The sequence below is a fragment of the Lactuca sativa genome, chromosome 4, assembly GCF_002870075.4.
Source record: "Lactuca sativa cultivar Salinas chromosome 4, Lsat_Salinas_v11, whole genome shotgun sequence".
Taxonomy (NCBI): domain Eukaryota; kingdom Viridiplantae; phylum Streptophyta; class Magnoliopsida; order Asterales; family Asteraceae; genus Lactuca; species Lactuca sativa.
This window is the reverse complement of record NC_056626.2, coordinates 78298385-78370473: the sequence shown is the minus strand read 5'-3', so window position 1 is coordinate 78370473 and position 72089 is coordinate 78298385. Positions and strand designations below refer to the sequence as shown.

At 33.0% G+C, this 72089-nt stretch overlaps 1 protein-coding gene across 11 annotated transcripts; it reads right to left on the bottom strand.

The window, feature by feature from the left end:
- Positions 1 to 44381: 44381 nt before the first annotated feature.
- On the bottom strand, positions 44382 to 49405 carry LOC111884930 (uncharacterized). Of its 11 annotated transcripts, none has more exons than XM_042901053.2 (6): positions 47915 to 49396; positions 47674 to 47834; positions 45014 to 45134; positions 44871 to 44922; positions 44632 to 44742; positions 44382 to 44559 (listed from the first exon to the last, which is right to left on the bottom strand). In XM_042901053.2, exons 2-6 carry the CDS (start codon positions 47746 to 47748, stop codon positions 44469 to 44471), a joined length of 450 nt encoding a protein of 149 aa, XP_042756987.1. In that variant the 5' UTR covers positions 47749 to 47834; positions 47915 to 49396; the 3' UTR covers positions 44382 to 44468. The 11 variants fall into 11 exon arrangements, 6 of the variants coding, with proteins under 6 accessions (XP_042756987.1, XP_042756988.1, XP_023736996.1 ...); XM_042901054.2 differs by having other exon boundaries at positions 47674 to 47856; positions 48923 to 49396; XM_023881228.3 differs by having other exon boundaries at positions 48923 to 49395.
- Between the last annotated feature and the right edge of the window lie 22684 nt (positions 49406 to 72089).

Sequence of the window (72089 nt, the reverse complement as noted above, 5' to 3'; positions counted from 1 at the left end):
TGGGTAAAATGGTTATTTTACCCCAAGTATGGATTATTGGATATATAATGGAATCCAAGCATTAATTGGGTGTTATTTTGTACTGATAGCTCGGGGAGTCATCAGGGTAGCAGCTAGGGATCTTCAGTGAGTTTCAGCATTCGAGGTGAGTTTCCTCACTAGGTTAGCGGGTTTAAGGCACCAATATCGGCCCTTATTGATTATGTTAGGATGCTAGGAGTCTGTGTGACCCTTGCATGTATTGTGTGCTGCTATGTATGTCGGGTGGGGCCCGATGTCGGGCAAAGGCCCGATGATGGATTCGTATGCTATTGTTTTATGATCACTGTATGTGTTAGCATGAATATATTGTTGGATAAGGTGTCTAAGTCCATAACTATTTCGGGTGTGTACTTGACCCGACCCGGCATGGTCCATTTGGGTTGCATGGCACCATGCAATTGGATAGACTAAATGAGAGAAATAACACTTGGAGATTATTAATATATTATAAGTTCTAATATATTAATAATATTATTTGATTAGTTTGATCAAAGAATTAATTTGGAATTAATTAAGTGATCAAAGAATAACTAATTAAATATATGGGTTGATTATGTAAATCATCCATATCTTGTATAGTGGGCTAAAAGGCTCCATGGATTATCAAGTTGGGTTCTACCCATAGGATGCTCCATGGATGCTCCATGGGAGTTACAAACCCATGGGTCATGGAAATGAAGAGTCATGACACATTAGGGTTTACATGGTGTAACCCTAGATGTGTCAACACTATATAAGAGTCCCATTCTCCACAAAATTGGCTACACAAGTTGAACACTAAGAAACTAGAGGGCTTGGCCGATTTTGAGAAGTGTGTATTATCTCAAGAGTCTTTCCAAGAGCATTTGGTGTTGTGTGAAGCATTTGAGGCATCACACTTAGGGTGCTAGGCTCACAAGGTTTCAAGGAACACAAGCAACAACAAGGTAAGTTATTCTATCTATGATTCAAGTTAAAATTGTTCCCCATGTATGCTAGATAGGAATATAACCTTGGAATTCAACTTTGCATGATAATTAGACAAACATAGATCCAAGGTTATTAGGGTTGCATGTACACTTAGGAAGTGTTAGAATGCTCAAAACCCATCAGTGGTATCAGAGCCTAGGCTTGTTTGTTTGTTATGTGTGCTTAAAAGTTGAAGAAAGTCGAAAATTCTGCTGTCTGACTGATGGACTCGGCGAGTCCATGGGGAGGACTCGACGAGTTCACGTGTATCTTCAACCTACTCGGCGAGTAGGTTTATGCACTCGGCGAGTAGGGTCGACAGAGTGCAGAATTTCGACTTGAGTTGCTGGAAATGGATTAGAATCATTACCCTAAAATGTTTTGGTACTTGAAAACTTGTTTTAGAAGGTGTAATGTCTTTTCTAACTCATTTACAACAACTAGTTATCAAAATTACAAAGATTAAATGTGATTTTCATTCTTGAAAGTGTTCATATTCATATTCTTGTTCTTATGATGTTTAGATGATCATAGGAATTATTTGTAACCTATGTGGTAGATTAATTCATGATCATAATGTGTTTTAATGGAGTCCATAACTTGTCCTCAAGTTATGGAAAACCAAAAGTCTCTTGGATTAAAAACCATTAAAAGAACACAAGAGTTAGGAAAAATGAAAAGTCCTCATTTTATTACTCTATTAAACTCATAAGTTACAAGAAATGAAAAGTTTTGAAAGTTTACAAAACTTGCCCTCAAGTTTTGGAACAAGTAAAGTTAAGTTAAAACTTTAGTTCCAACCCCTAGAATTTTAAAAGTTAAAATTCAACCCTTATACTTATATTATTATGATTTAATAATTATATATATATGTATAAGAACAAAGTCGTCTTACCGCTAGTACGCCTCATTCACGAAGCCGGTCTATAAGGTGGGTATAAGGTTGTTGCCTATAAAATGGTGACTTAATGGGTGTCCACTCTCACCCACCGCTTGCTTGATCGGTGGAGGGTCGTTAGCCGAACGGGTAAGACAAGGACTTATTAATTCTCATTCAAAGTATGATGAATATTATAAAGTAACTAAATGTTTTATTAAATTCCCAATCTTAGTTACTTTAGGAAAAATGTGAATAAGGTGCTATTCCATGAAATTACACTTTACACTTTGATTAAGTCGTTGGTGGAGCGTGTGTGGTTAACCGGCACACTAACTTGGACTTAACAAGGTAGGTAAAGGGTGACTTAGGGTTTATTATAGTATCAATGGAGCGTGTGTGGTTAACCGGCACATCGATTGAGTGATAAACTTTAAGGGTACCAAGTGATTTGCATGGTTACTTCACACCTCGTTTTGTGATCCTCGGTATCCCAGTCACAAAACTTGGAGGGCACACTCGAGATTGAAACATGCCTTTGAAAAGTTCATTGAATCTCAAAGAATCTAGGAATTTCTAAGAACCATTCAAAAACCTAATACTAAAATATTGCGGTTTTCGTGGTGGAAATTGGTGAATCGTCATTCACCTACCTTTCAAATATGATATAGCTTAGATTACGGCATACCTCTTCTAAGTTATATTATATTGTGATTGGATCCTAGCCTTAATATTACATTTGGGTGTTTTATTAAGGACTCTCTTATATCTAAACTAATCTTGTCCTCTTTTCTTCAGATGTCTTTCAACAATGCTTCTGGCTCTAATCCTAATGGCTCCTTTACCCTTATGAACTTGTGTGGGAAAGTCACCTTTGATGGATCCAACTTCAATGAGTGGATCAGAAACATCAGGATGATTACCCGCTACGAGGACAAAGAATATGTCCTTGACAAGGAGCTTAAGGAGATTGATGAGTCCACTGCAACTCCTCAGGAGATCGCTGAATTTCGGGCACATGAAAGGGATGCTACGAAAGTGGCTTGCATCATGATGGCCACGATGACAGCGGAACTCCAAAAGTCTTATGAGGATTTCTACCCTTATGAAATGCACCAAGATTTGATGGAAAGATACCATCAAAGTGCACGACAAGAGAGGTATGAAATCATCTGCTCCATGATAACAACCATGATGAAGGACGGGGAATCCGTCACGAGCCACATGCAGAAAATGCAAAGGTATGTGGATCGTTTGCTGAAGCTTAATGTGAACTTCCCGGAGGATCTTGCAATAGATATTATTTTGCATTCCTTACCATCGTGCTATGATCAATTCCGCATGACATATCACATGAACAAGGAAGAAGTCACCCTCAGCAAACTTCAGGGACTTCTCAAGACCGCAGAATCAGGTCTTAAGGGGAAGTCGGTTGCTATCACTCCTACTCAAAACTCTACTCCGGTTTTGGCAATCGGGAAAAGTCGAGGGAGGAAGAGAAAGAGCTCTTCTAAGGGTACCAAGGCTCGGACCCTTGATGGCTCTTCTTCAAGTGGAACCAAGAAAGGTTTCATTACTCCTTCTTCTGACCCAAAAGAGGCTGAATGCTTCTATTGCCATGAAAAATCTCATTGGAAGCAGAACTGCCCAAAATACCAGCAAGATGTGAAGGATGGGAAAGTTAAACCCAACCATGCAGGTATTTACACTATCATTTCTAATAACTCACCCCATTCTAATTCTTGGGTCCTTGATACCGGGTGTGGTATTCATATTTGTTGTGACTTGCAGGGACTAAGAAGAAGTGAGGATGTGGAGCAAGGAAGGATAAACTTGATCATGGGGAATAGGAAAGCTATACCTGTTACCAAGATTGGAGTTTATACTTTATCGCTAAGTAGTGGGTTTAGTTTAGATTTGAATAAATGTTGTTACTCGCCAGGAATGGCAAGAAATATTATTTCCTTTCATGCTTTGTACAAACAAGGGTTTACCTTTTCATTTAATAATGAAGTTGGTTCTATTGATGCTTTCTTTAATAATGTTCTTTATTTTAAAGCATTACCTTGTGATGGTGTGTATGAAGCTGTATCTGTTGTAGATAACTTAGGAAATAATGTTTTGTGTATTGATTCTACTAATAATAACTTGGATAAAGCATCTTTATGGCATTGTCGTCTTGGACATATAAGCAAGAAACGCATAGGCCAACTCCAAAAGGATGGAGTCTTGGAGTTGTTTGACCTAAAGTCAGATGATAGTTGCGAATCATGCTTACTTGGAAAAATGACAAAGTCACCCTTCACAGGTTCGTGTGAGAGGGGTGAAGGTTTGTTGGACCTTATACACACGGATGTGTGTGGACCATTCAAACATGCCACAAGGGATACTAATCGTTATTATTTGACTTTTACTGATGATTATAGTAGATATGGATATGTCTACTTGATCAAGCATAAGTCAGAGACTTTCGAAAGGTTTAAGGAATTTAAACAGGAAGTCGAGAATCAATTGGGCAGGAACATTAAGATGCTTCGATCCGATCGTGGTGGTGAGTATCTTAGTTCAGAGTTCCTCGACTATCTAAGGGAATGTGGGATAGTCTCACAATTGACACCTCCCAGGACACCACAGTTGAATGGTGTGGCTGAGAGGCGTAATCGAACCTTGTTAGATATGGTTCGTTCCATGATGAGTCGAGCTACGCTACCAATCTCATTCTGGGGGTATGCCTTAGAGACTGCCACCCATATCCTTAATCTAGTCCCTAAAAAGAAAGTTGCCAAAACTCCTCACGAAATGTGGACTGGTAAAGTACCTAAACTAGACCACATCAAGATTTGGGGTTGCGAGGCTTTCGTGAGACGCGAGACTCATGATAAGCTCGAACCTCGAAGCGAGAGGTGTATTTTCATCGGTTACCCACAGCGATCCTTTGGTTACCTCTTCTACAGACCTAGTGACAATGTGGTCTTTGTAGCAAGAAGAGGAGTCTTTCGAGAAAGAGAGTTTATAAGCCAAGGAGACAGTGGGAGGCAAATTGATCTTGAAGAAATTCAAGAATCAAGCGGTGAAGGAACTTCAAACTCTAGCCCTCAACTTGAGGAGGAAACTCCTGTTGAGCCAATTGACAAATATGTACCTCTGAGACGTTCCACGAGAGTTAGGAGTGCACCTGAGCATTACTATGGATTCCATATTACTGCAGAAGGTGAGACACTTATTAGTGATGGGACACTAGTAAGTCAAGATGACCCTAACAGCTACGAGGAAGCCATGGCAGGCCCCGAGTCTGCTAAATGGAAAGAGGCTATGGATAGCGAGATACAATCCATGTATGACAATCAAGTTTGGAACTTGGTTGAAAATGTACCAGGTCGTAAGACAATAGGGTGCAAATGGGTCTTCAAGAAGAAGACCGACATGGATGGTAAAGTACACACTTATAAGGCTAGACTGGTTGCAAAGGGCTTCTCTCAAATTCCTGGAGTGGATTATGATGAGACCTTTTCTCCGGTAGCCAAGATTAAGTCTATTCGGGTTCTGTTAGCCATAGCTGCATTTCATGATTATGAAATATGGCAGATGGATGTCAAAACCGCCTTCCTTAATGGAAAGTTGGCTGAAGATGTTTACATGAGTCAGCCAGAGGGTTTTGTCAGCAATGAGTACCCTAATAGAGTGTGTAAGCTTGAGAAATCCATTTATGGATTGGAGCAAGCACCTCGCAGATGGAATCTTTGCTTTGATGAAAAGGTCAAGGAATTTGGCTTTTCTAGGAGTGAAGATGAATCTTGTGTGTATGTCAAGGCTAGTGGGAGTATAGTTAGCTTTTTGGTATTGTATGTGGATGACATACTACTCATAGGAAACGACATTCCAACCCTACAGGAAGTAAAGTCCTGGCTTGGGAAGTGTTTCGCTATGAAGGACCTTGGTGAAGCTGCCTATATTTTAGGGATAAGGATCTTGAGAGATCGGAGTAAAAGACTAATTGGACTTAGTCAGAGTACCTACTTGGATAAGGTGCTGAAGAGATTCAGCATGCAGGATTCCAAGAAAGGAGAGTTACCCATCCAGAGTAACACCAGATTGAGTAAGACACAAAGCCCTAGCACTGAGGCTGAGATAGCAGAAATGAGTCGAACACCTTATGCTTCGGCTGTAGGATCGATCATGTATGCTATGACGTGTACTCGACCCGATGTAGCTTTTGCCTTGAGCATGGTTAGCAGGTATCAGGCGAACCCTGGCAAGGCACACTGGACTGCGGTAAAGAATATCCTCAAGTACCTACGGAGGACTAAGGACTGGGTCCTTACCCTCGGTGGGAGTGATGACTTGAGAGTTGTAGGGTATAGTGATGCTAGCTTCCAGACTGATAGGGATAATTTCCGCTCTCAGTCGGGTTGGGTCTTTACCCTAAACGGAGGAGCAATTTCTTGGAAGAGTTCCAAGCAAGAGACAGTGGCAGATTCTACTTGTGAATCAGAGTATATTGCAGCTAGCGGGGCAGCAAAGGAGGCGATATGGCTGAAGAACTTCATTGGAGACCTTGGAGTTGTACCAGCTATTAAAGAGCCAATGGAAATTTTCTGTGATAGTGAAAGTGCTGTTGCCTTAGCCAAGGAACCAAGGGATCATGGGAGATCCAGACACATCGACAGAAAATACCATTTCATTAGACATCGGATCGAAGAAGGACACCTCGTGGCAAAGAGGGTATCATCAGATGAGAATCCGGCAGATCCCCTCACAAAGGGACTGACTCGGGTTAAGCATCTTCAGCATGCTCGGAGCATAGGGCTGAAGGATGATATTAGATTTAGTAGTTAGATAATCTCGAAATTTGTAAAGTGTAATTGACAATTGATGATGAATAAAAGTGTTTTATTTATGAGTAAAGTGTTGCTATCTCTTGTCGATCGTTTACTATATTTCTTTTGCATGTTTTGACTTCCAGAATAATTTTGTTTGGTATAACATATTATTCAAACCTCCACAGTCGGTCATATGTTGGAAGTAGATATGAATCAAGACTATCATGTTTGGTTGTAGAGGTCTTGGACAAGGCTACAACAATCATGAGTGCTCATAAGTTCTGAGCATTGGACTCAACCCACGCTCACTGGAATCACTTCATGGAATTCTATCTCGAGTGATCATGAGACGGTAATATCATATAAGTCTTCAAACCTAGAGATATAATTTGTTACTTACAAGTTGGTTATGCATTGACTGTACGAAACCGCATTGGTAACTCGATGTTATAAAACGTACTTTTGTGTGTAATTCAATGAGTGGTAGAACAAACATATGAGTCGAAGTTTATCTGTTCCTTCTTGGATTAGAAGCTGATATCTGGGCCCCTCGATGATTTTGTTTTGACCCATGTACCGGGCCCGGTCAGAACTAAGTTGATGTGTTCAATTAAGTTCTATGTCAAACAAATCGGAAATCGGGAAACAAACTGCTGGACAATAAGTAAGACATTGTTCCATGTATTTGTCCGGCTGATATCTAGAACGGAGGATTATATGATCACTTATCTTAAATGGCGTACCATCATCTTCTCAGTTCCGAGAGACCTTGAAAGAGCTACGATTGCCGGTCGGTTCCTGAAGTACTAGAGATATAGTTATTAGACTTATCCAAGTGGGAGACTGTTGGATAAGGTGTCTAAGTCCATAACTATTTCGGGTGTGTACTTGACCCAACCCGGCATGGTCCATTTGGGTTGCATGGCACCATGCAATTGGATAGACTAAATGAGAGAAATAACACTTGGAGATTATTAATATATTATAAGTTCTAATATATTAATAATATTATTTGATTAGTTTGATCAAAGAATTAATTTGGAATTAATTAAGTGATCAAAGAATAACTAATTAAATATATGGGTTGATTATGTAAATCATCCATATCTTGTATAGTGGGCTAAAAGGCTCCATGGATTATCAAGTTGGGTTCTACCCATAGGATGCTCCATGGATGCTCCATGGGAGTTACAAACCCATGGGTCATGGAAATGAAGAGTCATGACACATTAGGGTTTACATGGTGTAACCCTAGATGTGTCAACACTATATAAGAGTCCCATTCTCCACAAAATTGGCTACACAAGTTGAACACTAAGAAACTAGAGGGCTTGGCCGATTTTGAGAAGTGTGTATTATCTCAAGAGTCTTTCCAAGAGCATTTGGTGTTGTGTGAAGCATTTGAGGCATCACACTTGGGGTGCTAGGCTCACAAGGTTTCAAGGAACACAAGCAACAACAAGGTAAGTTATTCTATCTATGATTCAAGTTAAAATTGTTCCCCATGTATGCTAGATAGGAATATAACATCGGAATTCAACTTTGCATGATAATTAGACAAACATAGATCCAAGGTTATTAGGGTTGCATGTACACTTAGGAAGTGTTAGAATGCTCAAAACCCATCATATATGATATGGATATTGTATGTGAATAGTGGGCGGGGCCTAAGAATAACAGATTTGTATACCGGGCGAGGCCCGATGCCGAGTAGGACTCGATACCAGGTGGGGCCCGATGGAGGGTGGGGGGTCAATGTATAATTTATTATGTGTGGTATGGGGTAGTTTAGGGAACTCACTAAGCTTTAAGCTTACAGTTTTTAGTTTATGTTTCAGGTACTTCCGGATCCAAGGGGAAGAGTTCGGGATAACTGCAACGCACACACCACATGGGTTCCACACTTGATATTTCACTCTGATTTTAGGATATTTGATACATTTGTTTTAATTGGGATGTATGGATGATGTTGGAATACCATTTTACTTAAATTAAAAACGAAATTTTTAGATCATATTTTTGGGACGTTTCATACTTTAATGTTGCGAAAATCACCCTTTTGATCTTCAAAAATTGCTCCATCTTCATTTCTAGTTACATTTTTGTACAAAGTAAATTATTCCGAAAACTAATCTATTACTTACAAAAAAAAAACAAAAAAAAAAACTAATCTATTTAATTATTACATAATATATGAATAAATAAATATTACAACCATTTTTCAACAAATCAACACATACAACAATACAAAGGTCTATGGTTGGTTTATGCACATCATATCATACATATATACATACATACATACATACATACATACATACATACATATATATATATATATATATACATATATATATATATATATATATATATATATATATATATATACATATATATATATATACTCAAAATTATATAAAACAACTCTTTGTTTTTCTAAAACAACTTTTGTGACAGTAATGCATGTAAACTTTTCTCACCCAAAAATAACAATTATAAATTTTAAAGAAAATATGTATGAATTTTTCTTGCAAAAAGAAAACCATCCATGGTTTCCAAATACAAAGGTTCATCAACTTTAACAAATAATCTAACTAATCTTGTAAAAATGGCTCTGTTACCAATTGTTGGGTTTTGTATTCAAAAAATTGTTTCATAAACACAAAAATAGCACTGGAAGACTTCAATTTTGAACAAAATAAAACTAGTTTTATTCCTACCAAAAGATCATTTTGCAAGACTTTGAAAGATAAAACAACCATAGAAAGGAAAGCAAAACACCTTTGAAGACTTTGGTTCGTTTTGGGAATTAGGAAGTTCATAAAGATGACTTTAAGCTCCAAAGAAGAAGCTCTCTAGAAGTATCTACCATGAAAGATGAAACCACCATTAGATGCTAGTCATTTACTTGTAAAATGTTGTTCTTAATCTTTAAGACATATTCCATAATATGTTTAAAGAGAAGCAACATTGTAATCCTTCACTTGTAGCACCAAGCTGCAAAAGAGAAGAAGAGATGGTGTAACATCCCCCTCTGACACGTATCACAATATTGTCCGCTTTGGGCCACTCGGCACGAGGACTTCCCAGGGGGTCACCCATCCTGGTACTACTCCCGCCCGAGCACGCTTAACTGCAGAGTTCTTATGGGATCTGCTGCCCTCACGGCTTTAAAACGCGTTGTGATAAGGAAGGTATCCACACCCCTTATAAGGAATGCTTAGTTCTCCTTCCAAGCCAATGTGGGATCAGATCCCATAAGAACTCTGCAGTTAAGCGTGCTCGGGCGGGAGTAGTACCAGGATGGGTGACCCCCTGGGAAGTCCTCGTGCCGAGTGGCCCAAAGCGGACAATATTGTGATACGTGCCAGAGGGGGATGTTACAGATGGAGAGGCTTGAACTTCGAAATATGGCAGCCCTCTAGAGAGATTTTGCTCTTGGTTTTAGACCTCCAAATGAACAAGAAGAATAAGCCAAAAGAACTAGCTTCAAATGCTTACAAGTCCATCTGTTTATATTCCATCCAATGTAGACAAAAGGTGTGACCATAAGGAAAAAGGTAAAGCATGTATCTTACTAACATGGAACATATAATAAACAAAGAAAAATCAATCTTGGACTATGCCTTGACAATTCCGACCATGAGGTCAAGGAGATCAATTCCAAGTCAACTTTAACTTTCTTTAACTGGTTAGTTTCAAGAGTAACTAATTTGTTACCTAAAGTGTCCAAAAAGTTGTACACAACTTAAATAATCATACCATATGATATATATATATATATATATATATATATATATATATATATATATATATATATTTGTTCTCTTTATTATTATTTCCTAGAATTAATAAGTCTCAATATGTTGGTAAAATATTATTTTCCAAAATAATGTTATTCCAATTAAATATAAGTGTTGATAATTTATTAATAATCAAATTATACTAATAAATAATCAATTAGTGATAACTTGTTATAAGGTGTAACCATATATGATCATATGTTATTAGCAATATCATTTTATAATGATTTTTGGGCATACAAGATATTTCATCACCATCATTGCTTGAGCTCCACATCTGCGAACCACCATTATGTTGATTTCAACACAGGGGAAATAGTATTTGAGAAGAAAAGGAAGAGATGGATTGAAAAATGTCGTCGTTGCATGCATATAAAGATGAGAGTTTAAGTGAATTGACGAAATTACTCACATGTTTTGCATGTGAAGGCACTTAACGGCTCCAATTATACGGAGTGACTCAAATGGATCATCCATTAAAAGTTTTCAAACCAAAGGGATCATCCTAAAAGACAAAATAATAATAATAATAATAACAATAATAATAATAATAATAATAATAATAAAATAATGAACAGATTTGATATTTTTGAAAATCATATGAACCATTTTTGAAGATTTATCTTTTAAATATTTAGTGATATTTTTGAAAACTATATAAACCATTTTTTAAGATTTATCTTTTAAATATTTACTGATATTTTTGAAAACTATATGACCCATTTTTTTAAGATTTATCTTTTAAATATTTACTAATAAAAGGACATCAAGTTAAGAAATTGCACATGCTTCCATGATAGAGCCACCATCGTCTTCCAATTAAGCATGCCTTGTAAAACAACACATGTATATGAAAGGTGGCGTCCATCACATCGGCATGCAATGTGAGATTCAATGTGAGTTAAAAACGAAGTTCTTGTGTGAAGCTTTGTGAGAGAAAGAGAGGGTGCTTAAACAATTGTTTTAATTAAATAATTGGGTAACAATTAAGTTTTAGAAATTTATTGACACATTTGGCAGTAACATTGCATTTTTATATAGGCTATACAGATGCTGAATGTGGTTTTATTTCTAGTCGTTTGGAAGAACTTACGACCCATTAGTTGCATGTGAAACATGCATAAGAATATATAGTACTAGCCGATATCTCTTATCTATAATAAATAACTAATATGTTGCAAAATGGTCCATATAGATGCTTGATCCTCAACGGACCTCGCACTGTGGTGACGGTTCAACTATGATGCAACTAATATACGAATAAAGAAAGTGACATTAGTGATATTTTATGATGGTGGCATTGATCCATTATCCCGAAAAGTTGGATGCTAGTTATGGTTAATGCTATTCCTTTTCCTTTATCTCTTTTTAGGCATCTTAAAATATTTGATCATGACTTTCTTGCAACCTTTTCATTACCTTTCTCAATAGTGTTTGCTTGTTGACATGATAGCTTTCACTTGTGGTTTATCCTTTTTTGATAATTTGACAAGGGCAAAATAGGTATCAATATGCATAAATTTTTAATGATATTTCAATCTATTTAATAAATTTAATCAAATTCCTTGTGATACGATCCATATCAATCTATTTAATAAGTTTGATCAAATTCCTTGTGATACAATTCATAGGAATATGGAATCAAGACGTTTCAAACATAATTTAGGCTTACGAAAGCAAAAAAAATTCTTTTATAAAAAAACAATTTAGTTAAATCAGGAATGATCACAAAAATAACCATAAATATGAGTTTATTTGTTTATAACTAACTTTTGAATCATTTACAGAAATAACCACAATTTGAAAATGGGTCATAGCGGACTTATTGAGTTATTTCAGACTAACTTTATGTTAAATGTGTGTATTTCTGTGTGTTTGTACGTGTAGGGGATGCATGTAAAAAATGGTCTGATAAAGTTTTTCTAATTTTTTACATGAATCTTAACTTTATTTCAAAAAAAAATTCCTCACATTTATTCAATATTTTTGTTCCGACCCTTTTCGCAAGTTTATTGGCATTTAACAATTTTTTCGGGAAAAAAAAAAAGAAAAAATAAATATTTGTTTTCCAAAAAGCACTCATAATTGAGAAACATTTTTCGTTTTAGATCCTAATTTTTATGTTTTCGTTTGTGCTCCTAATTGTAACTTTGATGGAATCAAATCACAATGGTTTCGTTTTTTAATTTGACTAAATGTTTTGTATCCGTAATCCGTTAATTTGAAGACTGAAAGTTCTATGTTGGGTGACGGAATTTTATGCGTATGCTAATTTGAAAATAGATAACAATGAAATGCTTAAGGTTTTTGTTGACTTTGTTATTATTGATAATACTATTGATGAGAAAAATATATATTAAGTCTCAAAATATATCTAATTAGATTATTATGGATCAAACACCAAACTTGAAATAAGATTTTCAAACATAGGAATTCTATCTTTATGTTTGATTTTGATATGCATTGCCAATAAAATTTGACACAAGAACCTCTCTTTGTTTAGAAAACAATATAAAGTTTCATTTAATTATTAATGTGGAAAACATTCAATAACACCACACGAGCATGAGGAACAATAACATAAGAATTATAAACCAGAACGAAAAAAATAGTACAGACAAAAAAGTTTGACAAATATAAAGGTTTTGAATGACTATTGTTAAAAGTTCAGAAAAAAAACAAAAAACAGAAAAGAATGTAAAGGTCTTTCCAAAATATAAAGCTTAAATGAGAAAATTAAAAAGGGTAAATTCGGCAAATGACCAAAATGTAGGGTGAGTTCGAAGAAAATGACCATAGGTTCTGCAGAGGGGGTTCTGCGGAACCATAAACACCTCTGCGGAATGTGAACACCTCTACGGATTTTGGTTTTTTTCATTTTCTTTTTCGTTTTCTTTTTTTTTTTGGTTTTTTTTTGTTTTCGTTTATTAATATATTTTTTTAATCACATAAGGTATTATGTGATTATTATGTAAAAAAAATGTTTTTCCTTTTTCTTATTTAATTACCCGTTTATAAAATTGTGTGTTTAATAAAAATTATACAAATATTCTATGTTTTTTATAAAATTATACATACTGGTATTCTAAATAATAAACATATTTTAAGTAGGTTACAAAAGATACTTTAGAAAACATAAACATACAACCTTCATAATAAACATACTTTGAAATAAACTTCATTAAAGTCTTTGTGGATCCTCTACAGCTCTGTGGAATCTTTGTTTTTTGATTTTTTTTTAATTTTTTTTCCCTTTTTCGTTTTTTTGTGTTCATTTTCATTTATTAATATTAATTTTTTTTTAAATACACTAATACGTTATGTGATTATTATGTAAAAAAATTGACAAAAAAAAGTTAAAAATAATGAAATGTGTTATATAATACGTTTGCTACTGATGTATGTTTTCCATGTATTTTTACTGTTTTGTATTTACAAATCACTCTCCACAAACACAATGAAAAAATAATTTCTACTGGTAATTGAAACTCACAAACTCACAAAAACCCATTAAAATACATCTATAACTTCTATAACTAATCCGTAGAGGTGTACACATATCCGCAGAGGAGTACACTGATCCGCAAAGGTGTATACTGATCTGCAGAGGTGTACACTGATCTGCAGAGATGTACACAGATCCGCAAAGGTATATACTGATCCTCAGAGGTGTACACTGATCCGCAGATGTGTATACTGATCCGCAGAGGTGTACACTGATCCGCTGATAACAGTTCTGTGGACTGATATTAAACATAAGTTCATTATTTTTAACCTCTTTTTGTCAATATTTTTATATAAAACATAAGGTATTAGTGTATTAAAAAACTAATATTAATAAATGAAAATAAAAAAACGAAAAATTAAAAATTAAAAAACTCAAGATCCGCAGAGGTGTTTCGGTTTCTCAGAGACAAACGTATTACATAAAACATTTCATTATTTTTAACATTTTTTGTAGAATTTTTTACATAATAATCATATTAAGGGATTAGTGTATTTTTAAAAAAAATATATATTTATAAACGAAAATGACCGCAAAAAAACAAAAAAACGAAAAAAAAAAATCGAAATCAAAAAACAAAGATTACGCAGAGCTGTAGAGGATCTGCAGAGCTGTAGAGCTGTAGAGGATCTGCAGAGCTGTAGAGGATCCGCGGAGCCTTCAGTGAAGTTTATTATGAAGGTTGTATGTTTATGTTTTTTAAAGTATATTTTGTAACCTACTTAAAGTATGTTTATTATTCAGAATATCGGTGTGTGTAATTTATAAAAAAACATTGTATATTTGTATAATTTTTATTAAACACATAACTTTTATAAACGAGTAATTAAATAAGAAAAATAAAAAACGAAAACATTTTTTTTACATAATAATCACATAATACCTTATGTGATTAAAAAAATATTAATAAACGAAAACAAAAAAAAAAAGAAAAAAGAAAAAAAAAACGAATAAAAAAATGAAAAAAACCAAGATCCACAGAGGTGTTCACATTCCGCAGAAGTGTTTATGGTTCCGCAGAACCCCCTTTGTGGAACCTGTGGTCATTTTCTAAAATGTTCATTTTTATGGTCATTTTCTTTAAACTCACCTTACATTTTGGTAATTTGCCGAATTTTCTCAATTAAAAATATAAGATATTTACTATTATTGAAATGGAAGAAACTAAAGTGAGAGAAGACTAGTCTTGAAGTGTGTAATTTGTGTCTGTCCTTTAAATGTGATCCTAAAATTGAACACCAATTTGATTTATAGTTTTTGCTATTATATAATCATTAGATGCTGTGATTAGTTTCATAATTATATATTTTTATGCATGTTTGTTTTCTTTCGTATAACATGTTAACAATTTAATATACATAATTTTACTCATTAAACAAACCGATATCAACAAAACTTATGTTTATTGATGCGTTGATATTCGTTCACTTATTCAAATAAACTTAATCCAACAAACATTATTAATAATAATAATAATAATAATAATAATAATAATAATAATAATAATAAAAATAACAACAACAACAACAATAATAATAATAATAATAATAATAATAATAATAATAATAATTTCCTCTTGGAATAAATGATCACTCCTTGATATATAGCAAATACAAATGATACTGTTTTGTAAATATGAAATATAATACTAGTAGCAAAGCAATTTAATTTTAATTTATCTGCGAAATTGCCCCATTAGTCATCACCAACAAGACAACAACTTTTCTCATCTAGAATTATCTACACATCGGAGCATTTTCAGTCGCAAGGACCTTTTTTCTTTAGGGTGCTTTATGATTTAACTTTCTCCGTTGCTAAAAAGAACTTAATATTTTTCAAAAGTAACCACAAAAATATTAAAATGGTTAATAGTTACTTCGTCTAATTTTATTATATAATAATCACCACATTTATGATAATGGTCTAAGGAAATTAGTTTCCATGACTGATTTGCAAGTCTTTAATTTAGTGAACTTTTTGCATATGAAAAAATAAATATTCTTCTATATTTTGTTTAAATAAGATATCTATTAATTATTTCCTTTAATCCTTTTTTTTTTATTTTGAAACAAGTCTTATCTAATAAATATAAAGATAACTAAAAACAAATAGTAAAAGGATATTTGATTTCTCTTTTGCATATAGATACCAAAAAATCCCAATATTCAATGTAATAGCTTTCTTTAGGGTGCTTTATGATTTAACTTTCTCCTTCTCTAAAAAGAACTTAATATTTTTCAAAAGTAACCACAAAAATATTAAACTGGTTAATAGTTACTTTGTCTAATTTTATTATATAATAATCGCCTCAGTTATTATAATGATCTAAGGAAATTAGTTTCCTTGACTAATTTGAGACTCTTTAATTTTTCATGAACCTTTTGCATATCTCTATTTTAATAAATGAATAATATTAATCTTTTTGTGTCAAATGTCACTTTAATACAAGTCTTCATTAATATTATGTCATGTGTGATGTAGATATATTAGGCAACATTTCAAAATTCAAATTTATATTTTCTAATTATATGTTAAATTTGAAATTATAATAATTTAAAATTTTATTATATCTCTTAATTAATAATTTATTTAAAATGATTTATTTAAAACATTTGATTAATAATTATAAATTTTTATTATAAAAGTTTAATTAATATAACTGTGGTCCCACGGGTTATAAACAAATAAAAAATAAATATCTTTCTTATTTATGTATGATAATGACATGTGGTATCTATTAATTCTTTTTTTTTAATCTTATTTTTATTTTTATTCTTTTACCAAAAGACTTATAGTTCAGCGGTATCCGGTGTTGCATTCCCTCATTGAGGTTGAGGGTTCAAGTTTCATTGTGGATATAAATGAAATAATATATGAGTAGTTTAACATATATTTATATTTGCCGTTCAAAAAACAACATTTTTTTTATTTTGACATATGTCTTGATCTAGTGAGTATAAAAATAAATAGAAACAAATGGTAAGAGAATATTTGATTTCTCTTTGCATATAGATAGAAAAAAAAATCTTAATTCCATGTATAGGGTGTTTCTTAGGTCGGACGATATGGGGAGCGGGGAGGGTCAGGGGAAGTGTCCCGCACGGAGGAACACCGCACCGGGAGTGCGGGAAGGGAGGCGCAGGAAAGAGGTGGGGGGAGGGGGTGCCGCACTCTCTCTCCTCATTCTATTGGCCAGTTATTTTTTATTTTTTTCTTTTATCTTTTTTAATGTTTATAAAATTATATACCTAAAAAAAATATAAAAAATATAACAAAATTTATGGTTTTTAATTCCTTACAAAATGAGTATAATATATGTATGAAATATATTTTAAAAAAATAAAAAAAATAGTGAGAAGAACTTCCTACCCATTCATTGGGTTTTAAGTGAAGAAAAGGAAAATGAGAGAAATGGTGGTGTAACCCACAAAAAGTTAGGGAAACATCCATCCCATACCTTCTGGTCTTATCGGGTACTACTATTGATACCCCTTAATGATTGTATTTGTACTTACCATACCTCTTTAATAATTATTTTATAGGTATACTGTAAAATTCAATATTGATAATTAATCAATCATTGTTTGGTTGTTTGTAAAAGTAATTATTAATAATTATTAGTTATATATATATATATATATATATATATATATATATATATATAATTTTAATTATTACCTTAGTATTTTCAACTAATGAGTATTACTTATTAATCATTATATTAATATAATTATTATATTATTAGTTTCAATTAATATTTAATAATTAAATATGTTGCTTTAATTTTCTTAGTAAACCATTTTAATCTTTTACATTATTATTTTACTATGTGTGAGAACCGTATATTATACGGGTTAATTTAAAAAAAAAAAAAAAATAAAATAAAAAAATCAACATTAAAGTGTAAGCAGTAAATATTTTTTAATATAAAACTTTAAAATAAAAAAGAAATGAACGTATTTGTTGCGATTTAATTTCATATATATTATAATTAATATTTTACATATATAAGTATATGATTTTAATTTTAAAATTTGAAACAAATTAGAAATTAACAAACGGATAATATTTATTTTAAAAATGTCACAAAATAACAAATGTTAAAACTCATGAGAGATTGACAAATGTCAAAATTATTTTTATTTATTAGAAAAGATTAGTTCTGATTTTTTTTTATGTGGATATTAAACTTTTGTCTCACAAATTCATAGATCTGATTTTTGTGAGTGGCGTAATGATGGACCCATGCAACCATTTAGTTTTTGCTTTTACATTTGGGTTATACGTTAATAAATATCATAAATTGTAAACAGTTAAAATATATTATAAATTTTAACATATTTAATCTATTCATGGAAATAATAATAATAACTTTTAAAATATATTATCAATTTTAACATAGTTAATATATTCATGGAAATAATAATAATAATAATAAGAGTTGGACGTCCCAAATAAAACATTTTACATTTAGGGAAAATGACTCTTAAGGGTAATTAACTTTTGCGTTTGTACTCATTTGGTCCCTTTTCTTTTTTTTTTTTTTGTATTCAATATACCATCGAACTTGTTGTTGGTGTTTACCATAGCCCTTTTGACCGGCTTTTGACCTGTGATAGCCGGTCAAAGGGTTATGGTGAACATCAACAACAAGTTCGATGGTATATTGAATACAAAAAAAAAGGGACCAAATGAGTACAAACGCAAAAGTTAATTACCCTCAAGAGTCATTTTCCCTTACATTTATATAGATATCGATGTTTTAAAATTAAATAAAATATATTAATGTGATGTAATTTGAAAATTATTATTTGAAGGTTGCTAAATCGTATAAATAGGAGTCGCAGTTAGGAATTTAAAATGATAGTATCGGGTGTTACATTTCTAACACCCAATCAAAAATAGGCAAAAAGTAAAAATGATTATGTAATAATTATGACAATTTAAGGAAAAAATAGATGTAATGATTAAGAGGGTATGCTTAGACTATAAAGGGGGTATGGATAATATAACCTTTCTTATCTTAGCATGGACTTAGGCAACAAAAAAAGTGTAAATTACACTAATGGCCTTATGGTTTGGGGTAATTTGTGTATTTGGTCCTTAACTTATTTTTTTAACTTGAAATATTTCAACTTTTTGATTTTGTTACACGTTTGGTCCCTGCCTTACCTAAAAAAACTATTATGCCCTTTATTAATTCCTTTTTGAATTTATTTTAGTATTTATGTTATTTTAATTTTATGATGTATATTTATGATTAATCTAATACTCATTCTTCCATTCCAGTTCCTGTTTGCCAGAGTATGCTGCTAGAGTAAACTAACACCATTTATACAACCATCGGATTAAACCCACCCACCACCACTAAAATAACAAACAACCAACAATCATCACCTCTTCTTCCTTTCCAACTAAAACAAGTGTCGTCCAGAACAACCACGGTCAGATTCTTGAAAACAAATCCAAAACCAAGAACAACCTTGATGAATCAAAACAAATACAAATCAGATAATCAAAATCAAAACATATAATCAACGCCAAATTAAACCAAAATAAAAAACAATCATGAAACATATTTCTAGAAAATCATGTGGTGGCTCCGATGAAATAAGGGGAGGGGAGAAGTTAGAACCATAGGAAGGGAAAAGAGGGAACCAGATCGAAGTTTCCTCCAGGAACAAATCCGAATGTGATGAGGTCGTCAATAAGGATGGAAGTGGAGCAATCGATGATAAGGAATTTCGTAGGACCCCATAAACCATCGGACCTCCGTTTTCCCTTTCGACATCAAGATATAGAAAAGAAGACATCAAGATATCAGCCTACCTTTCCTCGTCCTTATTCAAGTGCAGCGAGCAAATCCTAGACCACCTAAAGCTACCATCGTGAAATCAAAACCCTAGATTGTAGCAAAGGTCAAAACGTTCTTTCGATCAAAACCCAAAATACACCTTAAACTTACAAAATGATTATAAGAACGAAAAAGAGAAGATGGCAGGGACAGAGAACCTTCGACTATTGATTGTCGGAGGAAGAATGTGACGGGGAAGCTGGTGAGGTTGGATGTATGGGAAACGAGATGGTGAAGTATATGTTGAAAGGTGATGGTGAGAGGCCGTCGGCGGAGGAGAATCTGAGCGGCTATGGTGATTTCTGGCAGGTATGGTGGCTTCCGGCACTGAGGTGGTTTCTGGTGGCTATAATCTTCCATGCCACTCCAATGATTTAGGGTTGAGTTAGAAGAGAGATATCGGGTTTAGAAGAGGAAATGAGGGTGTGAGTCCCATAATATTTTTTTTAATAATTTAAATAATAAATAAAACAAAACAAGAAATGGTATATTGGTCATTTTAGTTCTGTCAATGACCAATCGTGCAACAAAAGCAAACAGTAGAGACATTTCGAGTTAAAAAAATAAATCAGAGACCAAACGCGTAAATTACCTCAAACCACAACGACCATTCATGTTATAATAATAAAAAACTCTTGATAATAACAAATTTAAAACATCCTGTGATATAAGTATTTCTCAAATGTTTCAAGGAATTCAATATTTTTTTGAAATATGCATATTTCATCGATCTAGGAGTATATCACGATATTATATTCTCATTTTTTCCATCAGCTTCCTCTTTTGGAAACTATATGCCTATTCGATACAATATTAACAATGAACAAAGGGAAAATGGTTTATAAAGATAACAAATTTTATTTTGATTAAAAATATCATTAATTTTATTTATAGACATTATATCATTAAACTTGTTAATTTGTTAAAAAAATATCATTACTATCTAGAATAATAGGTTCACCCAATTTTATCTCAAAAAAATTATTAGATGTGAATATATGGATAATGTCTTAGAAAGGTAATAATTTTTTCTTTGTTCAATTGCTATCATTAAATTTTATAATTTTATAGAAAAAAACTATTTTTTAATATCTTTTCGAAAACCATAATTAATAATTTTTAGGACAACCGATAAAGAACTCATATAGATATTTGAAGAGGTGCTTACAATTTCACGCCCTAGGGTTTTTAATTTAGAGAAATTAAATTTTCTTCTACTTTTTGTTCCTACATATCCCCTACCCAATGAAATTGTGACATGTGTAACATTTAATGTTCATTTAATTATATTTAATGATATTTTAAGATACTAATATGACACATATCATTTAAATAGGTAGGAGTATTGGTAGGATAAAAAAGTATGAGAATATTTAATTTCTCCAAATTTAATAGATCTTGAAACAATCAATGATTCAAAAGATACTCCATAAATTTAATTACACATAGAACTTGAAAAACATCAAGATCTACCTCCCTAAATAACTCTCTAAAACAGAATCCATACAACTCATATTTATGCACATCTGCAGATATAGAGGTCACTCACAGGACAGAAATTCACCTGTAAATAAAAAAAGAAACATATTTATTTACAATTATACCCCTAGATAATTTGAGTAATCACAGCTATGTCATTATTGGAGAAGAGAACTGCCAAAACTGGATTAAATAAATTACCAAATGGATAGTTCCATGATAATATAGCTCCAACTACACCCAAGGGGTAAAATTCCAATTTGATTGTTTTGTGAAACATTAATCAGATGATCTAAAAAATATTGTAGTAGAAATACATTCTTTTCAATTGCTTTTGTAGTAATGTTGATTGGTAATTGAAATAATCAATAAAAAAGAATTGAAGATAGAAAATCAAATACTGTTCTGAAAGAAGCCAAATAATATTCTCACATTAGTTGAATCAATAAACCCAATTGCGCACGACTCACATAAGAAATGATATCTCACCTTCTATTATATAAGTAGTCAATATAAACATTAATAAAAATTAGCTGTTTTTTAGTCCTTATAGGACAATGACAATTGTATTTCCAAATATGAGGGGTATCCAAGTCCTTTGTTAGTCCTTTTGTTAGCGTCATTTTTTTGTTTGTTGCCTAGAATTGTAATAAATAGTCGACAAAACTGCACAAGTAGTACTTATGGTATGTCGAGAATTGTCATTTTGGTCCAAAAAAGTTTAGATTAACCCCATAGGTCCAAAGTTTTCATTTTGTTACAAGTTTGATCCAATTACTTTAAACTCTTTTGTAATGACGATATTACCCTTATTTTTTTGCTTTTTCAGGGTTTTTTATTTATTTAAATATTTTTATGATTAAAAGAAAAATAAAAAAGAAAATATTTCTCTCCCCCCACCCCTTTCTCTCTCTTCTTCAACCACTGCTACACATCTACTGCTCATTGGAAACCACTAGTGCCACCGCCGGATATCGTCGCTATTGTCGAAAATCGCCGCTATCGCCTGAGATTCAGAATGTTACGACCACCATGGCCCGGAAAACAAGTTTAGAGAGGCGGTCGTCTTCCTCAACAAACCCTAGATCGCCGCCCATATCTTCCTTAGCAAACCATTATTCGGAGTACATGTGATCTTCACCATCTTCATGTCACCTTCTCATGAGAGTTCCTTAGCAAACTATAAGTGAGTTCTAAAACCCTTCACAGTGGCGAAGACGCCTTCCAGATTTGAAATTCGACATGAAAATCCGTGCTCCTCTCCAGATCTACCTCTGCATGCCATGGAAGTTTTCGATATGAACAAGTTGCCTCTGGTGACAAACATGTTTGAGCCCTTGAATGGAAACAAAAGATAGTCTGAGCCACTGATTTTCCCGTAAAAAAATAGGTGGTCTGAGCCCTTTCATTGCAGGTGATGGTTTATAGCAGACATTGGTGTCATTCCGGTGATGTTGTAACTCAAGGGTCATAGATCTGTGTAGGGTTTTCAAGAAGAAGGTTAGACCGATAGATCTATCTAGGGTTTTCATAAAGTTAGGCAGTGGCGAAACCCTAATCTAGTCGAAGAAGAAGGACGACAGTGGTAATTGGGAGCTGGAACTCTAGAGATGTTAGCTATTGTTGGTATGACGAACAAGGATGACGATGTAACCCAATATGTTTCTTTGTGGCTGAAGAGATGGCCGACGGAGTTTCCGACAAGAATAAAATTGTGATTGATTGTGTTCTCTGATGAGAATGGCAGGTGGTCGTGGGTGTCAACGGCCAATAATGGTGGTGGTGGTGTTATCTCCGTGTTAACTAAAATTAGGTGCGAGTGTCAAAATGGGTATGAGAGAGAGAGAGAGAGAGAGATAGAGAAGTGTTTTATTTTTTTATTTTTCTTTTAATCATAAAATTATTTAAATGATAAAAAAAAATGAAAAAGCAAAAACAAAAACAAGGGTAAAATTGCCATTATAATAAATTTTAGAGTAAACCGGACCAAGTTTGCAACAAAATGAAAACTTTAAACCTCTGGTGCTAGTCCAAACTTTTTTGGACCAAAGTGGCGATTTTTGACATACCACGGGGACCATTTGTGCAGTTTCGTCTGAATAGTCAAAATAAACATCAATAAAAATCACATGTTGCGTCATTTTTTCCATTTTACAGCTTTGATATCCAAATCTTGATTTTGAGAAAGTCTAAGAGATAACTTGCATGTGACTTGAACTACTAAAGGAAATCGATAACTTACAAATTCATTAGAGATTCACGTGATCGCATAATCTTTAATATTCGTTTTCCTATAAATTTTACATTTCGAAACGTGAAATTCAATCAAAGCGTTCAAATGTGGATATCACCCAAAAAAATTTAAAACCCTAGAATAATGAATAAGGCATGATCGTAATCGACTGGCCTTAAAGTTCAAATCAAAACCAAATACCTTCAAACTAAGAATAGGGTCATCACTGCTTTCTTGTTCTTCGGTGTGTTCAAGTGGTCGGGATAAGTAAAACAGTATGGCACCTCCGCCTATGCCAGTGGTGATCGACACTGTCATAGATGATTTGTCCATGTCCCTCGCTTCTTCCTACTTCCCTGTCGATCTCATCCGATCTCTCGTAATTTGATTATTGAATATACTGAGAGGTTCTGCGTCATTTCAATGGACAACCAAGCGGTGGAAGGACCAAATCTGGGCGGCACAAAAAAATAAGCCATAGGCCTGTAAGTCCCTAATCTGCCTGTGTATCAGTCAGATCCGTTTGATGGTGCGGAATCCCAATCAAACGGATGATGTCAGATAAAATAGAAGAGAATGAGAAGAAGTATAATATGAATCTTGAATGTATTGATAATATTAATGAAGTTCCTTACACAAGATTCACACACATACGCTCCTTGTTCTCTCTGGCCGTAAACTCCTTCTAGTTCATCAATCACGACTCCTCACCCTAACACCTCTATTTATACTTGGAATATGGGCCGGATAACACATGGGCCGTAAATGAGTTTATGGTCGTAAGGTGTTTACGGCCGTAAACTAGACCATAAATTCATAAATATTACAGAAAAATACAATTGCCCAGAAAAGTAAAGTATAAACCATATTTTGACCCAACAATTTCCCCCTTGGTTTATAACTTTCTTTTCTTAATTGACCCAACTAACTCCCCCTAAAAAGTAGCTGGCTTTCTTGATAATCTTCATTGGGAACTTGGCTTCAGCATTAATATTCAAATTCTTCACGACTTCAAGATGAACTTGATGAATCTTCAATGAATGACTTCATCTTGAGCAGTTGGGCTTTTCTTTAGAATTTGGCATTGAACGCACGTTGGGTGAGGAGGCTTGACGTACTAATTCTTGAAAGATGGCGCTTTCAGCTTGAGAATCTTCAGAGAGAACAAATCTTCTGGATCACTTCAGCAGGTTCTTAGATAGCAGCAAACTGATTGAGGAGGCTTCAATGCAATCCGTCACATAATCTTTAATTCAGCTTCACCTTGCTTCTGGGGTTGAAAGATTGAATTTGAAAGAATATTCTTCATTTCTTGCTCCTTCGAATGCGAATTCTTCAATGCTCACGGACGAAACTTTTGCTCAGAAATCTTTAACACAAACTCCATGATTCTTATCTATACCTGAAATCACTATTCAAGACAAAAACAAAACTAAAAGAAAACTTAGCACACAAATTAAAATAGAAACAAAAATATTTTTGGGTTTTTGATTTTTCTGAACAAGAAATAAAACAGAAATAACACTATTTTTGGATTTTTAATTTTTTTGATTTTTCTTTGATTTTTGAATTTTTTTTATTTTTTTGTTTATTTTTTTTTCAATTTTCTTTATTATTATTAATTTTTAATTCTCCTCTAATATTTAAATTAGAAGAACACTATGAACAAACTTAACAAAAATAAAAATGATATCTAACTTTAAGAGTGATTTGGGATCAAAGTTTTTAGACAGCCTTTATCCACTTGTCGGTACCTTTCATATTCACATCTTTGTCTGGTCGATCGTCGGTATTGTTGTCCACTTAAACACGAAAAATTTGTGACAGATTTAGGATATACTATTTGTTACAAGACAAGGTGAACTTAAAAACCTAAAATTTATATCTGATCCTAATTTCTTAGATACTATATCTTAAGGTCCATTCATCTGACGATGACCAGGGATATTGTTGTCCACCTAAATTAAGCAGCGAGATCTATAGACAATATGTATGTGTTCAATTTTAAGTGTACTAGAACGTGTTTCCCGCTTCCTGATATGCCCCAGCCATCAAGAACTTCCAGAGTACTCCTTACATCGGGTGAGCAGACAACCATTCAGAGAGAGAAGAGATTCAGAATTCTATTGCTAACTACTTCAGAGGGGTTGAGAAGAAGAAGGTTGCATATGCTGTGTACCAGGTTGGATTAGAAGTCGCGCAAAGGAGACAACATATGGCTAACAGATGAGAAGTATTTCACACATATATATCCTGCAGAGAAATAGAGTTGCATATGTTTTGTACCAGGTCGGATTGGAAGTCATGCAAAGGAGACAACATATGACTAACAGACGGAAAGAAACAAAATGATATTCTACAGACCTAATTTATCGGAATTTACTGTGACAATCGTCAATTTTCAGTCAAGTCAAAGTCAACTAAAGTCAACAAGTCAAACCGGTCAACTCAATTTGCCGTGAGTACTAGAGTTACTTTATGTAATTTCTAAACAACTCTCTATTCTAATGAGAGACCATAAATCGAAAAGTGTGTTCACCTAGATCTCCTTAACCTAAAACGGTGGTACGTGGAGAGCCAAACCGATAAAACAATGTTACATACTCACCGGGAGTATGTAAGATCCTTAATCAAGGCTTAACGGGGTTTAAGGACCTTGCAGTGCGTAGCCGGACACTCAAAAAGGTCACCAATGAAATCTCTCCCACATATCTCTAAGTATGTGAAACCTCTCCCACATATCTCTAAGTATGTGAAACCTCTCCCACATATCTCTAAGTATGTGAAACCTCTCCCACATATCTCTAAGTATGTGAAACCTCTCCCACATATCTCTAAGTATGTGAAACCTCTCCCACATATCTCTAAGTATGTGAAACCTCTCCCACATATCTCTAAGTATGTGAAACCTCTCCCACATATCTCTAAGTATGTGAAATCTCTCCCACATATCTCTAAGTATGTGAAACCTCTCCCACATATCTCTAAGTATGTGAAATCTCTCCCAAATCTCTCTCCGTATGTGAAATCTCTCCAAGAATGTCAAATCTCTCCCAAATCTCCCTAAGTATGTGAAATCTCTCCCAAATCTCTCTCCGTATGTGAAATCTCTCCAAGAATGTCAAATCTCTCCCAAATCTCCCTAAGTATGTGAAATCTCTCCCAAATCTCTCTCCGTATGTGAAATCTCTCCAAGAATGTCAAATCTCTCCCAAACCTCCCTAAGTATGTTAAATCTCTCCCAAATCTCTCTCCGTATGTGAGATCTCTCCAAGTATGTCAAATCTCTCCCAAATCTCCCTAAGTATGTGAAATCTCTCCCAAATCTCTCTCCGTATGTGAAATCTCTCCCAAATCTCTCTCCGTATGTGAAATCTCTCCAAGAATGTCAAATCTCTCCCAAATCTCCCTAAGTATGTGAAATCTCTCCCAAATCTCTCTCCGTATGTGAAATCTCTCCAAGAATGTCAAATCTCTCCCAAACCTCCCTAAGTATGTGAAATCTCTCCCAAATCTCTCTCCGTATGTGAGATCTCTCCAAGTATGTCAAATCTCTCCCAAATCTCCCTAAGTATGTGAAATCTCTCCCAAATCTCTCTCCGTATGTGAAATCTCTCCCAAATCTCTCTCTGTATGTGAAATCTCTCCAAGTATGTCAAATCTCTCCCAAATCTCCCTAAGTATGTGAAATCTCTCCCAAATCTCTCTCTCTATGTGAAATCTCTCCAAGTATGTCAAATCTCTCCCAAATCTCCCTAAGTATGTGAAATCTCTCCCAAATCTCTCTCCGTATGTGAAACCTCTCCAAGTATGTCAAATCTCTCCCAAATCTCCCTAAGTATGTGAAATCTCTCCCAAATCTCTCTCCGTATGTGAAATCTCTCCAAGTATGTCAAATCTCTCCCAAATCTCTCTAAGTATGTGAAATTTCTCTCACATATCTCTTTGTATGTGAAATCTCTCCAAGTACGTCAAATCTCTCCCAAATCTCTCTGAGAACGAGGAATCTCTCTCAAATCTCTCTCGAAATCCGAACCGAAAGTACTGTTCATTACTGTTCACAACAGTACCTTCGGTTCTAGCCAGACTTCGGACCGAACCCCCTTGCCTTCGCCTCGGACTGCTTCTCTTCGGACCAGCCTCGCTTCGCTTCTTTCTTCTGGCTCGCGCCTTCGCTTCCGAACCATGCACCCTCCTGACCGAACCTCGGCCTAGGGACCGAACCTCGGCCTAGGACCGAGAGGTCTCGCTGGGAACACATTTTTCTCCCGGTTTTCGCGTAGTTTTGCGTTTAAGGCCCGTTTTTAATTATTTTAACGCGGGGTTTTCACCCAAAATCATATTTTAACATAATAAACCCTAAATATTCACAATTTAATCATAAATTCATAAAAATCTCTATTTAAATAATAAAAGCAAGTGGGTAAAAGTACAAAGAGGTGGAGTGTTGACTTTGCTTTACTTTATGACACAAGCAACCACTCCCACACCCACTCTATGACCAGCCATACCTCCCCACCTTACCTAGGTCACATTAATGTCCTTTCCACTCAATCATCACTCCTTCCCACGTTTTTGAAGAGCTGGATATTCATCCTCTCTCCTCATTTTCTCTCATTTGTTCTCATTTCACAAGAAGATCAAACTCCTTTCTCTCTCACTTTCTCTCTCTAGAAATCCGAGATTCAAGGGCTGATCTTGAGAGTTTCCTCCACCTTTGGTAAGCATAATCCATTTTCTTTAAGATTATCTCGATTATTTCCACTCAAATCATGAGTATCTTACACAAACTCCATTATAATTGTGTTAGAGCTTCGAATCTTCAAGCGATTCTTCAAGTGTTCTTGGGTTGAACACTTCTCTTCTTCAATATTTATCTACTGAAATCCCACAAGGTGAGTTCATACCCCTACATTTTCATGTTTTCTTAAGTTTTTAGGGGGGGAATACAAGTTAAAACACCAAGAACATAACTAAAACTTTCTAACAACTTTCATCAGAAAAGTTGGACTCCATTCACGGACTGTTTTGGACACCTTAAACATTATAGTTTTCAAAACTGTTTTAGGTGCATGTAGTTCCACTTCTTAGCTTTAAAATGACTACTTGCACATCTCCATACGATTTTTCTACAATTTATGGTGATTTTTACAAAACTGTCTATCATTTCAAACACCAATCCGGACCAGTCTGTGATTATGGACTTTTTCACCTAAGTTGCAGGTCATTAAAAATCATGATAAAAATTATGAGTAAACTAGACACATTTTGGGAACTCCCAGAATTTACGGATTTAGTTTTCGACTTCGTATGGTTTTTCTATGAATTTTCAAAAACAGTGTAGAAAGGCTGAAAATTTGTTAACAGCTTGTAATTTTTACAACACTTTGTATAATGTTGAGCAAAGTGGATAATGTCAAGTTCTAAGTATTGAATGTGATATGTTGTAAATTTTATCATCATAAACTGAAAATAAGTCATTCATGATAAGATTATTCATTCATTTAGAACACGTATATATATATATAAACTATAATAAGCATAGTTTAATGGATTTTATAATCCTAACGCTTTTTCATAAAAGAGTTCTTATATATTACAAACGTTTTGGATAAAACTATAATAGGTATAGTTTTGAATACATCACATAACACACACGTACGAAAAGGGTACATTCATACAGAAAGGTTTTACACTCCCGCATACAACTTGTAAACTTGTTAACCTAGATTGTGAGACATTCTCTTTCCGTACGTCCGAGTGCGGAATATAAAATCATGTACGTTATAATCAGAGTCTCCTGGAGGGAGAACGTGATATTTATATATAGATCTATATTGGGTTTGACACCCCACACCTTGCTGCTAGCTACAGTTGGACCTGCAGGTCTACGGGTGATAATTGTCATTTCAGTTATTCGACGCCTGAGAAACGTCGTGGCAGGTTCATTAGTCTTAAGTATGATTATAGCGGCTCACATAAGGATATAACAATACATAAAGTTTACGGGATTTTTATAAAACTTTAATGGGTTTTATGTCGATTTTAAAATCACTTTTATCTCAATAAGTACCGATATTACTGTCTACATTCGGTTTTTGGTATTTATGACTACACATCATTTTGAAACCACATTTATAACTTTAAGTATAGACGATACTTGTTATTTTCTCGGTCCTGAGACTTAGGACTACATATACATTAAGTATTAACAAACATAAGAATTTGCGGGAACATCATTTAATTCAAGTGCGGTTATGTCAATTTAAGCACATTTTATTTTCCTTTAATAAGAAAGGTTACTTATACATTTTGGTCGTCGGTTATGAGACTACATTACATAAACTTTATAAAGAAAATATCGGATTTTCTGAATACATATCATATCATTTTTACAAGGAAACCGGTCTATTTCTCCAATAAAATCTCTTATGAACTCACCAACCTTTGTGTTGACACTTTTCAAAACTACTTGTATTCTCAGGAATTCAGTGAAAACAGGAAACCAACAACGTTTTGAGGATGGGACGATAAATCGTCAAATAGTTCATTTTGTTTCATAATGTAATTGATTCGAATCATGTAAACATATACATTGGTGTAACTTTTTCAGTTATATTTATGATGGTTGTATTTACTTTGAGCACTATTATACTCATTGTTGTGATACTCTACATGAAGTCCTCCACCCTCGAACGTTTCCGCCATCCTTGGTTTGGGGGTGTGACATTTACCAGTCGCCCCATCCAACCGGAATTAAGGACAGAATCCGCACATCGAGGAAAAGTTAAACCACGGTTCCAAGTACGGGTTCAATTAATGTGACGAGTAGATTCCCATATATATCTCCCTGATCAACCTATCCGAGCGTCGTATTGTCAGGCTGAACGTATCTAACTAGGTCAAGATTTGTCAATTCTATAAATTTCCTAAGTTCAACTCTCCCTAGTCAAGTCCATTTAAAAATTTTCGTGCCTAGCAACGCATCAAACCAGAGCATAGACCCTTCAACTTCGGGTACATTACCCAGACTTAGGTTGCCTGTTATCACTTGATAATATCACTTCCCAGAACATCTCCCTCAAGCAGCACATTTCATAACCAACAATTTTTTTATTTTCTGATTTTCTAATGTTTTTGGATTCTTAAAATTTTCTAATTTTTGTTTCGTTTTTATTTCTCCCCCTAAATTTGTGCATAGGAGAGAAACGAAAGTAAATGCGCAAATTTAAACTATCCTAAAACAAAAATTAGTCTTTAAAGTGAATCAGATTAAGAAAAACGCAGGAGTATAGAGAAGAAAACGCAAACCATAAGTCACCGATTGAATCTGCATTCTAAAGGTCTGAGAATAGTACGCATAATCTCAGAATAGATCCAAAAATTCTTCACATCGTTAAGCACTAACCCCATGAGTGATCTCTTCCTTTCTTCCATTCCTGCAAAAGGACACATACTCTCAAAAAAAATTCCGAGTATTGTATAGTTGAGAGATGCCTCCTATCATGTGCTTGGAACAGCCACTACCAACAAACCGAAGTATGATGATATGCCTCCATGGCTGCTCCGACACAGAGCGGGATCAGTTGGTCTTTGGAACCCAGTCCATTTTGAAACTGGGTCGACCTTTGTCATCCTTGCACATTACTCTCTCCCATGACATGTCCTGTTTATCACAAACAAAAGATGTAGAAACGTTAGAAGCATTAGGAGATTTAGGAGTTTTCACCTTTGGTACCCATCTATATTCGGGTTTAACCCATCTCTTGTTCGATCCGATGGGTGCCTCGGCACTTGCTTTGGAACTTGAAGCAGATTGCCGAGATGACTTTGACCTAGCCGGTCTTGGTTTTGTTGGGGCATCTCTTGAACTGGGCTTGTTGGTCGGCATTCCCTTCTTGCCCTTGCCATTTAGATTCTTGGCCTTATGGGATTGATTTTTGGCCTTCTGCGCATTCCAGTCACCATTGTCTGAGCGTGACCTAGAAGGGTTTCTTTTGAAGTATCTCCCACTTGGCACGTTTTGCCATCCTTGAGCATAGTAGGGAACGTATGCGCGATTTGGACAGTTTCTGGCAATGTGTCCAGGTGTTCCACAGTGAAAACATGTCTTTTTCTTCACCGTGAAGTTATTTATTCCTGCCCCTGTTGGCGTATCGTTGCCTTGTCTCTTGTTGTTCCCATATGCACACTTACAACAGGAACTTTGTTGCGCTGGAATTGGAGGCCTATATTTCTCAACGACAGGTTTGTTAGAAGCAGCCGAGTTCGAAGCAACAGATTTAGAGTTCAAGGAGTCATTGGTTTGTTTAGAAGAACTCTCTTTCTTCTCATCCTCTGCTACTTTACCTGCACATGTAACAGAAACATCAATATTTTCAACATTAATAACTCCTCCTGACACAAATCCAGCTGGTTTTCCGTATTTAAGATGTGCCTCCCTGTTAATTTCTTCTTGTTTCATAGGGATGGATGTGTAGTTATGATTGTAAGGAGGAGGTACACTATCATACCCTAGACCCTTGTTTTGATTCCTTTTAAACTACATGCTTTGGTCTATCATATTTGCAACCACCTCACTTGAGAAATCATATTTTCTAACATCAAGTTTGGCGGTTTAAAACTTTCCTTTCAAAGATTCAACTTCAGCCACTAGCTCAACATTTTGTTTGACTACATAATCATAGTTTTCACATTTGTTACTGTAGTCTTCCTGAAGTTTCCTAAAGTCCTTGGTTTTTGCTTCCAATTCAGCCTTCAGGGGTTTCTGTCCTTTCCTGAGTTGATATCCTTCATATCTCAGGTCCTCAACTTCTCTTTTAAATAAATCAATTTGATCCCGAAGAAATTTAATCGTATCTTCACATGATTGAGAACATGAAACCTCACATGAATGAGAACATGACACTTCATTGACCGGAAGGTTTATAGAACTCTTTAAAGCGTCAAGCTCTTCATTCACTTCAGCAATACTAAGACGATTGAGATCTTTTGTCTTCTTGATGACAGCTACATTCATATCCCACGATTTTGGAAGTGAATTTAGCAGCTTTTTGTTTATCTCGGACTTAGTCAAGAAGATCCCGGCTATATTCATCTCAGTAGTGAGTGTAGTAAATCTCTGCAACTGAGTTTCGAGGGTTTCTCCAGGGATAAAATCGAAAAAGTTGAAATTTTGTCTTAATGTCTCTTGACGACTCTCTTTCATGTTTTCAAATTCCCTCGTAGACCTTAAAATCGATTAAAAAAAAACTAGAAGCTAAAATAAAATTTAAAAGTCAAACTTAAAATGCCTATTTTTTTAAATCAACCTTAAAAGTCAAAATTTTAAAAAAAATAAACTCAAAAGTCAAACTAAAAAGCTGAATTTGAAAATTTAAAAGTCAAATGAGAAAGTCAAAGCTTAAAGTCAAATGTCAAACTTGAAAGTCAAAGTCAAATTTTTAAAGTCAAAGGTCAACCTTGAAAGTCAAATTTAAAAAAAAATTAAACTCAAAAATCAAACTTAAAAGTCAAATTTAAAAAGTTAAACTCAAAAGTCAAACTCAAAATTTTAAATAAAAAAAAACAAAAATAAAAGTTAAAAATAATATATATATTTAAATATTATTATTATTATTGTTAATTTTTTTTATTTTGAAAGAAAAAGGAATTTAAAAATAAAAGAAATTGAGTTTTTGGGTTAAATTTGACAAAATTTCGAAAATTGGATGCGACTGGAAGTGTTTAAGAATTAAAAACGGAAGGCTTGTAACAAGTTGTTCCTTAGTTTAACTAGTAAAGTGCCTTCTTGAAGTTGGAGAGGTCCCGTGTTCGATCCTTGCCAGACGCAAATTAGCTCCTGCTCTTTCCTTTTTTTTAATGAAGCGCTGATTGATCTGAATCCTTAGCCGATCACGAGCCGTTCTGCCGAGCCGCACACGTTCGATCCGCAAGCCGCCGAGCCGAGCCGCAAACTCCGGAAACCCTAGCCGTAAACCAGAACCCCGCCGCCGGCCGTGAACTGTTTCCGGCAGTAAGCTCCGGCCGAAAACCCTTCAACAATTACGTGAAAAACAACGATTTTTCGACTTTGAAGCTCCAAAACTCAATCAAAAACCTTTTTTTATGAAAAACACAAAGAACAAACCCCCTTTATTTTTGCGAGATCTATCAAAAAACGCAAAAATATTTCGAAGATAAGATCAAATATTGCTCCAAAATAGAGTTTACGGCCCAAGAACTCGGTGTTTACGGCCGTAAGCTTGGACCGTAAACACAGAATATTCGATATTTGGATGAAACAATAAATCCTTTTGACTGATACAACTTGGCTCTGATACCAATTGTAAGTCCCTAGTTTGCCCGTGTATCAGTCAGATCCGTTTGATGGTGCGGAATCCCAATCAAACGGATGATGTCAGATAAAATAGAAGAGAAGGAGAAGAAGTATAATATGAATCTTGAATGTATTGATAATATGAATGAAGTTCCTTACACAAGATTCACACACATACGCTCCTTGTTCTCTCTGTCCGTAAACTCCTTCTAGTTCATCAATCACTACTCCTCACCCTAACACCTCTATTTATACTTGGAATATGGGCCGGATTGATGGGTTTTGCTTATAAGACATCCTATGTGCTCATACAAACCCTAAAGCTTGGATCTAGGTTTCTCTATTGTACATACTTTGAATCCAAGACTTTGAACCCTAATTCTAGCATATGGAAATCGAAATTCACATGTAATTAGGTTTAAGAACATACCTTGATTGTTATATAGAAATAACAATCCAATTCCTCTTTGAATTGACCTTGGAAAGCTGAGAGTCACAAGTGTGACTCCTCTAATGGCTTACAAACACCATAAGCAAGTGGAGAAGGTATAAAGAGAGAGGAGGGAGGTTAGAATTCGTCCTTAGGACTTCTTGGGAAGGGTTAGACGAATTCATAAGCCTTAGGGGGTTTATATAGGTGTAAAGATTAGGGTTTTAGTCCTTATCCTTATCTAGTTGCTTGCCCACCAAGCAACCATAAGATAAGTCTTAGAAACCCTTATCCTAGTCAAATTCTAAGGGATTTACACCTCAAATTCGTTCACCATATATATAAGATAATCCTTACCTTATTTTGTAACTATCACATAATTACAATTCAGCCCCTCTAGTTTAATTAGTTACACTTGATCACAAAATTAATTCTTAATTAATTATTGAACAATATTAATTAAACAAATATGATTTCTCCTTTAATATATTATTCTTATAACATATTAATAAATCATAATAACCTCTCTCTCTATTTATTTCTCCAATCAAGTTGCTTTGGTGAAGGCAACCCAAAAGGACCATGCACCATCGGGTCAAGTACATACCAAAATAGTTATGGACTTAGACACTAATCCAACACGGATAACACATGGGCCGTAAATGAGTTTACGGCCGTAAACTCGGCCGTAAACTAGACCATAAATTCATAAATATTACAGAAAAATACAATTGCCCAGAAAAGTAAAGTATAAACCATATTTTGACCCAACAAGGCCAATGGAGACGACGAGTTTTTAGAGAGAAATAGTGACGGAGATGGTGAGGCTGAAGAAGTAGCAAGAGATGGTGAAAGGGAGATGGATTAGGGATATTACAGATCGAATCATCGAGAAAGCAATAGAGAATAGTGATGGGAAGAGAAGGAACGCCAACTAATTTGAAGTCGATCTGATGTTCATAATATCCAGATTCTAGGGTTCTTCCGTTTTAGGAAAAGGAAACAGTAGGGAAATTGGAATCCGATGAGAAAAGAAATCAGAGTAAAAGAAATCGAAGGTCGATGATGACAAGGAAATTGGAGGTCGACGAGAAGTCAGAAGCAAATAGAAGGCAGTGACTATACCTGATAGAGACCATTCAGGGTCGTCAGCCTCCCAAAGAAATAAACACATGAGATAGATAACTTTTTACTAAATTCTTCTTCGTTTTCTAAAATGAAAATACATGGCTTCTTAAATAGTAAATAGACAACACCACACTACTAGAATTTAGGAATCATGCAAAACATGGTAAATGAATATGTAGGTAACCAACATGGAAATACTAAGTCAAATTATAAGAAAATATGCAGGCACTAAAAGTGGGGAAATTCACCGGTTCACATAGTGGATAATTTCCATGCAAATACTGACAACTAGAAAATGGATCGTAATTAGTGTTGCAAAGGATTTTCCATTTAACACATAATATATTTGGTGGATCCGGCCATGGAGAAGGCCTTATGGATGACTTGGGACTCGTATCAACTCCTCCAACCTTAAAATTGACCTCGTACTCAAGGTCACATAAGCTAGTATGACGAGCAACAAGAACGGAAAAGTGTTAGGCGAACAATTGAAAATGGAGCATGAGAGGTCGAACTTGTCTGGTTGGTATTTTGCAGTGCAATTGTAGCAAAGACCTTCGGCTTGTCGTTTTTTCATTTCGGTAAGGCTTAACCGCTTGATTGGAAGTGGTGAAGAAGATGGTGAAGGAGTGGGCAATAAGGGTGGTTTTGTCGGCGACGGTTCATGAGAACCATCGAATGACAGGACTTAAGCTTGGAGTTTGTCTTCAATGAGCTTCGCAAGGCCATAGACTTGATGAAGAGTGTTGGGTTTGTGGAGTTCGATTTCGTTTTGAATGTCATTTCAAAGGTCGGATAAGAAACAATTGAGTAATGATTCTCAGGTGAGGCCGACGACACAATTGATAGTCTTCTCAAAATCGGCTTGGTAGGCAGAAACGGTGGAAGTTTGCGTAAGCTTGAAGAGTGTGGCTTGATGATCATACGTGGATGGGCTGAAACGCAACTCCAATGCTCGCGAAAACTTTGTCCAATTTCCAAGTAGTTCGTTGTTGGTCAAATTTTTGTACTAACTTAAAGCTTCCTCGGTGAAATAGAAGTCGGAAAGTGATAAACATTGTGTCGGCGAGATCACGTAATATTCAAAGTAATTGGTGGCTTGAAAGAGCCAATCAAGTGGGTTGGAGCCATCGAAGGTGGGAAGGAAGATTTTGGGTGGTGTTGGTTGTTTTTGTGGCAGTGGTGGCTGTGAGGTGGGGGTGACAGTAGTGGCGGCTGGTAGATCTATTGGTTGGTGAGAAGATAGACGAGAGTAGCCATGTCTGTGATGATTTTGTCGAGTCGGCTGTTGGTGGCAGTGGTAAGGTAGACGAGAGATTGAAGTTGGTCTTGCATGGAGAGGGGTTCAACAGGTTTGTTTTCTTGTTTTGGAGGCATGGTAAGAGAGATGAAAGCACCAAATGGTATAGCCAAATTCGAGATTGGCAATCTCCTAAGAATTAAGAAAAGAACGAAACACTTTGGAGCCAATTTTCTTCTTGAATTCCTTTCAAATGAACAATACAATTTAAATAGATAACATTACCAAATCTATGCTAAATATGCATGCAGGTAACAAAACCGTGGACTCCTAATGAGGAACACTAACTCCTTTATTGACTCTTGAAGAAAATACCAAGTCTTTCTCCATAAACCCATGCATGTGGCTAAATGAAAACATAAGAACGAGTCTCCTAGTAAACAAGTTCATATTAATACCCCACAACATACGAACATAACATGTGTTCAGGACACGTAGCCAGACATTGACCACCTAGTTAAGGGACCAAAACTGTCAATATAAAAAACTAATATGGCTAAAGTCTTAAGTTCCAAAGTTTATTATTCATTTGACATTCCATAATTAATATGTATATATAATGATTGTATTAATGATATTGACTATGTTTTTTTGAACGGAAAATCTACCTTTCATATTTCGATGATGTGGAACTTGAGTATCCATTCTCGTGCAACCTTAGACCGAACGATTCTCCCCCACTTAGATTCGATTGCGCTCTTCCAATCCACAAAGAATTTAATGGATTAACAGTCCATCTCACAACCTTACGATTCAAACTGTCAACAGCCAGGGCTTGCAAGAACTAGCATTTCCTTACTAGCCAACCTTAGCGATCACACACAATCCAAGACCAGATGAACACTTCCCGAAATCTCAACGAGCCCAACAATCCAAATGCTTCCCATAATACGACCCCAAATCCTTAACCCATTTCAGCTCGTGACATAGAACTATAACCCTTGACCGGAATGGACGGATTATCAATCCCACAATCCACTTATCGCAAAAGTCGATGCACTCAAAGCATCTCTATCAATGTTCGTTTACATCCTTTCGTCAATCCAAACATCTGATCAACCCGAGCGATTAATTTGTCACTTACACTCAGGAGTGAGGGTTGTCACACCCTTGGTCGCCAGCGGAAACGCCAAGGTGCGCAATGTAAATCAGTAATCACAGTTATTGAACATACATTGAACAATACAAATATAATCTTCAATTATTACCAAAATAGAAATTACATTGCCAATGAGTATTGCTAAATCGTGACACACGAATAACAATCTGGCGTTTACAAATGCATAATAAAATAACATAAACTTTCTTATTTCTTTATCATTGTCACACCCCCAAACTAGAACGGCGGAAACATTCGGGGGTGGAGGACGTCATGTACAATATCATAACAAATGAATAGTAAAGAAATTACACACAGCCATCATATACATGATTGAAAAGTTTAAATGATTGTAGTATTACATGTTTGCAAGTCAATTACAATATGATGTCCAAAAGATTAAACTAACGCCTGAGCGTAAGTCTTCAAAAGCAGTTGCTAACCTGATTTAGCGATTCCCTGAGAATACAAGTTATTTCAAAGAAAAAATGTCAACATTTAAGTTGGTGAGTTCATTAGTAGTTTTTTTGATAAAATGTATGTCATTCGAAAGTTCGTTTATGATTTCCAGAAAATCCGATATTTCTTAAGAATGATGTTGTAAATCGTTTTTGTACAAAATGATTGTATTTGAACCAGGAAAATCCTATATTTTCCTAAAATGAGATGCAGTCTTAAATGACCAAGACTATAACCTGTAAGAAAATATGCCATGCTTAGAAATCAAGATGTATAGTTTTATTATTTAGTAAAACTAGTTGTGGAAGTGTTTATCTTGAATTCTGAACATGCCGATAATACCCTAGAATATAGTTACTACCCCCCGAGCATGATTGAGTTATGTATTACTACGTGCATGAGTCATTGTTTCCGCGTGTTGTGAGTTCCTCATAACCATACTAGACACAGTACCTAATGTTGACATTTGTCACCCCAGGGACTGTAGCTAACAGTCAGGGTGCAGAGTCGTCAGCCCTGTACAGATCTATACACACTTGTCACGCTCTCCCTCCAAGAGACTCTGGTTATAGGTGGGGACTTTCGTTTGGTACAAACAAAGCCATATGACATCACATGATTTCTAACAACGATGTTCATGAGTAATATGATGAAAAATCTTTTGACAATTCGAGCTAACAATTAAGTCACATATGCAAAAGTGTGTATGTTTATGTCCAAAATGATTACCCTTTCTACAGTGTTAACAAAGGCATAATAAAAAATTGTGATTTGTCAAATACACATAATGTTATAGTTGAAATGGTTACCCTTGATATGATGTAGTATGCAAACGTATAAATAAAACGTATTTCATTTATAAAACATATTGTATCCCCGGAGGGTAAGTTGTGTTGTGAGGTATTTTGCATGATAATAACTTCATAAGATAGTTAAAACAACAGTATGAAAAGTATAGCAAAAGATTGATGTTTCACACGATTTTAGCCGTGTGTTTACTTGTATCCCCCCCCCCCCCTAAAAGTGTTTAAAAGCAGTTAAAAACGTATTTAAAGTGTGTTTGTAGGGGTATGAACTCACTTCGTTGAAGTGGTGAATTAATGAAAACGATTCTTTGTTTGGGCAGCACTTTGACCAGAAAGAAGCAAGTTTCTCGGAAACTTCTGGAGTTCGAGACTTGCGTCGTGTGTTAGAGGTATTACCGGGGCTTCTGGATAGTTTAGCTCATGGCATGCATCACTCGTCAACTTGCTCTGGAAGGGTCAATCAAACAGCTCACCTCGTGAGCTATTTGTTCACCTCCTAAGTCTGGCACAACGTCGAAGTTTGTGCCCCGAACTTCAGAAATTCATATATTTCACATACGAGCTCTGTTTTTGACGTTCTTTATATCCATACGTAGGTGAGAATATAATCTACAACTCTCATTTAGACTTCGTCGGCTAATTTGTAATTTATTTTTAATTATATATTTTTAATAGGCCGAAACACGAAAAGTCCGTTTAAAAATCCATAACTTCTTCATCCGATGTCCGTTTTCGTCAGTCGTTTTACCGTTATATTACCATTGGCTAAAAGTCGTTCGATCTCTATTTCAAGTTTTTAGTTGTCTACTGCTATGTCCGAAACTTCGAAAAATCATAACTACCTCATACGAAGTCAGATTTGGGCGTTCTTTTTATGTATGTTTACAGTTTTGGGATATCTACGACTTTCATTTAGATACCTAAGGCCAAAAAGTATTTTATTGGAATTTTGTATTTTATGTTTAACAGTGTTTTACCAGTATTGTCGCGGATCTTCGATCGGTCATAACTTTTTCGTTATAACTCGGACTTTAGTGTTCTTTATATTTTTGGAAACCTTGTTACGATATCTACCACTTAGTATACTCAATTATGGTTACTGAACAAATTTATTTTTGACCTAATTTTTGTTGGTGTTACATTATCCCCCCCCCCCCCCCCCCCCCCGTTAGAGAAAATTTCGTCCCGAAATTTGCATTTTGATTGGGACTTCAATTGTTGAGGAAGGGTGAGTGTACTTCTGTTCCATTTGATCTTCTTGTTCTCTAGTGAGTCCGGATCCTAGGGTGGGCGTTGCTACGGACCATCATTATCCTGTCTGTTGTTTTGATCGGTATAGGTCGTGTGGATTTGGGTTTCTATGTTCATCTAAATGTTAGCATTGTTCACTTGTAATACAGGTTGTTTCATTTTGAATTTCATGGTTGAATTCTTACCTGGTCCGCTTATCACCGCCTTGTGTATACAAGTTGCATACACATTTGTAGTGATAGGTTAACCGTAATCATTCCTATACTCTGCATTTGAACTTGACTCGTCGTACATGTGCTATTCCTAAATAGTATGTCGGTAATACTTCAGGAAGGTTGCAAAGGATATAGTACTCCTCACATGAGTGCTACGGGATTTTGAAACTAGAAACGGTTTGGGAGTTGTATCGAGTTTGTCGTTATAAATTGATAGAGTTTCGTTAGCTAACGGTGAAAGTGAAGGGTCTTTTCATAGCACATGCAATTGGCAAGGTGAAGACCAAGCCAATCCATTTCTAGTAGCTATTTAGGAACTTCTTATCGTAATAATTGTGAAGTCGATCGGGACAAGTGTTCGTTAGTGGGATAGTGCATTCTATATATGTGTTTTCAGTGCTTTTAGTCTATCTTTGTTATTACTACTATGAAGGTTTTGCTTAATGATTGGGGTGTTTGTTTGAGTAGATTTTTAAATTTGTGACTCACGGAACTCCTCTGCTCCTATTATTAAATGGAATGCATGTAAATGAGTTATCGAGGAGAAATGTACCCGGAATAACCGTGGGATCTGCAATAGCCTCCTCTTGGCCCACTGCGAATACTCGGCCTCCTCCACCAGCATTCATGTTGTTTGCCTTCGGGCAGTCCCTTCGGAAGTGCCCCGTTGCTCCGCACTCATAACAAGTACGGTCTACTCCCACATTTGCGGTTGGAGCGGCTGGTTGAGTTGGTTCCCTGCAGTAGCGGACGGTGTGTCCCTTACTGTTGCACCTAATGCAATGCATTTCACGGCAGGGTCCATGATGATGAAAGTTCCATCAGTTGCACTTAGGCTGGTTGCCGTTGTACGACCTTGTGGGTGTGGGGGTGGTAGGGACAGTAACAGCGTGAGCTGTCACTAACTGTTGCCTTTTGGGGTTCTCTTGCGTGGTTTCCCCCTTTCTCTTATTCCAGGGTTTCCTTCGGTCCTCTATATCCTTCGGTGGCTCCGAAACAACGGTAATAGTACCCTGTTTAACACCGTGATCAATCAATCGTTAAGCCAAGCGCTTCGCACTGTCAAACGTGACTGGGTTAGAGGCCAGGACATGCCCCTGGATCTGGGGTGATAATCCCCAAATATACCTCTCCACCTTCTTCGATTCCGGGTTTACCATACCTGGGCACAAGGCTGACAAATCACTGAACCTGGCCGTGTAAGCGACTAGGTCCGATCCGGTCATCCTTAGGTTCCATAGCTCATGCTCTAACTTTTAGATTTCACCCCTCGGGCAGTATTCTTCCAGCATCAAGATTTTGAGATTTTCCTAAATCATGGCATTAGCAACTGGGAGAGATAGGGCTTTCACATGACCCTTCCACCAAGTGAGGGCTCGATCAGATAAAGTGCAAGCGGCGAACTTGACTTTACTGGTCTCCGGGCATGCACAGATCTCGAAGACCGTTTCGGTCTTCTCGAACCATTGCATAAGTGCAATGACTCCTCCTACCCTGTTGCAAGTCTTTGGCTTCGTATTCGAAAATTCCTTCTATGCGCATTCCCTGATATGACCATGGCCAATGCCATTATTCAAGTGGTTGGTACTGCTTCCAGTTTCACCAGCTTTGTTAGTGTTTATATGCGTAAGAGCAGATGCTACTGCTGCAGTGATAGCAGCTTGTACCATGACAGGATCATATTATGGAGGTGGTGGCGGTGGCGTAGGTTTTGCGTTGTTGACGCGGCGTGCAGATCTGCAAGGCGACATCGCGCTGCCAAAGAAGTAACAATGAAGACAATAAGTCTTTAATGATTGAGAGTCGCGTGTTAATGAGTTAGCTATTTTAAACATTTCATGAATTGGATTTGACCTAAACAAGGTTTTGAGTTTGATTCATAATGAGTTTATGTACAAATAGATAAACTTATGAATTGGAGTGATAGCCAAGAAATTTTACACGCACGCAAATGCGTTATATATATATATATATATATATATATATATATATATATATATATATATATATATATATATATATATATATATATATATCGTGGATACATCGAAATGTTGGGAAAATTTGACCTTATCTACAGGTCTCCAGTACAGAAAGTTAATACTAGGGTCTATACAAAGACCTAAATTATCTCCAAAAGACAGAGTAGAGTAGACTCTACTTGTAAGGGGAATTGTTGTGATTGGTACTTGATTCAGCCCTAGCTTCAGCCAGCTGCTGTTCCGCTTCCCATACGCATCTTTGCAGTGCCACCTGGTTCTGACGAAGATCCTTGGTCCCAGATCGACAGGCATCCAACTCCACCTGTAAAGCGTTAGTACAAGACCTTCCAAAGTCCTGGTCCTCGGTCAGATGACGAAGACGAACTGTGTTGACTCTAGAGTTAGCACGGATCTCCCTGACTTCAGCATCAAGATTTTGAGATTTTCCTAAATCATGGCATTAGCAACTGGGAGAGATAGGGCTTTCACATGGCCCTTCCACCAAGTGAGGGCTCGATCAGATAAAGTGCAAGCGGCGAACTTGACTTTACTGGTCTCCGGGCATGCACAGATCTCGAAGACCGTTTCGGTCTTCTCGAACCATTGCATAAGTGCAATGACTCCTCCTACCCTGTTGCAAGTCTTTGGCTTCGTATTCGAAAATTCCTTCTATGCGCATTCCCTGATATGACCATGGCCAATGCCATTATTCAAGTGGTTGGTACTGCTTCCAGTTTCACCAGCTCTGTTAGTGTTTATATGCGTAAGAGCAGATGCTACTGCTGCAGTGATAGCAGCTTGTACCATGACAGGATCATATTATGGAGGTGGTGGCGGTGGCGTAGGTTTTGCGTTGTTGACGCGGCGTGCAGATCTGCAAGGCGACATCGCGCTGCCAAAGAAGTAATAATGAAGACAATAAGTCTTTAATGATTGAGAGTCGCGTGTTAATGAGTTAGCTATTTTAAACATTTCATGAATTGGATTTGACCTAAACAAGGTTTTGAGTTTGATTCATAATGAGTTTATGTACAAATAGATAAACTTATGAATTGGAGTGATAGCCAAGAAATTTTACACGCACGCAAATGCGTTATATATATATATATATATATATATATATATATATATATATATATATATATATATATATATATATATATATATATATATATATATATATATATATATATATATATATATATATATATCGTGGATACATCGAAATGTTGGGAAAATTTGACCTTATCTACAGGTCTCCAGTACAGAAAGTTAATACTAGGGTCTATACAAAGACCTAAATTATCTCCAAAAGACAAAGTAGAGTAGACTCTACTTGTAAGGGGAATTGTTGTGATTGGTACTTGATTCAGCCCTAGCTTCAGCCAGCTGCTGTTCCGCTTCCCATACGCGTCTTTGCAGTGCCACCTGGTTCTGACGAAGATCCTTGGTCCCAGATCGACAGGCATCCAACTCCACCTGTAAAGCGTTAGTACAAGACTTTCCAAAGTCCTGGTCCTCGGTCAGATGACGAAGACGAACTGTGTTGACTCTAGAGTTAGCACGGATCTCCCTGACTTCAGTTTGAGTTGTAGTTAGCTCTATCATATCATATAACATAACAAACATGTACGAGTATTTTGAGAATCACTTACTTGAGCTTGGCTAATTGCACACACCACACCCCTTTATTTTATTAGAAAATTCTTTCATAGAACATTTATTATATGAAAATCTATCAAACCCTTAGTTTGAGTTCAGACACACCCGAGAGTATCCCCGAATCCCTTAAACCAAGGTTTTGATACCAACTTGTAACATCCCAAAAATCGTAAGGTAAAAATTTCATTTTTATTTCAACTATAAACACCATTTAGCATTTCCAATCATTCAAAAGTATATCAAAGTAAAAATAGTTATCAGAATACAATCACAAAATCATAAAGTTGCAGAAACATGCATGGATGTAGTGCAGTCACATCGGGCCCTTCTCGTTTGTACCGAAAGTACCTGAAACCATAAACATAAGCCATAAGCACAAAGCTTAGTGAGTTCCCCCAAAATACCACATATCATACATACATTGGGCCTTGCTCCACCACCATTGGGCCCCGTCCGGCTTTGGGTCCCGCCCCGCATCGACCCCACCTGGCATCATGCCCCGCCTGACATCGAACCCCGCCCGGAACAGATCTGTCAGTAACATGAGATTGGTCATATCCATTCATACTCATCAGGCCTCGCCTGGCATTGAGCATTGCCCGATATACATACAACACATAAAAAAAAACATGTAAAAATCACTAATATAAATGGCATACAATACCCTCATCAGGCCCCGTCTGGCAGCAGACCCCGTCCGGTTTACATTCACTTATCACACATACAACTAGCATCTTAGTCATAATAAATCATGGACTAACATTGGTGCCTTCAACCCGCAAAGCACAGTGAAAAGACTTACCTCTATCAGAAGATAGCAATCTTACACCCATGTCTGTTGTGTAACGGCTCCTCACCCTCACACTGAACATAATCATCACCAACCCTAGGTGTAAGCATAGGCAAATGCCCGCCCAAATTATCTGGAACAGAAACCACGGGTTCTTGAAACTTTGAAACTAGAACCGGAACCGTCGGGACCAGTTCCAATACCGGATACCCGGTTTCTATTTAAGTTTCATAAAAGTCAATCATTACAAACCATAAAACTAACCGTTTATTATCAATTAAAGAGTATTTGTGAGTGTTTATTAACACAACCATCAAACAGTATGAGAAAGGAAATTTTTAAAAGCCCATCATGTTGAAACCATTGTTGCTTTTCGTATTAAATTTAGAATAGCTGTAGTAATCAATGTGTAATAGTATAACTCATTTTTAATTACAAATTGTTGTGCATATATTCGAAGTCGGAAGAGCCAGTATCATTGTTGTTATGATTTTTTTTTAACACGTGAATAACAAGTGTTGATTATTTAGATACTGTTTTTGATAAATTGAAAATTAAATTTATTATTTAACATTAATATATAAATGAGTTAGTTTATATACAAACCGGTTCCAACGGGTATCCAAGGCAGTGGTTTCGAAAAAATGAGAACCGAAACCAGCGGTTCCAGTTCCGAAAGCGGGTATGCTCTTTCGCTGGTCACCCATAGTCAAGTTTATACTTTTATCAATACAATCGATAAAATCATAATTAAAAGTATTAAATTCTGATGATTATATTGATAAAGCTATGTCGAAACGTAAAAAAATATGCACATACACAAAAATTTGCCCGCAAAATTTAAAAACAATTTACGACGAAACGTCGATGAACTCGAATTTATACCGACACATATCTAATCAAACAAGTAAGTTTTTTTTTAATATAATGAACGAAAGTTTTAAGTTCACTTCGAATATGACGAAACGTTCAGCACCTTTAAATTATAACGACACATACATAAAAATAAACACATAATTTTTTTTAAAAAAAGTTAAAGAACGAAAACTATTATGTAACCCGAATCATAAGTCGGAAATGTACATAAATTAACTAAAAAACATATATATATATATATATATATATATATATATATATATATATATATATATATATATATATTACGCCTAAACGTAGATAAACTTGAGTTTAATATGTTTTTTTTAAGTTAACTAACAAAAGTTATTATGTGACTCGTCTCATACATAAAAAACCTAAATATATTAAACACGAATAGATAAAAAAAAATACATCGAAACATAGACAAAACTCGAATATAATATATTTAAAAGTTAACGAACGAAAATTATTATATGACCCAACTCATATGTAGGAAACGTATATAAAATTAAACAAAAAAACATAATATATATATATATATATATATATATATATATATATATATATATATATATATATATATATATATATATATATATATATATGTAGAAACCTAGGTGAACTCGAATTTAAACCAACATGTGAATAAAAAAAAGTAGGCTTTTAAAATAAATATTAACAAACAAAAATTGTAAATTCAGATCGAAACGTTGACCACCTTGAATTTATACCAACACATATATAAAAATGAGCACCTAAAAAAACTTTGGTTAATGAACAAAAATTATTAAGAAAAATCAAATTATATGTACTACAGGCGATAAACACAAAAGTTTAGAAAATTAAGAGGTGAAAATAACATTTTACAAAGTTAAAAGTAAAAGGAGTTAAAGTGACATTTAAAAAAAAATAAAGTGTGGAAAAGCCTAAGAGTATTAGTTTAAATGGATTGATTAGATCCGATTTAATTAAGTAGTTCCAATTTGATTTCGATTTTCTAAACATGGATTTGAATAGTCCAAATTAAATTCAAATTCAATCCAATCAAACCAAATTTCAATTTGGCCGGGTCAGTTTTTACAATTATATTATCAAGAGGTAGTACATTTAAAAATATATAATGTGAATATTAACCAACTTTATAAAAGAAACTAAAAAAAATGTTTAGTTGTTTATTAAAATTTATAAATAATTATTAAGAGAAACAATAAAAATAATGTAGTTTAATGTATTATATTGGTTGAACTTTCTAATATATTAGAAAAATAATTTAGTAAATTTATAAATGATTAGAGATATATATTAAAAATAAATAATACAAATAATTGTTATTCAATTTTTTTGGACTATTTATAAACCAAACCAATCCAAAATAATAATTTGATTTGCTAAAAGTCAATACAACAATCCAAAGCAAATTATCTAATTAGACAATTCGATTTTATCCAAATAGTGAACATATATAACAAAATTACATAAATGGTCCATATGGTTTAACCATGGTCCCAAACTCAGTCCATACTATCTGAAAAGACCAAATTAACCTCACACTAACAGACGAAAACTAACTGTTTAAGCAAAAAGGAACATTCATGCATGTTTTGAAAACCATAGGGACCATATTCATCAAAAAAATTAACAATGACTGAATTTATGACATTAGGTAAACCATAGGGACCATTTATGTAATTTTATCTTTTTTCTAGTATACAATCAAATGCATTGTTTTTTGAATACGCACAACAGCACCAATTATCAATGAAAGAAAACAATTATAATAGACTCAAGCGTACTTTAGGTGCAATTGGAGCGCTGAACTTCTGGAACATATCAACACCAAAATGCATTGTACTATCAAAGCAATGCATTGATGGTGGCTGACACCACCAAGAAAACGATCTGCCACCACTAAGCTTTCAAAGTAATTCAGGGGTAAAATCGTCCAAAATTGCACCTGGTAATTTTCCTTCCAACAACTTTAGATTAAACCAGAACTTCAGCCAAATGATAATATGAAAATCACTCAAGACCAACCATTTTTAGAACAGGGGTAAAATCGTCCATACGGTTTCTATATCCTCCACCTTCCCTTGATTGAACTGTTTTTTTGTATGTGTTTGTGTGGCTCGTGTTTTTCAATCAATAGATTATAATATAGCATGCATATCAAGTGTTGGATAAAATGCCTCACCTAATTATAAATGAATAAAATGCCTAGACAACAAGATAGATTCATGGAATTACATCTAAAACTAACAAGAATAGCATTAATGGCTAAAAACATTTCAATCTATAACACAAACCAAAAATCAAAAAAAATAATAATAATAAAGAAACATTGGATAAAAAATGCGCGACTTAATGTAGATATGTTTTATCTTCAACTATTTGAACTTGTATTATAAATCTTGGTTATGGGGTGATTACTGATTACTACACCTTAAAGTGGAGCATCTCACCAAGAACTATTTTAAAACTTCACAAAAAAAAAAAAAAAAAGTGTTTAAATTTACGGGTATGAAAGCTTTGAAAATTATTTATCCAAATGAATGCGTGTTTACCCAAATGAATATTGAAATTTCTTTATTGAAAAGCTATTAAAATTCTCAATGTTAAATACCCAAGAATCTTGATTTCAATTAATTAGAAAGTCGTAATAAATCCTTGAATGCCTGTTTGCCCAAATGAATACTAGTATTAAAGAAAAACATCATAATTCAGCTAGCAGATAGCCAATACAGATCCTAAAGCACAAGGGTGCCATGGAAGAACTCAAAGACATGTTACGCTGATTACTGAATTTGAACTATTAAACCCAAGATTCTATATAATCCGAAACGGATATTTACTAGGGAAAAAACCCAACAAATTAACAAATTAACAATAAAAATGGAGAAACCCACATCAAATTTGGGGAAAAATAGTCAATAAAAACTCAGAGAGAGAGTACAAAGTAAATTCATATGTTTCATGCTTCTAGCAAAATTAGATCACTATAAAAGGTGTGTTAGGTTTATATTCAAAAGATGAACAAATATGTACCTTGAGAAAGATAGTAGGGAGGCGGAGCTCTAAATAGAGGTGGAGAACGAGGCGGATCATGGAGGAGCGGAGAAGAGGACGACGCCGGCTTAGGGAGCAGCACAGCGGCGCCGGCTGAGGGACCGGAGGAGCATAGAGAACGTGAGTTGGGAGCACGGGAGAAGTTGGGAAATTGGATTCTTTGAGATTAGTTGAGTCACGGGAGAAAACACTTAACGTCAGATTTAATTTGTGCTGTACGATAGAAATCACAAGACTAATCAGGCCTAGTTTGTTTTTTTTACGAAAGTTTTTTTGAGCATTTTTCCCATCTGTTGGTAGACGTTTTGTAAGGGCATGTCTTCTTCCGTAAACTTGAAAAAAGACAAAAGACATATAATCATTTTCAAAACAAACAGTACCTAAGACCCGCGTCAAATACATGTTACGTTTTTATACATATAAAAAAATACATATAAAGTTATAAAAAATCAACATAATAAATAAAAAAAATAAAGATAAAATAATATAAAAAAAGTTGGTCTTATTGGTTATATTGAAATGTTAAAAAAATACAATGAAATGAATGAATATCTATAATCGTTAATCAGGACGAGTCTATATGTAAGTAATTTTTTTAATTTAACTAAAATTTATGTTGAAAATTTTTAATGACATGGGAACTGATTTTTCCAAGGATTATTGATAGGCTATTATACCCCTCAAGTGTATTTATTAAATGTGAATAATTAATATATGGAGGTGGTTTTTTTACCAATAATATAATGCCATAAATGGTAATATTTAATCTTTCACTTGAATATATCCTTGAATTATATATATATATATATATATATATATATATATATATATATATATATATATATATATATATATATATATATATATATGGGTAAAGTGAATATACCTAACAACCTTATATAAACTTAGGTACCTAACCTCATCAAACTACGTCATTTTGCATTAAATTTTCATTGCAATCATCCAAGGTTCTTAAACTTCATCCCTAAACTTGATTTACTTCAAAAAATTTTGGAAATTCATCATTATATTTCTCCTACATCATTTCATTTGTAGCGGTAGGATATGAAGCCCATCAGGTGGTATTCGATAGAAAGACGTGATGTAAAAGAAAGATATTGGTGAAAGTCCAAAGATTTTGGAAGTAATCAAGTTATGGGGTTGAAGTTTAAGAACATTAGGCAATTACAATGTAAATATGATACAAACCGATATAGAATTATGAAGTTAGGTATCTAAGCTTATATAAAGTTGTTAGGTATATTCACTTTACCATATATATATATATATATATATATATATATATATATATATATATATATATATATATATATATATATATATATATATATATATACATATACTAGTTTATAACCCGTGGGAACCACGGTTATAAAATTAATCAAACTTTTATAGTAAAAACTAAAAATTATTAATAAGTTATTTTAAATAAATTATTAATTTAAGAGATATTTTTTATTAGTTATGTGAAATTATAATCATTGATTCAAATAAATATATAAAATTAATTTTTAATATATTAGATATTTTTTATTTGTGAATTAATGAAAACAATAATTTAAAATTTAAAATTTAAAATAGAATCACATTAATGAGGAGGTCTAATAAATTTAAAATGGAAAACTAATAGATTGACAAGTGGCAACACATTAATTAAAATGTCTAATATGGTGACACATGGCAAAAGAGCTACTCTTTTATTAGTATATATATATATATATATATATATATATATATATATATATATATATATACATACATATATATATATATATATATATATATATATATATATATATATATATATATATATATATACATACATACCAAAATCTATACTATTCAACTTGGTAAATAATGGAGGCTCTGGAGAATATGAAAACTCATGGTGGTATAGATGAGCAAGGATCGACGAAAGTCGAAAGGAGAAAAAACACTCGTATGTGGCCCAACAAATTAGCCGATAACCACCTTCTAGCTATGTATCTAATTTCCATTGATACACCCGTAGACACGAATTGAGAAACACCATCCTTCGAGACGGTGACTGAAGTATATTACGCCTTGAAGGACTATAACAGTTCAAATTTGAAGTTTATCAGATTCATGGGCAGGGGCGAAGTTTCAACATTTGATTTGAGGGGCCGGAAATATAATATGTATAAAAATCGGTGAACAGGGGGGCCATAATCAAAATTTTATATTTTTGGGCATAATATGTATAAAATTAAAGTACAGTGGCTAATTCTAACAAAAAAAATCAGGCAAGCTTCGCCCTTGTTCATAATGAGATGGAGAAAAAGCTAGATCAAATCAAATGTTGTGACGCAACGTGGAAAGTTAATATTTCCAGATTCCAACGTCAACCTTTGATGCGTAAGAACCCAACTCCTCCTATGCCTACCTCCTCGCATCGGTTTCCCGATTGGCTATGTCGCAGGTCACATGGATCACAAGTCTTATGCCGACACCATCAAAGGCTTTACCAGCAACCTACCATCTACAACTCTGAGCCAATTAATTCGTCTCAAGACCATACCTGCAAGGGTCTCATGAGTACTACAGACATCAACTATCTTTGGTGAAGCCCTTATCATTGACCCTCTGGGCACCCTCATATTCCCTACTGTCAGAAGGATTTTAAGATGTGGAGTTATCTTACCCTGGTGGTTTATATGTACTATCACTCTCCCGACGCAAAAGGATTCCTACATAACCAGAACATTTGGAAAAAATGGATCAAATGGGTCAATCCAAGTGACCAATGTGAGTTACGTTTTGTAAGAATTGCATGGTTAAATTTTTTTGGTCTGCCACTTCAAGCACTTGATGTAGTTATCTATGCCACCATTGCAAACCAATTTGGAAGAATCGTTACCCCCATGGATGATGTCGAAAACGTTTTTAACATATCACACGACAAGATAGGTTTCTTACCTCCTCAAGGAAGATGATAAACGGGGAAATCCAAATCATCGTTGGATTTAAAACATACAGGGTGGGTGTCATCGAAGTATTGGAGGACTTTTACAGTTGTACCCTTTCAAACTCAGTCCACCTTCATGGTGTAATTAATTTGAAAAAAAAATCAATATGATTATCAAAGTAAAGTAAATCTCAAATTTGGTTGAGTTCCAAGTTGCGTGGCAGCGTACGTGCTTTATGGCCTTAATTTATTGTGAAATTCACTTCCATATATTAATTATTCATATACTTATCAAACTAAATGTGTTTAGGGATAAAATAGTCTATCCATTAATTATTCAGTGGAAGAATCAAAATAAACCTTGGAAAATCAGCTCCCTAGTGACATACCTTTAAAAAAGATTTAGGACCTACCTTACCTATAAAATCTTTGAATTTCTATAGAAATTTTCTAAAGAAAAATTAGTAAACCATATGGTTTCTTATTCTAGACTCGCCACTGTTGGTACTTCAAAAATATTTTATTATATGGAACACCATATCTAAAAAAGAAACAAACATGTCATAAAAAATTAAATAAATTAAAAAACAAAGCTAGAATGATAATGAAGTTCCAAATTAAAAAACTATAAATAAAAAAATTATACCAACAGTTGTAATCAAAACTAACCTCATGTAATGTTGTAATGCATTACATGAAGGATATTGTGTTGATCTCTATTTTTTTTGTTAACAATAAAATTATCTTTCCTGCAAGCAGAGTTTATAAACAACATCTAAAAATTAAACGAATAAATAAAAAATATTTCAAAAACATATTATAAGAAAAAATTAACATGTAAGGTCATAAAAGGAAAATGATTTCAAAATACATATCATTTACTAAGTAACAAATAGTAAAATTTGACAAAAAAAATATAACATTAGCATAAGGTAGTAAAGTGGTTTCGTTGATTTGTAATTATGTGACCATACAACAGAATATATATATATATATATATATATATATATATATATATATTACAAAGGATAAAAGGCATGTCTTGTCTATACAGCTTCCATATTTATTCATAGTTTGGTCTAGGCTAAACATAAATGTGCATTTGAAGAGTAACTTGTCTTTTAATCATAATTAAACAGAAAGCTTTACTTTTCTACTGGTAGCAACATAACAATAGTTTCTTATTCTTGAACCAAAAAAACAATTACCATCTCTTTATTTTTTAACCTTTTGACAGTTGTTTGGATTAACAGCAAGCATCCTTCTGTGACAAAATCTTTTTATCCAATGAATATTACAATTTCAACCCTTGACAGCAACTTGTAATTTTTTATTTAACTTCAAGTATCAAATAAAAACTTACTACATTTGATCAAGTCATTTACTATTTTTATCAGTCCTCCCTATCTAATGAGAACTTCACTACATAAGCCATTAATACAAAAAATGATAAATCATGTTTAAAACTCATAAAATTTGAAAAGAATCGGGTCTGCCACTTTATAAAGCGTAATCATAAAAAAATATATATTATAATTTATAAAACTTATGAAGAGAGAAAAATTTTAAAAATGCGGCATTGATCTGCATTAATTTTGCTTAAAATAAATCTTCGATTTAAAACAATTTGCAAAAGTTTTTTCTTTTATTAAGATTATGTTTTGATGCTTACCTTTTTCAGCATGAGAACCCTATCTTGCAACCCATTCATTGCTCTATCATTCTCATGTTCATCAATTTCATGGGAGGGGTAAGAAGATAAGGCTCTAATACCATCATCTTCAATTTCATCAAAAGATAATATATGTTTCCACGTACATCTCTGCATTCAAACAATGTTAGTAAACAACCAACGCATGCTTAACCAAGACTTTGCTAATTTGAATAATATAAGATCAAATTGATGAAAAAATGATAGAATTCTTGTGAGTTGTGATATCATAGAAAGTGATGTGACTACCAATGTGACACTATTTGTTTTCTAAATGTTTGCAATCTGCAATAACATATGACATGGTATACTTGCATAAGACCCATTTTGTTTAAATCTTCAATCTAGAAACTAAAGCATGTTGATTATTGAACTTATCTTGGGAAACTAAGATTTAATCAAGATGTGGATGGACAGGTAAGAAGTTGTAATAAAAATGATTAGAAAAACATATGATTACCATTATCTATCTATCCTTAAAACTAATCAACTTAGTATCTTCATCTTGTATGATTTTAGTTATAGGCAATAAACGCTTTCAAAATAGGAGTTCAAACAATACCTAAATTAATTCTAATAAACAACAAAAGAAGCCTAAGAAAAGCAAAATACTAACAATTTCATAAGAATCGAGTAAAATGTTTACTTGAATATAATCTCTACCAACAATATTAAACAGTTCGTCGAGCAGGTGATTACCGAATCTTGAAATAGAAATTTTGATAAAATACAACATCCATAATGTAATTATGTATAAGAACATCATACAAAGATATAATTTAAGTTAGAATTTTAAAAAGAAATGATTGCAAGGGGCTAAATCTTTAAACAAACCACAATAATTGCATATGATAAAAATGAATCCTCTATTGACAGAGGGGATGACGAACCTAACTTCTAGTGGGTTGGAGAAGGAAGATGAACATATGATTGAATCTCCGATTCCATCTGAGAGCATAGGACACATCTGTTGGTAGAGACAAATTTTTTAGATGGAGGAAACACATAGACAATCATGTGATGGGTCAAAAAGCTTACTAGTAATGATGTTGACTTGTTGATATGAACATCCCAACAGAGAAGGAAGAATCCTAAAAGCAAGAGTAGAATTAGGATTTTGTTCATCAAATTTCAAACATAAACAAAGTGGTATGTGATTGGCAGGGAGGAAGGAAGCTTCAGCAGCTCGGGATGGAGAATTACAGCACTTCTGTGTGTATCGATGAGAAAAAAATAGTAGAGGCATGCTAATGATGAGAAAGAACATGACTAAATTATAGAACTTCCGTCTTAATTCATTTTATTTGTGTTGAGTTTTAATTGTCTTTATTATGTTTCCAAATTTTAAACCTTTTATTTTCAGTGAGTTTTAATTGTCTTTATTAGGTTTCCTAATTTTAAACCTAAGATACATTTTATAAAATTGGTAGATAAAAAGTAAAGGGTTTGAGCATATAATGATGTCAGCAAAATAATCTAAGAGTGGAAAATCTAAAAATGTAATGTAATTAATTGGCATGATTGTTGAAAATAATGTAATCAAGTTTCTCTTTTAATATATATATATATATATATATATATATATATATATATATATATATATATATATATATATATATATATAGAGAGAGAGAGAGAGAGAGAGATAGAGAGAGAGAGAGATGGAAAGTATAACATATGTATGAGTTTTAATTAATTATCTTTTTGAAACGGTATAATTACAAAATAAATATATATATATTGTGTGTGTGTGTGTGTATATATATATATATATATATATATATATATATATATATACACACACACACAAAGTTATAACCTGTGTACCACACAATTGACAAGTAAAACAATATTAAAACTTTAAAAAATATAATGTAATCATAAATTTACAAGCAATTAAATTTAAAAAGTTAGATGTTTTGAACATAATTATATAAAAATTAATTTAAATTAATATATAAGATGGTTTGAAAATTAAAAAAAAATTCTTCATGTGTAGATTAATTATAAAATGATCATGTTCAAAATAATACTGTTCAAATTTAAACAACAAACAAACATAGTAAATGTTGTTGATCAAAGGAATGGAAGAAAAAGAACTATTGCAAATTTGACAACATAGATAAACCATTTTAACAACATGTATAAACCATTTTAAATAAAAACATTTTAACATTTTTTACAACAACATTAAAGAACTAAGATAAATTTGACCTCCCCCTTTTTGACTTTATTGACATCAGCGTGTCATATATCATACATACTTATAAAGTTATCATTTTTTTTTATCATTTTGTAATTATACCGTTTCAAAAAGATAATTAATTAAAACTCATACATATGTTATACTTTCCATCTCTTTCTCTCTCTCTCCCTCTCTCTCTCTCTCTCTCTCTCTCTATATATATATATATATATATATATATATATATATATATATATATACATATACTAGGCGAATGCCCGCGCGTTGCGTGGGATATAAAAATATATTTTATATTAAAAATAACTAAATCATTGTTATTAACAATTAAATAATAATTTCATAAAAAATATAAAAAATGATTTTTAGTATTGTTATTATGTTGAACTATATTATAAGAGATAAGGTCAGAACTTAAAGTTGTTTTGCATATACAAAGTTATATGATTAAAATAGAAAAAAATTAATTTTTAAAAATAAATAAACCGTTATTGTTATCTATTAAATAATAATTTAATATTAAATTAAAATGTTTATATTAAATATTATCATTATGTAGAAAATACGATAATAGAGACATCATTTTATCTATCTTAAATTTTATTATTGTGTACAACATATGATAATAGAGACAACTTTTTATCTTAAATAGTAAAAAAAAATGTTTTGTATCATAAATATTACCATAATTATGTAGAACATATGATAATAGTGACGTCTTTTATAAGGTTAAAACTTTAAATTGTATTACATACAAGATTGTAAAACTTGGCTAACACAACCAAATACTCGGCATGTTACTTAAACTCGGCCTCCAATGGAAGCGAGTTTGCCTAACTCATCCAGAAGACACTCAGATCCTTATTAAACTCGATCCAAATCTAAAAGATATGGTCCAAAATAATTTTCGAAATTCTTAAATTTAATTGATCACTTGTCGACAAAGACAATCTCACCAAAAAATACACTCAACGTCCTACAAAGTTAGATGCAAGGAAGATCTCATGGCTTAGTCCCTTTAAAATATTTCACAATCTTTCCTATTTTTAGAGGAGAATACATTCTCTTGTTTACTCTCACGGTCAATGTGGGATGAAGACATTTTAATTAAACTCATTTCTTTATTTGCCAATAATTTCATTTTGTTAAATACAGTATTAAATAATAAAAATAAAACGGTATCTAGAAAATTTATTGTTAAATAATTCTATTTTTCAGTAATCTCGTAAGTTGCTATAAAAAATCAAGTTTTTATTGAATAACTTTTCGTTAAATCCTAAAATCATAAATTCAGTTAGGTAGTTAATATAAAAAGTTTGTTTTTATATATTTTCATGATTCCAAATGTCAATATAAAATAAATTCATTTATAAAATATAATCGAGTATATATTTCGTGCTTTTGAATCAAAGTGATTTTTCAAACAATTATAATTTTATGTTTAGGTAGATTTTTTTTATATTTATATAAAATTATGTAACTTATAATATTATTATAAACAATTTGAATAATTATGGGAGTTTCAAATGTATGTGGTGAAAGGAAAATACTTCATTTTTCGGTTTAAATCGATCAAACTCGGACCGATTCAACTTAATATACCAAACTACATAACGTTTTTTCTATTGAATGTATATATTTTGTGTTTTTGAATCAAATTTATTTTTCAAACAATTATAATTTTATGTTTAGGTAACTTATTTATAATATTACTAGTTTATAACCGTGGGAACCACGGTTATAAAATTTATCAAACTTTTATAGTAAAAACTCAAAATGTTAATAAGTTATTTTAAATAAATTATTAATTTAAAAATATTTTTATTAGTTATATGAAATTATAATTGTTGATTCAAATAAATATGTAAAATTGATTTTTAATATATATTAGATATTTTTTATTTGTGAATTAATGAAAACAATAATATAAATTTTAAAATTTAAATTTAAATTTAAAATAGATAATAAATACATTGACAAATAACATCACATTAATGAGGAGGTCTAATAAATTTAAAATAGAGAACTAATAGATTGACAAGTGGCAACACATTAATTAAAAGGTCTAATATGGTGACACATGGCAAAAACACTACTCTTTTATTAGTATAGGGATTAGAAACAATTTGAAAAATCATGGGAGTTTCAAATGTATGTGCTGAAAGGAAAATGCTTCCTTTATCGGTCCAAATTGATCAAACTCAGACCGATTCAACTCAATATACCAAACTACATAACGGTTTTTCAACTGAAACTCTGTTTGAACCTAAAAAAATCTTGTTCAAAACCATTTTCGGGATTCTAAAACTTAAATGGACAGTTGTTAATAAAGACAATCTCACCAAATAATACCCTCAACATCCTAAAAGGGTAGGATTAAGGAAGTTCTCATGGTTTGGTCCCTTTCAAACATTTCATAACATTTCCTATTTATAGAAGAAGAAACGTTCTCTTGTTTACTCTCACCATCAATGTGGGATGAAGACATTGTAATAAAACACACTTTCTTGTTAATAAAACATTATTCAACTTATTTAGTAAAACACCATTTCTCTTGTTTACCATTTCTTTATTGTTCAATAGTTCCATTTTTCTATAATCTCGTAAGTTGTTATCCAAAAAAGTAAGTTCTTATTGAATAACTTTTTGTTCAATTCTAAAATCATAAATTCAATTAAGTACTTAATATAGAAAGCTTGTTTATATGTATTTTCAAGATTCAAAAGTTCATTATAAATAGAATTCATTTATAAAATATAATATGCGCATATATTTTGTGCTTTTGATCAAATCGAATTTTCAAACAATTATAATTTTATTTTTAGGTAGATATTTTTTTTTTATATTTGTATAACATTTTGTAACTTTTTTAAAATATCATTGGAAATGATTTGAAAAATCATGGGAGTTTCAAATGTATGTAGTCAAAGGGAAATGCTTCTTTTATGGTCCAAATAGATCAAACTCGGACCGATTCAACTAAATATATCAAACTACATATTTTTTTTTCTAATGAAACCCGGTTTGTATATATTTTGTGCTTTTGAATCAAAGTGATTTTTCAAACAGTTATAATTTAGGTTTAGGTAGATGCTTTTTTATATTTATATAAAATTATGTAACTTATTTATAATATTATTAGAAATAATTTGAAAAATCATGGGAGTTTCAAATGTTTGTTGTGAAAGGAAAATGATTCCTTTATCTGTCCAAATTGATCCAGCTCCGATTCAACTCAATATACCCAACTACATAATTTTTTTTCTAACTGAAACACGGTTTAAACTTGAAAAAATTCGGTTCAAAACCATTTTTGGAATTCTAAAAGTTAACTGGACACTTGCCAATATAGACAATCTCACCAAATAATACCTTCAAAATCCTACAAAGGTAGGCATGAGGAAGTTCTCATGGTTTGGTCCCTTTGAAATATTTCACAACCTTTCCTATTTATAGAAGAGGAAACATTCTCTTGTTTACTCTCACCATCGATGTGGGATGAATACAGTGTAATAAAATACCCTTTCTTGTTTATAGAACATTATTTAACTTATTTATAATATTATTGTAAAGAAATTGAAAAGTCATGGGAGTTTCAAATGAATATGGTGAAAGAAAGTTAAAAAAAAAGGGGGTTTCAAATGCATGAGATTCAAGAAAAAATGCTAGCTTTATAAGTATGTATGATATATAATAATAATAATAATAATAATAGAGGTCAAAACACTTCAACCAAAATTCATTTAAAATCTAATATTTCAAATGCTTTTTAATAATGATCGTAAAAATTTCAACATATTTTACTTAATTGATTGATTAATAAAAATATTAATGTTTTAAAACTCCTAACTCTTAAACTTATATTATTTAATTTGTTAGTTAACTAAAATATTTTTCCTACATAAAGATAACATTTTTATGTTTGGTTACTCATATCATACATACTTATAAAGTTAACATTTTTTCTTAAATCTCATGCATTTTAAACCCTCTTTTCTAACTTCCCCAAACCACATTCATTTGAAACCCCCTTTTTTAACTAATGCAACTTAAAAGTTTTCTTAATTATGATTTAATACTCAAAAGTTTTATAACTTATATTATGTTTAATTTGCATTTAGTGAAAAGTTTATTTGTTTATGTAATTAAAAAACAAGGTGTATATAGAATGACTACTTCAATTTCACATAGGAATCGATACCACTAGAGATGTACGTTGTCTTTAACCGGTGGTAGGAGATCCACATATAATTTTTAATTATTTATATTAATGCTTAGTAATATCTATTTTATATTCCTATTCACCATAATTTTTTAGGTACAAATTAAGGAAGAGGATTTTCGGCGCACCAACATAAAGTCAAACGTATGCCTTGCAAAATATGTAATTAAAATTAAATATCATATTTACTAATCGACTTATTTTAAAACTCTTGATGACATTTATGTATAATGATATATTTTGTATGACTTCATTCTTAATTTCAATGTTTAATATTTGAAAGTTCATATATGAAACCTTGGATGTTTTGGTGTAATATAAATAGTGTAATACAAAGTTTATTCGTTCAATATTGTTTATTAATAACTCATTCAAAACAACTTATTTCTTATTTTATCCAAAAAATATTATCGGACATAAGAAAAATAGATTATATTAGTGTTATACAAAACCCTATAATATATATTGGATATTATAAAAGTAAAAGTAAAGTTTATAAGGTATGGACTATATTTGATAGAATCAAAATATAAATTGATGGATTTTTATGTTATTTGATAATTCGGTTAATGCCCAAAACATGACTAAAAACGTATGTTTCAACATCTTTCTATTTTTCTGATAATTATTTTAACTACTTAAATGTATTCTTGCGCAACGTGCGAGGTTACGCCTAGTGTAATATATTTTGATAACAACATGCACACCATTCTAACAACAAGATTTTAATATTTTTGACATGAGCATAAAAGAACTACGATAAATTTGACATCAACATTTTTTCCAGTTTTGTAAACATTTCCTTAAGAACCACGCAAATGATCTCCAAAAACAAACTTGAAACTCCCTACAGGATCCACTCCAAGGTTACCATACTAAATTTTGATCTTTTGAATGATCGAAAATGGAACATTTTTTATTGTTTAATTGTAAGCAACATTTTTTCCTGTTTAGTTGTAAGTAACTTGGTCGACCACAAGTAAGAAAAAACTACACAGAGGTTACAAAAAAGTTATATATTCAGATCTTTTAAATGATCGACAATGGAAGATCTCATTAGAACCTTATGTTACCTCAACTTGTATCTACAAAATTGATAATTTCATTAAGCATAAACTCATTTCCAGTTACCTAAACATCAAAGTTAACATTGTTAGCCTTTTTTGCCACTAAAAAATAAAAACAATCAAGGGAAACAACTTTTACCACTAAAAATGACAAAAGCCAACATTTGATCATTTTCATTGTTAAAACAATAAAAATCTAAATTTTAAGCCATTTTGATAAAAAAAATCTTTGAAACTCGACATTATTAACCAACTTTTACCATAAAAGGGATAAAAATTTACATCCTTTTTACAATTTTCATCACTAATTTGATCAATGAGGTTCTTGAGGCAACATGATACTGATTAAATGTCAAGTATAAAACATACACAATTATAACATAAAGTTTTATCTTGCACTACCACTATGTACTAATCTTAAAGTGGAATAACTGTATTGGTAGCAATGGAATAAGAATATGCAAACCTTCTTTTCAAGAGCTTTAAAGATGTTTTGCTTGTGCTTCTTAGCATTAACATCCTTTTCTTTAGTTGTTCCACTTCTAAATTCATATCTACCAACTCAACATTATATTTCTACTGCTTAGCATTGTTGAGTATTAATTTCCTTGTCTATTAGTAATACAACTCAAGTTAAACCAGTACAATGGACCTGGATCCGTGTCAAATCAATAAAAATGTTTTTTCTTGTCATACCAAAAGCAAATTATGTGTAACAATCAACCTCACTAAAAAGAAAATAAGAATATCCAATATACACATGATTTAAAACAATACACAAGATCATTAAAATATACTCACTATAATGAGTGATTACACAAATATTTCATTCCTTTTAAAAACATGAAATAAAATGGATATACCTAATTCCAAAAATTAGAAAACGCAACAGATTCCTTGGTATTTTGTTACATCAAAAGTATAAAATCATGCAAGTTTTGTGGGTTTAAAAGTTGGAAATAAAAAATCAAAAACAATCTCAGAAAACCCTTTTAAACATTCCACAAGAATATCATATTAAGAATAGAATAGTTTAACAATCTAAAAAACAAGTTGGTAAACCAGTGAACAAACCCCATAATTATCAATGGCCTCCATGGAAATAAGCTCCAAAAGTCTAACCTCAAGCAATCAAACCCTTTTTATCATAATGTGTGTTTGTACTTGACTTGAACCGAAGATTAATAACAGGAAACCATCATTCAAGAGTATCCCAAAAACATATAATTGATACAGAAAAACTATAGGGTCAAAAGAATCGATCAACCTTGATTGTTCGATAAAAAAATACTTATCCATCTTCCTCCATACGCCGACTACAACGAATAAGGAACAAAAGATGGAACCGGTCAATAAGAACAAAAAAACATATTTTAACAATCTGGAGTCTAATTAAACTAGTTTGCATTGGTACATTAAATTTATATTACCTCATATTCGTTGTGAAGTTCGGATACAACTGAAATTATGTTCGACATAGAAAAATAAATACAAATTAAAATATAAACCCATTCCATATAATACATATTAGAATGTAAAACTAATATGAAGAAGACAAAGAAGAGATCGAGACCAGGGTAACCTAGGCAACAATGAAGCAAACTTGCATATTTGCTACTCAGAAGCATCTTCTTGAAAATTTACGGTTGCATTAGGGTTCCAGTAACATCAAACCCTAAAAACCCACCTTAAGAATCAATTTCCTATCAATAAGAACAAAAATAAGATAAAGGATGGATAACTGGAAAATGGAACTTGAAGTTAATATGACAAAGCTTGATATGGGAGCGTTGGTATTATTCATTGAGCGGGACTCGTGTAGGTAAATAGCTATGGCCGACGCTAGGGTTCTTAGAAGTGGTGGTGACAAGGGTGAAGTTGTGGTGGTCAAAGACGACACAAAAGTGAGCCGGTGAATGAAGGAGATGAAGTGTGGGTTTTGAGGATTTTAAAGATTTTACAAGATAAATTCTTCCTAATTGATAAACAAAGCATCCTTTTTTATCTCGATCAAATATTTAATTTTGAAATAGATTTGGTTTCTAATTTTTTGACATTAGAAAACGATTTTAAACTCAATTGAATGAAGTAAAGGTAAAGGAATAGGTCGGAATAAAAAGCATATGGGTTAGGAGAGGATGACACGTGTCAAAGAAATGGATGAAAAAAAAGACATGTGGCATGTATAACAAAGGTTTTATGTTTTGACAGATTTAATCCCCACAACAAAGGTTTTACATTTTGGTCGATTTAGTCTTGCAAAACCTTTTGGCAGATGTAGTCTATGCAACAAAGGTTTTACAGTTTGGCAGATTTACTCCATTCAAGATTTAGTCCCTATAATTTTTAAATTTACAAAAAAGGTCCATGTAAAGTTGTTTTTTTTTTTTTTTTAATACAAAAACAGACCATATGTCTAAGATTTTTGTATGTAAGCAGGTTTGACCCATGTGTACAAAATAAATTACAAAAAATTGTCCCTATAATTTATAGAAAATGTCCTTGTGTAATTTTTTATATGACTTTTGAACATCGTATGTTATGAATTGAATATCGTATTCTATTTCCGTTTAAAATACAACACGAATGAACCCACCTGCGTCCCCCGCAATGCGGAGACTGACAACTTCTAGTTATACTCTAATAAAATGGCAATTTATATTATTTTATTATCACTTTCTAAATTTATACTCACATTTTCTTAAAATGTGATAACGTGTAAACTTTTTGAAAAAAAGTTAAAAGAGTCGTTTTACTCAATAATTATTGTAACCCCATCCAAAATTTCCCTTTTCTTCTCTTTCAAAAAAAAAACTTTCCCTTTTCCCCTTTCTTATGAGATCTCCACTCAGCTCAGATCGTATTCTTCTGAATGTATCTTGGTGGGGATCAGCGGTCTTTCTTTGCGTCCAACCCAATTCGAGTTATAAAACTCAAGTTAAACGCCTTTTTCATATATTAGGAAGGTGGGGGTGGTGTTATGGCCGGTGTCGGAGTGTCACATGAGTTAGTCCAACTTGCTTCCACTCTAAACACTTGTAATGGCGGACCCAAAACAAAATATCGAAGATAGTCTACATAAATTTTAAGGGTAACACGTTAGAAACATTACACAAATCGAAAAATTTCTCGAAAAAATCTCACTACTCTTAAAAGTTTGAGGGTAACACGGAATACCCCAAAATCCTTAGTAGAGCCACAGTGCAATAAGGAGTTGTCTTTTAAAGCAAATATTTTAATAGGTGTGGTTTCAAATGTTTTCCATCCATGTTTGTTTTTTAATTATTTCGATTTCCATGACTTTAACAACACAACAAAAATTGATAGCAAAACAGTTAGAATCAACCACTTTGCAGCAAACCTCAAAAGCATTATAGCTACAATTTTAAATCTATAGCAAAATTCTTTAGCTATTTTGAAAAATTTTTGTAGTACCCAACTTAAACCATCTGACAAAGTTGTTTATAGTACAAGACATATTGTGTGAATCTTGCAATATAATCACTTGGAAAAAAAATGTCAATCACTCGTTTACAAATGAATAATCTCTATATAAAATCACTCCGACCAAGATGCTACAAAATTATATAAGTGGAGAATGGATATCTCAAAATGTGAGGAATCCTTCTTAATAAATAAATGTTTTTTTTTTTGTCGCATGTCATCTTCTTTTTTATTTAGACATATGACATTTTCTAGAATTTTTGAATTTTTTATTTTTCATTTGTCATTTTATTGTAATTTTTATTTTATTAAATTGAAATTCCACATTTAATATGTAAGGTAATATATATGTAAGGTATTTATTAGAAAAGATTTATATATGTAATGTATTCAATGTATTAATGTCTCATTAATTTTAATAATTTAAATTTTTTCTTCTTTTTCTTATAAATTCAAACTTTTCAAATTGTTAAAATTTCATATTTAATTTTTTTTTAAAAATAAACTCATGTGATACATAAGTCTCATACCTAATAAAAATATTATATGACAATATTTCCATAAATAAATCTAAAATCTAAATTATCAAAGCTAATGCCAGTGGTCGACTATGACCACATGTCAACAAAGGACACATTGGACAAAGGCAAACATGGCATAACCCCACAGTCGATTGTAGAGTTGCATATAAGAAATACGTCAATCTCTTTTAGGAACAAAATATTTTTTTTTCACATGGGTAAGCTCCTTTTTTTGTTTTTTGTAAAGACATCTCACTATACAAGATATCAATCTGAAGCCAATAGTCAAACCATTTTGTCATCTTTTGACACTTTTATAAGAACTCATTATTTTATAAGAAAAATGTTTGTTTAGCTTTTACTAAAATTTATCCACTTTCATGATAAAATAATCGTTTTGGGAAGTGATACCATTTGAAATTACTTGATGAAATCTAATATTTCACTGTCATGAATCCCTTAAATATTTTATCCCAAACAAATGAGTAATGACTAATGACAAATCAAAACCAATTTCATCATTTACCATTTGATGATTTGGGCACTTGAGCCATTTGCTAATTTCCCATTATATATATATATATATATATATATATATATATATATATATATATAGAGAGAGAGAGAGAGAGAGAGAGAGATAGGTTCTAATGTGGATGGACAACTATTGTGTGGACGTGTGGGTAGTGCAATTCTAAGAGAGTTAGTAAGAGAATAAGTTGTTTAGTAATGTGAATACGTTTAACCTCACACAACTATTGTCATTTCCATGTATTCTCACTAATTTTTATTCATTTTTGTTCTCACGCATCGTTTTTCACTCATTTTTATTTTTATAGAATACGACTCAATAAACATTCTGATAGAATGAGAATAATTAAAAAAAAGTCTATAATAACCTTATAAACTATTTAATTAGTGAGAATGTGTGATAATAACAATAATTATGTAAGATTGAACGTATTCACATTATCAAACAACATATTTTCTTTGTCATTCTCACAGAATAACACTGTCAACATGTCCGTACAATAGATGTCAATCCACATTTGAACCCAGCACTCTCTCTCACTCTCTCTCTCTCTCTCTCTCTCTCTCTCTTATATATATATATATATATATATATATATATATATATATATATATATATATATTATGAAGCCCCCTTTGTGAATAGTAAAAGGGGGGATTTTTTCATTTTAGCCCCTGAACTGAACTTTTTGTGTTTGTGGCTTTTGTCAAATTTTGTCCCTGGTCAAATAATATATGCATCCATGGTAACCATATGGTCAATGATGATGGTGGCTTGGCTGGTTTACATTAAAGAAAAGTCTGTTCATATAGTTTATCAAGTGTAAATCAATTTGAAATTTTTTAAAACCCTAAGTTTTACTAGTATGTTTAGAGGGGTTCATGAGTCTCATTCCTCCTTCATTGTCACATCATTTTTATTTATAGTTTTTCACTTCCAACCTCTCATCTGATATTATATGGAACTCATCCCTTCCAACCCACATATTTTAATATTAAAATAAGCACAAAATTAATTAAACAACATCCATAAGCCAAAGATTGCATTTGTAAAAGATCCCCAAAAAGTAATAGCCATCATGTAATGAAAAGAAAAAGCAAATGACTGGTGAATTTGAAAAATGCATGTAAAATTCTAACCACAACCGTTCCAAGATCATACACAATAAGACCAATAAGACCCCATAATTGCCATAAGTTCCTTCTTGTTGAGGTATATGTTTAACTATAATAATATTTACAACGACTAGCCATGTTGGCCATTATGCCTCTATATCTCAAAATAGCCTTTGCTCTGAAAATAATCAACATTTCCATATGAAAGTTAGATTGTTGTGTATGTAGAGTGTCATGGTATTGAGCTATAGCTCGCCAAGGATCCAATATTTCTCCCTGACATTTATGGTAAATATACTTAGTCAACAAAAAATACACAAGTTAGATACACTATAATCATTAATATATATATATATATATACATATATATATATATATATATATATATATATATATATATATATATATATATATAAAGTAACTCACTCGATCAACGTTTCACCACACTTTTGGAACGTCAGACCCAATGAATTCCTCGACAGTCCTAGGTACACAGTCTTGCTGTAGCAACAGTTAAAAGTAAGTTTATGACATGATCGTCTACCGTACCCCTACTAGACACTTGTCTAACAATCGTATCCATATCAAAAGATGTTTTCCTTATATATATATATATATATATATATTCCGTTTAACCTTCAAAATAATTTTTTTGTATGTTAAACACTATGATTCTTTATTTTATTTTCAAAAAACCACTACATAAAATTTGAATTCTATAAGAACCATAACATTTTGAATATTGTAGCCATTGGTATTTTCAACATTTTTTAACAAAACCTTTATTCATCAGAAAAAAAATTCGTTTCTTATTTGCAACTTACTAATGGAAAAATGACTTAGAGTATTTTTTTTTAAAAAAATAAAACAAACTTTCAATGATTAAACTAGAAAAAAAATTATTGTTATGGTTAAATAAAAAAAATAAAACTATAATGGTTTTTCTATAATTTAGCCTAATATATCATATTTTTATTAGTCCCTTTTGTAATTAGCTTTTGGATATTACCTTCAAAGATAATCACCCTAAGTCGATCCAAGTGAATAATTCATCCCAAAAAACTTGATCTTTCAGTGGAAAACGATAATATCGACATGTGACTTATTCATATAAAATACGCATATAACATTCATTTCTACCGCCACATACGTATGACTCAAGCAAAAACGATGTAGTGTGGTGACCAACCATAAGTGGAAGGTGTTGTGTCGTATGTGGAGTAGGCAAGTTTTGTGCCTTACGGGGTCACTCCGGGTGTGGTGTCGTATAAAGCTACATTTAATTAAAAGTTTCATTAATTATATTATATGAGGTTGAGATGTAGACGAAAACAGTTAGTAACTTAGTACCTGACCAAAAGGAGATTTCAAATATTAGGTCAGTCGCACTTTTCTTCTAGGGCGTACAATGCTTGACTTTCAGAGGTGTAATAAAACTCTCCCCCCTCATTAGTCATTAACCGGTATAAACCTACTAAAACCCTATATAACTGCAAAAATCTACTACATACTACTAATTTTCGGTTATAAATATGAATTATGTAGACTGAGATAAATAATTAACCGATTCAGGTAGATCCTCATTGTTTCCAAACATCGTTTAGTGATTACTAGCAACATAATTGAAATTTTAAATACCATTTCAAACTATATGTCTCTATTTTTTTAAAGAGAAAATCCGGACAATAACCAAAAAAAGAGGTTGGTTTGAAGAAAATAATCAAGAAAAAAATGGATTTCGGAAAATGAACAAAGGATCCGCACTCTGCGGATCCTTTGTTCATTTTCCGAAATCCGTTTTTTCTTGGTTATTTTCTTCAAACCAACCTCCCTTTTTAGTTATTGTCCGAAATTTCTCCTTTTTAAACTAATTTTCGATAAGTTTAGTGAAGGATTAACAATAACCCTATTAATTAAAAAAATAGAGATGGTTTAAGAGGGTGTTTGAGACTTGATTTTGAACCTCGAAATGACTTTTAGGAAAAAAAGATGTATCGACTTATGGTGGTAAGAAAATGAGTTTTTTTAAAGGTGTTTGGATTAATTTTTGAGATGAGAAACATTAATAAGTTGTTTTTTAAAAAATTATTTGTCTTAACTTATACATGTTTTAAAAAGTATTTGTCTTTTACAACCCGAAATATTATAAAAAGTTTTGAAAAGTTAGAAATCTTAACGTATTGAAAGCTCCATTTTAAAGGTTAATGAAAAGTTATTTAAAAGTCCTTTTCATATTGTCATCATAGATAGGATGATAGTTTTTAACGGTTTAGCGACCTACTTATTTCCATCACTAAACTTTGACATATGCTCTTAAAATTCCGTAATTAGCTTTAGTTGAAACTTGAAAGCCCGTTGGTATTTTTTTAACAGTCAAGTCTAATCTACTTCTAACCTAACACTTAATTTCATCTATGTCGATGATGAGATTTGAACCCTCAACCTCAAATTGAAAAGGTACCATATAATACCGCTAGGTTAGAAACCGTTTGATAATTAAGTAAGAATTTTTCTGTTATGATTGTAATGTCTGAAGTGTGTCTTGTGTTAGTGGATCGAATTAAATAGCACCTTAATTTGTCGCATTGAGATTATTTTTGATTTCTTTAAATTTAGTTTGTTTAGTGATAGGAAGTTTCTTTCTCAATATTTTATAAATCTGAAATTATCTTTGTGTTTTGCGGATAAACTTTAGCTTTTGGTTTTCATGGAAGATGCTTGGGAGCCTAACATTTATGGGTTTGATGCGTGATTGGTAGGAGACGCTTGATGTGATGGTTAACGTGGTAATGTGGTATGATGAATAACGATAACAACGTTTCAAGAAGTGGTCTTTGAAATGGTTTTTACTATTTGTAAAACTTTTAATAAGGTTTTATTACATATTATTAAATCAAATTGGCATGTGGTGGTGAGCGGCGAGTTGGTACAAAATTAGAAACGGAATCGTGGAAGCAAACCGTTTTTTCTTTTTCTTTATATAACTTTTGCGATTAGGAAATGTTGACAGTAACTTATAAACATGATTCACGTTTGGGTTGGTTTGTTTGATTTCCGTATTTACTCGGCTCTGCTCTGCATTATTTTTAGCGATATCTAAGTAAAGTTTCAATATTTTGGAAAAAAATTTAAAAAATTCCTAAATATTTTTTTAAATAAAAAAACTTAAAAAACTGAATAAACCTAGCAATTTATTCTTATTCATCCGGTAAGCCTCATAACGACAAATGTATATGTGACATCTTACTTCATTTGTTTAGGGTTTCCCTTTAAAGAAAACCCCTTTATTCTCGCCTCCTTTATTCCCAACAATCCTTGGATTCATCCAAAACAAAGCTTGTGTTCCTCCAAAGATTTTGTCGATGGATGAAGTATTTGAGCCGAACACAATTGATGTTCAACTTGATGATTTTTTCAAAAGTAAGTCTGTTTCAAGATGCAAAGATGAGTTTCTTAACGTTCTGCGTGAAGAGAGTGATGACAAACCATTGGGAGGTGAAGGAGAGCATGCATGAGTGGAGTCCAACGGTTATGGTGAAGTAGATGATGATAAAGATACTGAAGAATCTAGTGAAGAAGATAGTGATGAAGATCAAATCGAATATTCCATCCATGATCCGAAGGTCAAATGGAATGTTATGAAACCATTTCCGTGGAAAGGTATGAGTCCAAACATCAACTCAAATTATGTTTAACAAATTATTCCATCCATAAGGGTTATAAATTTCGTTTCAAGACGTGTGATAGTGTAACAAACCGTTATTTAAAACCTATGCAATAGTGTAGATCAATTTGTACTTTTTTTTAATAAAGAGAAATTTTGGCGTACTGTGTATATTTACATAATTGACCCTCAAAAATAAATTATTAAATAATCTCAATTGGGATGAACCAAGTGATAGAGATTATAACCAGGTTTCCAAAAATATAAAGAACACTAAAATCCGAGTTATAACAAAGAAGTTATGACCAATCGAAAATCTGCGACAAAACCGACAAAACGCTGTTCAGTGTAAAAACTGAATTTTTAATAAAAGGCTTTTTAGCCTTAACAATCTAAATGAAAGTTGTAGTTTATGTTAAACCGAGAACTTTCATAAAAAGAACGCCAAAATTTGACTTCGTATAAGGAATTTATGATTTTTCTAAGTTTCAGTATAGCAGTGTACAGCTAAAAACTCGAAATAAAGATCGACTGGTTTTTAGCCGACACAACCTAAATGAGAATTGAAGGTCTCGTCATTAGTAGTACAACGATAAAAAGACAGACAAAACGGACGTCGAATGAAGAAGTTATGAATTTTTAACGGATTTCCTGTCCCGGTCTGTTTAAAATAATAATATTAAAAATCAAGTCAAAATTAGCCGACAAAGTCTAAATGAAAGTCGTAGAGTATAATTTTACCTACGCGTGCATATAAAGAACGTGAAAAACGAAGTTCGTATGCAAAAGTTATGAATTTTACAAGTTTTTGGCACAAAAATAAAGAAAATAGAAAAACCGGGAAAATTCGCATGAACAGTAACTGCCACGTCACCCTCGCATGCGAGCCTCCATGTGGCATCTTCTGATTGGACCGCAACCTCGTGTGTCACCTCCTGATTGGAACGCAGCCGAGGTCCACTTAGAACCGGACAGCCTCGCATGAGATACACCGGAGACACCCCTCGCACGCTCCTCGGACACCCCCTTCGCACGTGCCCTCTTCCCATTGGACCGAGGTCTGGTCCAATCCGAGTCCACCACCTCCAAACCGAAGCTGCTTCCCTTCGCAAGCTGTCAGCCTCGCATAGCCTCGCATAAGCCTCGGATCCGAGGCTTCGGCCTATATAAGGCATGCGAGGGTTCCGACTATTTTACACTTTTTCACCCTAAATTTCACCCTCTTTCATATTTTCCACTTCCACAAGCTCATATACAACCCCTAAAGCCCCGATATCAAGACTCAAGCCCGAAGCAAGCCTCGAAGCCCCGAAATTCCCGAGAAGTAACCTCTCTCCTGTCAAAACTCTGCCCGATTTGAGCCGGTTTCTCGACAAATAAACTCCTTTTCGTGAAACGAAACTCTGTCCGATTCACCATCTATCAAGTGAGTTCATACCCCCCCGTATTTTCATAATCTCTACTGTTTTAAGGGGGGAAATACAAGTATAACACAATAACTTCGTGTTATAAATAAATGATTTCAAATCACGATAAAACGACTTTAAAGCATCAAAAATACTCCAAATATTGAACTCTTTTATAAACTTATATTTTTCCCAAACATTCATATTTGCATATATATATATATATATATATATATATATATATATATATATATATATATATATATATATATATATATATATATATATATATATATATATATATATATATATAT

What these genes read in the sequence shown, in the direction of transcription:
- LOC111884930 (XM_023881241.3), bottom strand. Translation starts at nt 49,345, where the DNA reads ATGTATTTGACGCGGGTCTTAGGTACTGTTTGTTTTGAAAATGATTAT. An exon ending in TCCCTACTATCTTTCTCAAG is followed by an intron (nt 45,135 to 48,922) that starts GTACATATTTGT and finishes TTTCTGTTCCAG; the next exon opens with ATAATTTGGGCGGGCATTTG. An exon ending in ATTGCTATCTTCTGATAGAG is followed by an intron (nt 44,923 to 45,013) that starts GTAAGTCTTTTC and finishes ATGTGTGATAAG; the next exon opens with TGAATGTAAACCGGACGGGG.